The sequence below is a fragment of the Peromyscus californicus genome, unplaced genomic scaffold, assembly GCF_007827085.1.
Source record: "Peromyscus californicus insignis strain IS unplaced genomic scaffold, ASM782708v3 Scaffold_10__1_contigs__length_136768540, whole genome shotgun sequence".
In the NCBI taxonomy this organism is placed as follows: Eukaryota; Metazoa; Chordata; class Mammalia; order Rodentia; family Cricetidae; genus Peromyscus; species Peromyscus californicus.
The window spans coordinates 78285759-78357847 of NW_026294391.1; the positions used below are offsets into that span (position 1 = coordinate 78285759).

The window sequence follows — 72089 nt, forward strand, 5'->3', positions numbered from 1 at the left end:
CTAGTTTTCTACTTAACCTCCGAAATGTACCCCAATTCCCACCATCTCTCCCATCTCTCCCACTTAATCCTCTCACTCTAGTCTCCCCCCATGTCTCTCCATAACACTATATTCTATTTATCCTTTTTGGTATATCCTCTCCTCATCCCAAATCCATTGTTGGGTACCTAACCTCTCTGGTTATATTAATTGTAACATGCATATCAAAAGCTTAAGTTGTTATCTTTGAAAGTAAGATGAGTTTCTTGTAAAAAACAGACAGATGGATTTTCTTTTTTAATCCGTTCAATTAACTGGTATCTTTTGATTAAGAGTTGGGTATACTAATACTTAAAATTATTATTTAGAGATGAGTGTTGATTATTGCCAGTTTTATTTTCTGTTTATATTCTTAGTCTTATTTTGTGTTTCAGTAGTCATAAACACATTTGTTTCTTTCTATCGTCTCTATAGTATGTTTATTCCTCCCTGCAGTCCAAAGCAGTGCTGTAAGTATTCTCTGGACAGCTGTCTTGGAGGACATGAATACTTTTAGCTAGCTTATATCAATGGGAAGTTACTCATTTTCCTTCAACTATGATAGATAGTTTTTCTGGTTACTGTTCTCTAGATTATCAACTAGTACTAGGCACTCCACAGTCACTGATTCTTTGTCTTTTGAAGAGTTGTGGATCCCTGTAGTAGCCTCTGTCTTCTACAAAATGAAGCTTTTGAAAACTTCATATTCCCTCATGACAATTCAGTTTCTCATAGCTCATTATCACCTGGTGCTTTGTCTCTTCTACTGTTAAGTTGACTTTTTAACTTGAGTTTTAATGTTTATTTCTAAATTTTCCACTTCCTATAGATTCTTCAATTATAACCACATTTTTTTGTTGAAACAACTATTTATTTTCTCATAGGATGTTAACCGTTAGTTAAAAATTCCCCAAAATTCTAGTCTAATAGAAACAATATCTGGATTACCTGTTGGCCTATCTTTTTTATTATCTAGCTTATATTTGCCATTTGTCTCTATTTCATGGCATCCCTGATACATTAAAGCTCATGAGAAACAAGGGTGTATGAGTATCTCTGTAGCAAGGTACAAAGTACACTGAATATCTTGCACATGCATGTTTATCACTGCTCTTCACACAATATAAACAAAATGGAGTCAGCCTAGATACCTATCAACAGAAGACTGGATAATGGAAATCCACTAACACATACAATGTAATTTTACTCAACTATAAATATAAATTAATTTATGAAATTTGAAGGAAAATGAATGGGCCCAGAAAACATACTGAGTGAAATAGCCCAGGCTCAGAAAGACGAAAAAAAAAAAAAAAAAAAAAAGGCTGGAGGGATGACTTAAGAATAAAATGCTTCTTTCGTGCATGTGAGGACTGAAGTTCAGATCACCAGAATCCAGTTAATGCCAGGTGCAGTAACATGCCTATGAGTTTCAGAAGCACCTCAAGTGAGATGGGAGATGGAAGCAGGTGAATCCCCAGAAGTTCAGAGGCTAGCTAGACTGATGTATGCAGCAGCCAAGAAGAGACCCTTTATTCTAGTTGCCTATCTAAAGGTGAACATGTCCATTTTAAAGGCACAAAAAACACCCAAGTTGAGATATACTCAGAATATTGGCCACATGTTTCTGAAACTCTGTCGTGTAAATTCTTGGTTGCTCAAATACTGTGCTCTTAGTCTTTCTGAAGTCCACATGTAGTCTTTGCATGTTTCGGCTACTACTTTTTATTTAGAACTTTTTCCCTTTGCTATGAATTGGCAATTGTCCTAGAGGGACAATAAGGTGTATTAGTTTTTAAAAAGACACCAACTATTTTGTCTATTACTTGTCTCCAGTAAGCAGACTCCATTGATTTCCTCTCTATTGCCCATACTGTAAAGTCCCTTAATCAGTCCTCTTAGAGGGATATTGGAAGATATTCTATGTTATTGAAGTTACATGAAAGACCTGATTACATTATTTGGCAGAACTGCCATTACCTTTTTAAAAATATTAATTGAGGGTTATGAGTTTGTTGACTTTCTCCCATCTTTTTATTATTATGAATTTCAGGATTTTTTCCCTATATAATTATTAGTACTATTTTTTTAATATTGATATCTTTTTATCTACAGTTATTTTGTTTAGATTATTTCTAATTTCAAATTACTTGGCTTTGTCAATTAATATGTGTTTTATTTCAAAAGCTATATTTTATAATATAATTTATCTGTCTTACTAATCTTCTCTGTATTCATATATTTGATTTATGGCTTTATTGAAGGTTCATTTATCTGTTGTTGAAATTATTTAAATACCTTATGCTAATGTTTATTTAATATAGTTTTATTCTGATGTTGTCAAACAGCATGCAAATTTCTTAATATCAGCTATGTGTCAGGTTGTGGTTATGGTTCTTTTTTACTAACAAAACATAATTTGTCATTTTTAGTTGGTTTGTTTAGAAAACAAGGGTTATTGTGAATCTATTTCTTAATTTTCATATAGTTTGGGATATTTTACAAACTCTTTTTACATAGCATTGTATCATGATTAGGAAATATGCACTTGACAAGCTTGAGTTTGCTAAGTTTTTACCCTTTATAATAAACTCATGAATGATTGTGGAATAATTCCAGAATTATAGGAAATGATATATTTTCTGTTTGTAGGTCATAAACTATGAACCATTGAGCTCTTCATCAGATCTTTGTGTTTTATAACTATAGATTGTAGTGTTAAATTGTGTACCTCAATAAAGCTTACCTGGGGATTGGAGGACAGAGGCAGTCACTCAATTAGACATACAGGTCAGGTAGTAAGGGCACACACATTTAATCCTATCACTTGGGAGGCAGAGATCCATTGGGATCTCTGTGAGTTCAAGGCCACACTGGGCTACAGGAGAGAAACAGAACCAGGCAGTCGTGATACATGCCTTTAATCCCAGGAAGTAATATGGCAAAACACTAAAGGTATATAAGGTGTGAGTAAACAGGAACTCACTTCCTCTTGAGGCTGAGGATTGTATAGAGGTAAGATAGTGTCTGCCTGTTATGCTTCTCCGATCTTCCAGTTTTCACCCCAATATCTGGCTCTGGGTTTTGTTTTGTTTTTTTGTTAAAAACTGTGTGGCCATGTCAGGCTTCTTGCTAACTGTTCTTATAGCTTAAATTAATCCATTTAGATAAATCTATACCTTACCACATGGCTCGTGGCTTACCGGCATCTTCACATGCTGTTTGTCATCATGGCGGCTGACAGTGTCTCTCTGACTCAGCCTTCCACTTCCCAGCTTTATTCTCCTCCTTGTCCCGCCTATACTTCCTGCCTAGCCAATGATCAATCAGTGTTTTATGTGTTGACCAATCAGCAACACATTTGTCATACAGAACATCCCACAGCACTCCCCCCCCCTTTTTTTTTTCAAAAAGGAAGGTTTTAATCTTAACAAAGTAAAATTACATATAATTTGGGAATTTGGGCGTAGCCTTTCTTACTACTTCCTGCTGGAGGGGGGCGCTGTATCTTATGGGGACACAAAGAAAATTTTAGGATTATGGAATAGTCCATGAGGCTGTATTGTCTGAGCCAGTTGCCTTCAAACCATTCTGGATGTTGGATCATCTGGGCCATGGTGTCATTGGAGACCTTTCAGGGGGTCTTGGCTGGTCAAACCTGATGTATCTTAATCTGGAACAAATCCATAGCCTCTGGCTTTCTGTGGGAACAAAAGCAGAGTCTCCTTTCCAAAGCAACATATCCTTATATCCAAATTTTGAAGTCAAGGTACCTTTAAAATATCCCAAAGACAACACAATCCAGATTCTCTGTGTAATATTCATCTTCACGTGTCTTATTTTTTATATTAATTTTACTGTCTCTTTAAAGACTTTATTTTTTTTCCTTTTTTTTTTCTTTTTTTTTTTCGAGACAGGGTTTCTCTGTGTAGCTTTGCGCCTTTCTTGGAACTCGCTTTGGAGACCCGGCTGGCCTCGAGCTCACAGTGATCCGCCTGCCTCTGCCTCCCGAGTGCTGGGATTAAAGGCGAAGACTTTATTTTTTTAAAACTATGTATTTGTTTATATAACTGTATATATCATCTTTTTTGTCTCTTTCAAGCCTACATATATTTTACACACATTGTAAACTATTACATCTGAATCTGCCTTATTGTGAATCTATTGCTTTAAACTGCAGCAGCTGTGGTGGATTTTTTATTATAAGACATTTTAAGATTTGTGTTACCTTTGGCACCCAATGTTTGTGGCACAAATTCATGAAAAAGCCACTTGCTTGTGGCCTTGCGGGCCCCAGCTCAGGCCCCAACTGCACACAGCAAGAGTCTTCACCCCATGTGGGCTGAAGTGTCTTTGACTTCCTTTTTGGTAGGTTGTAGACTCTCCCTGGATCCCCATCTTGGGCTGCTACCACACTAGGTAGCTCTCTTGAAACCTGCTTAGGCTTCTACTGTTGTAAGCAGAAACAGTCAACCTCACATCTGAATTGTCATTGTTGACAGATTTAGTGAGTCAATTAAGATTTCTTAAAAGGATAAATTAGTTAAACATTAAAAAATGGAAAATATTTTTAAAACAGAGGATGTTTAGTCTCTGTTTGATAACACATTAGACAGTCTAAAATGAAACAATTAAATGAGAGGATAATTAATGTTGATGGGATAGATATAATTTTAATTATAAATATTATTTGTTTTATCATTTCTGTTTTATCATTAAAAAGGTAGCTAATGTGAGTGCCAAGATAAAAATTTTAGAAAAACTTGTTAAAACAGATCATAGAGAAATTCAGACCCAGACAGAAGAATTTAAAGGTGAACCATTCTCAGCATTGCTTTATATGGTTACAAACAGCCTAAGGCTTTCAAACAGCCAACCTTAATCTATTCAGTAACCTTACAAGAACTGCTAAATGCTCAAGGCTGTGTACGAACTGATTGGACTCCTGCACAAATGTTAGATTTGAAGAGACACAAAGAAGCTATAGTATCATATGGTATGCATTCTCCAGTCATGACGTAAATGTTAAACTCATGGTCAATGTGTAATAGAATTATTCATCAAGACTGGAAAGATTTGGTTACAGTGATTTTAGAGTTTGATCCCCAGTTACAATGTAGAACCTGATAGAAAGATGAGGCTAAGACCATTGAACAATGATGTAGGGTTAGAGGTTTGGGAAATTTCCCAAGATCAAATTCTTGGAGAAGGTGATTATGCTGATATACAATGACAATCTTTATATCATGACCACACCCTAATTTTATGCCAAATGGAAGCCTTGAATGCTTGGGAAAGAATGGAAGAAGTAAGAAAGAAAATTGAGCCCTTTACAAAAGTTATACAGGGCTCAAAAGAAACCTTCACTGATTTCTTACAATGACTGTCTTCAGCAGTAAATAAAATTATACCAAATTCAGAAGCTAGACAGATAATAATTGAATCTCTGACTTTTGAAAATGGTAATAAACAATGCAAAAGGATAATTAGGCTGTTAAAGATGAAGCCTTGGAGGAATGTATTTGAGATACAATTAATATTGAATCTCATGACCATGATGATACTTGGATAAGAGGGGTGATTTCTAGAGATTTAAAGAAAAATAGTAATATCAGGTGTTTCCATTGTGGTAAACAAGGTCACTTAAAAAGGGATTGTAAACAGGGCATTCCTAGAAACAATGTTTTTTCAAAGAACAATGGCAACAGTATACCCATCCCTTCTGGATTATGCAGAAGGTGTGGTAAAGGCAAAAGTTGGACTAATGAATATAGATCCACAAGGGACAAACAAGGTAAACCTTTGCCTTTGCCATGGGGAAACTCCCTGAAGGGCCTCTTGCAGGCTCCCATGACAAATTCAGTTCAGTCCTTTCCTAGCATCATAGAAGAAACCCCTTCTCAGAGCAATTAAAGAACTTAATGCTTATGTTAAAAATTCCATACTGCTCAGGGTGATAGAATATCTATAGAAGAGAGAACAAAAAATTCAGGAAAACCCATACAGTAAATAAATGAATAAGGACCAAAATTAAAAATATGAATAAATGATAACTCCATAAAGGCTAAAAAAATATGACCATACAATGCAATAAAAATATTTAATCTTTCCTAGGAGCTGTGTTTGTAAAGTCAAATCAGCCAGCCATTTCATCAGAGCACAAAACAGGTGCTGGAAAGAAGACTCGCCAACTTAAGAGGAGGTCTCACTTGAATAGTCAAGGTTACTTGGCCTGTTCCCCCAAACCCAAAGACACAGCAGTTGTACATGATTTCATGTTTATGGAGCAGAGTACATTGAAATGTATTAGTATTGAAACATAAATGTAAAAATAGTTGTGGAAATTGTCTTATATTTTCCTTATGTCTCATTTGTTTAAAGCATAAATTTTCTTTTATTGTTCTAACTAAATAAGGAGAAATGAATACTATAATTGAAAATACATTTTAAATCTTTGTGTCATGTGTTTTTTAAGCTATTGCAAATTGTATCATTCCTGATTATACAGAACTTTGTGGGTGGTATAAAATAAATTTTATACTTCTAAAAAAATATGAATAAATGACATTCTCATTGAAGGACTTGTAGACACAGGTGCAGACGTAACAGTAATTGCACCAGAAACTTGGCATCCAAAGTGGCCTCTTCAGGAGGTAAAACTTCAGCTGTTAGGGATTAGAACATTACCTCAAGTAAAACAGAGCATGAGAGGGGTTGAATGTATAGGGCCAGAAGGACAGAGAGGAAAATTAAAGCCATATGTGGCTAATATAGCTATGAATCTATGGGGACATGATTTATTACAACAATACAATACCCAGATTAACCTTTCTCCCATCTCAGAAGCAAACCATAAACTAGCATATGTTTCTGAAAAAAATGTTAGAAGGTAGTATAAAGAACAGTCATTGACAATCCAGATTGTACAAGAACAGGGTACAACAGCTGCTGATGTTTCAAAGACACCAATATCTCTACCTTTAAAATGGTTAACAGACAAGCCTGTATAGCTATGTTCAACAATGGCATTTAACAACAGATAAATTACAGGCCTTAGAACAGCTGGTACAAGACTAGTTCAATGCTCAGCATATTAAAGAATCAATCAGCCCTTGGAATTCTCCTGTATTTGTTATTAAAAAGAAATGTGGTAAGTGGAGAATTGTAACAGATTTAAGAGCAATTAACAAGGAAATCCAACCAATGGGCTCTCTAGAATCTGGAATTTCCTTGCCTATTCTGTTACCTAAAGGATGGTCTCTTATAGTTATCAATTTAAAAGACTGTTTCTTCTCAATACCTTTACAGGAAAAGAACAGAGAAAAAAATGCCTTCACAGTGCCTGCTTATCATAATTCTTAGCCTGTTAAGAGATATCAATTGAAGGTACTCTCACAGGGAATGTGAAATAGCCCAACCCTGTGCCAATATTTAGTATAACAGCCATTGAACATAATATGTAAATAATTTCCTGAATCTATAGTTTATCATTACATGGACAACATTTTACTAGCTGATTCAAATGCAGATACTTTAAAAAAATGATTGAAGAAGTAAAATGTTCCCTTGTTGGGGATTACAAATTACTCTTGAAAAAGAGACAAAGAATAAATTCTATTAACTATTTAGGATATAAAATAGGTCTCCAAAAAATTTGACCCCAAAAGGTGCAAATTAAGGGAAATGGATTATAGTCTCTTAATGACTTTAAAAGATTATTTGGAGACATTTCCTATCGATGGACCACCTGCAACCAGGCTGCACCAACAGCCCTGACCCACACTGGACTCTGTAATATCTATTATCTACTCTACCACCCAAACCTACTGACCCCATCATCCTCCCCTTGGCCAAACATCCACCACAACATCAGCAGTCCCTATACAACCACCAGTTGGAAGAACAGGTACAACTGGTACCAGTAGGAAGAAGAGACTTCATAGGCACAGAGTAAAGCACACACAAGCCAGAAGAACTGAATGATAGACTGCATTTAGGTACCCAAACATCCACAAACCTCAGATGAGACAACTCTACTGGACCTAAGGAGAAGCCAATAACCAGTATACTTGGCCATTCAGGCCAAAAGACAATAAAGGAACAAAAAACCCATACAACAAATACATCATGAGAATCAACACCTGTACTTATAACTATCCCAAATCTAGATGGGTAAATGGTAGTGTAAGAATACATGCAACAACATAAAGGACAATTGGCACCACCAGAACTCAGTGGTCCTACAAGAGCAAGACCGGGACATCCCAATGCTGATGAAGCAAAAGAAAATGACCTTAAAAATAACTTTATGAAGATGATAGAGGCCCTTAAAGAAGAAATAAAATATCCCTTAAAAATTGAGGAAAACATAAACAAAAATTGGAAGAAATCAATAAATTCCTTAAAGAAAGCCCAGAAAAAAACAATCAAACAGGTGATGGAAACAGTTCAAGAATTGAAAATTGAAATAAAAGCAAGAAAGAAAGCACAAACCAAGGGAATTCTGAAAATGGAAAATCTGAGTAAGTGAACAGGAACTACAAATGCAAGTACCACCAACATAATACAAAAGATGGGAGAGAGAATTTCAGGCATTGGAAATACGGTAAAGGAAATAGATTCATCTGTAGCTAGAGTTTTCCTGCCTGGCCCACAGTCAGGACAAACCTCTCTCACCTGCCAGTCCCAAGGCCGCTCAGACCCGACCAAGTAAACACAGTGACTTATATTGGTTACAAACTGTATGGCCGTGGCAGGCTTCTTGCTAACTGTTCTTACAGCTTAAATTAATCCATTTCCATTAATCTATACCTTGCCACATGGCTCATGGCTTACCGGCATCTTCACATGCTGTTTCTCATCACGGCAGCTGGCAGTGTCTCTCTCTCTCAGCCTTCCACTTCCCAGCTTTATTCTCCTCCTTGTCCCGCCTACACTTCCTGTCTGGCCAATGGCCAATCAGTGTTTTATTTATTGACTAATCAGCAACACATTTGCCATACAGAACATCCCACAGCATTCATCAGTCAAAGAAAATGTTAAATCCAAAAACATCTTAATGCAAAACCTCCAGGAAATCTGAGACACCATGAAAAGACCAAATCTAAAAACAACAGAGATAGAAGAAGGAGAAGAATTGCAGCTCAAAGGCAGAGGAAATATATTCAACAAAATCATAGAATAAAACTTTCACAACCTAAAGAAGGACAAGCCTATGAAGGTATGAGAAGCTTACAGAACACCAAATACACTGGACCAAAAAAAAAAAAGTTCCCTTGCCATATAATAATCCAAACACTAAATACACAAAAAAAGAATATTAAGAACTGCAAGGGAAAAAAGCCAAGTAACATATAAAGTCAGACCTATCAGATTTATACCAGATTTCTCAATGGAGACACTAAAAGCAACAAGGTCCTGGACAGACATTTTGCAGACACTAAGAAACCATGGAGGCCAGTCCAGACTACTATACCCAGTAAAAATTATTAACACCCTAGATGGAGAAAACAAGTTATTCCACAACAAAGCCAAATTGAAACAATACCTATCCACAAATCCAGCACTACAGAAAGTACTAGAAGGAAAACTCCAACAGAAGGAAGTTAGGTGCACCGCGAAACCACAGGGAATAGTGAACCCAAAGAAGGGAAACTCACACACACACACACACACACACACACACACACACACACACACACACACACACACACTACGACCACCACCACCAAAACCAAAAAATAAAAGAAATTAATAATTTACATTTCTTAATATTAGTGGACTCAATTTGCCCATAAAAAGACACAGGCTAACAGAATGAGTATGAAAACAGAATTCATCCTACTGATGCATAAAAGAAACTCATCTCAACCTCAGACATTACTTCAGAATAAAGGGTTAGGAAAAGAGTTTCCAATGAAATGAGCCTAAGAAACAAGCTGATGTAGCTATTCTAATACCTAACCAAATAGACTTCCAACTAAAATTAATCAAAAGAGATGAAGAAGGACATTTAATATCCATCACAGGAAAAATCTATCAAGATGAAATCTCAATTCTGAACATTTATGCCCCAATACAAGAGCACCCACATATGTAAAAGAAACATTACTAAAGCTTAAATTGCACATCAAACCTTATACCGTAATAGTAGGAAACTTCAACTCTGAACTCTCACCAATGGACAGGTCTGACAGTCAGAAACAACAGAGAAATAAGGGAACTAACAGATGTTATTCCTCAAATTGACTTAACAGATATCTACAGAACATTTCACCCAAACACAAAAGAAAATACCTTCTTCTCAGCACCTCATGGAACATTCTCTAAAATTGACCACATACTTGGTCACAAAGCAAATATCAACAGATACAAAAAAATCGGAGTAACCCCATGTGTCTTATCAGATCACATGGGCTAAAGTTAGAAGTCAACAGCACCACAAACAACAGAAAGCCTACAAACTCATGGAAACTGAACAACTCTCAACTAAATTAATGTATCAAGGAAGAAATAAATAAAGAAAAAAAAAGATTTCCTAGAACTCAATGAAGATGAATACACAAACTTATGGGACACTATGAAAGTAGAGGAAAGAGGAAAGTTTCTACCTCTGAATGCTTACATAAAGAAGTTGGAGAAATCTCACACTAGTGATTTAGCAGCACACCTGAAAGCTCTAGAACAAAAAGAAACAACCTCACTCAGGAGGAATTGACACCAGGAAATAATCAAATTGAGGGCTGAAATCAATATAATAGAAACAAAGAGAACAATACAAAAAAAATCAATGAAACAGAGAGTTGGTTCTTTGAGAAAATAAACAAGATGGACAAAACTTTATCCAAACTAAACAAAAGGCAGAGAGAGAATACTCAAATTAATAAAATCAGAAATGAAAAGAGAGACATAACAACAGACAATGAGAAAATCCAGAGAAGCATCAGGTCATACTTCAAAAATCTGTACTCCACAAAATTTGAAAAATCTAAAAGAAATGTACAATTCTCAATAGGCACTACATACCAAAATTAAATCAAGACCAGATAAACAACTTAAATAGACCTATAACCTCTAAGGAAATAGAAAGAGTCATTAAAGTCTCCCAATCAAAAAAAAGCCCAGGACCAGATGGTTTCAGCACAGAATTCTACCAGATGTTCAAAGAAGAGCTAAAACCAATACTTGTCAAATTGTTCCACACAAAAGAAACATAAGGAACATTATAAAAATACTTTTATAAGGCTATAGTTACCCTGATAAACCAACTACACAAAGATGCAACAAGGAAAGCATTACAGACCAATCTCCCTCATGAATATTGATGCAAAAATACTCAAAAAAACACTGGCAAGCCTAATCCAAGAATACATAAAAAAAAAATCATCCACCATGACCAAGTAGGCTTCCTCCCAGAGATGCAGGGATGTTTCAACATACAAACAGCTGGCAATGTAATCTATCATATAAACAAACTGAATGAAAAAAAACACACAATTATCTCATTAGATGCTGAAAAAGCCTTTGACAAAATCCAATACCCCTTTATAATAAAGGTCTTAGAAGATCAGGGATACAAAGAACATACCTAAACACAATGAAGACAATATATAGCAAGCCGACAGCCAACATCAAACAAAACAGAGAGAAACTCAAATCAATTCCACTAAAATCAGGAACAAGACAAGGCTGTCCACTCTCCCCATATTTATTCAATATAGTTCTTGAAGTTCTAGTTAGAGCATTAGACAACAAGACGAGATCAAGGGGATACAAATTGGAAAGGAAGAAGTGAGATTTTCACTATTTGCAGATGATATGATAGTATACATAAGTGACCCCAAGAATTCTACCAGTGAACAACTACAGCTGATTAACACCTTCAGTAATATGGCAGGATACAAGATTAACTAAAAAAATGAGTAGTCCTTCTACATACAAATTACAATTGGGCCAAGAAAGAAATCAGAGAAACATCACTCCTTACAATAGACACAAATAATATAAAATACCTTGGGTAACTCTAACCAAACAAGTGAAAGACCTGTATGATGAGAACTTTAAATCTTTAAAGAAGGAAATTGATGAAGATATCAGAAAATGGAAAGATCTTCCATGCTCATGAATAGTTAGGATTAACATAGTGAAAATGGCAATCTTACCAAAAGCAATCTACAGATTCAATGCAATCTCCATCAAAATCTGAACACAATTCTTCACAGACCTCAAAAGAACAATACTCAACATTGTACAGAAAACAAAAAACTCAAGATAGCTAAAACCATCCTGTACAATAAAAGAATTTCCAATGCCATCACCATCCCTCACTTCAAGCTCTACTATAGAACTGTAGTAATCAAAACAGCTTGGTATTTGCATAAAAACAGACACTTGGATCAACTGAATGAAACGGAGGAACCTGACATAAATCCACACACCAATGAACACCTGATTTTTTTTTTTACAAAGAAGCCAAGATTATACAGTAGAAAAAAGAAAGCATCTTCAACAAATGGTGCTGGCATAACTGGATGTCAACATGTAGAAGACTGCAAATAGATCCATACCTATTGCTATACACAAAACTCAAGTCCAAGTAGATCAAAGATCTCAACGTAAATCCAGTTACACTAAACCTGACAGAATAGAAAGTAGGAAGTAGTCTTGAATGCACTGCTACAGGAGACTACTTCCTGAATATAACATGAATAGCACAGACAGAGATCATCAATTAATAAATGGACTTCCTCAAACTGAGAAGCTTCTGTAAGGCAAAGGACATGGTAAATAATGCAAAACAGCAACCTACAGAAGGGGAAAAATCTTCACCAACCCCATATCTTACAGAGGGTTGATATCCAAAATATATAAAGAACTCAAGAACATCAAAATACCAAATAATCCAATTTAAAAATGGGATACAGAGCTAAACAGAATTCTCAACAGAAGAATCTCAAATGGTTGAACGACATTTAAGGAATTGCTCAACATCATCATTATCAGTGAAATGCAAATCAAAAATGATGCTGAGATTCCATCTTACACTTGTCAGAATGGCTAAGATTAAAAACACTGATTACAGCTTACGTTGAAGAGGATGTGGAGCAAAGGGAATACTCCTTCAGTGCTGGTGGGAATGAAAACTTGTACATCCACTCTGGAAATCACTATGGCAGTTCCTCAGAAAATTGGGAATCAATCTCCCTCCAGACCCAGCTACACCAATCTTTGATGGTAATGTCGTTCTGTATGCTGTGAATGTGTGTTGCTCTGATTGGTTGATAAATAAAACACTGATTGGCCAGTATCCAGACAGGAAGTATAGGTGGGGCAAGCAGATGAGGAGAATTCTGGGAAGAGGAAGGCTGTGTCAGGAGTTGCCAGCCAGATACAGAGGAAGCAAGATGGGAAGGCAGAACTGAGAAAAGTTACCAAGCCATGTGTCTAACCATAAATAAGAATTATGGATTAATTTAAGTGTAAGAGCTAGTCAATAATAAGCCTGAGCTAATGGCCAAGCAGCTATAATTAATATAAGCCTCTGTGTGCTTATTTGGGGGATGCTAGTGGGAGAGATTTGTCCCAACTGCTGGCCTCCCAGGACACAGGAAAACTTCTAACTACAAATGGTGTCCAATGGCTCAAGTTTCCACCTGAAACCTAAAACACTTAATAAGCAATTCTAAACAGAGTCAAAAACAGGTTCCTGCTTCATGTTTCATGCAGGCCGCAAGATGCCGCAGCATTCTGGTTTGAAAGCAACATGGCAGATTCCCACCGAGGTACACAGTGGCTTCTCCAAGATGCACAGAACACTGAGTGAGAGATTTAGCTCTTGCTAGCTAGCACAACAAAAACAACGACAAAAGGTTTCTGGGCTACAAGCTGCTTTAATGTAGGCATAGACCCACTGCTTCCAAGAGTTGATGGTACACACGCCCCAAGCTGGAGGTGAATTACCTCTACCATGTTGAAAAGTTGAAATGAGCAGAGTCAGCAGCCAAGGCTTCAGCTTTTCATCCTGGCCACAAATTTTATCAGTTTAAAGTCTCCTCTGGCCAGAAAAGGATTATAGATTCATAATAAGAAAGATTCAAATGAGATGAACCCCAAAGAGTTTACCATGTATGTCAAAATGTATGTAGGCTTGAAAGAGAGAAAAAAAGGAATGCAGACAGTTATATAAAGAAATAAAACATTTTAAAAAATAAAGTCTTTAAAAGAGAAAGTAAAAGTAATATAAAAAATAAGCCACATAAACATGGATATCACAGAGAGTCTTGATTTTGTTGTCTTTAGGATTTTTAACTGCAGAGCAACAGACATTTGATTCTAAAAGCTACTGAGTTAAATCAATATGTATATTTTAAAGGTATCTTGACTTTAAAATTTGGATCTAAGGATATGTTGCTTTGGAAGGGAGGCTCTGCTTTTGTTTCCACAGGAAGCAAGAGGCTGTGAATTTGTTCCAGGTTAAGATAAATCAGGTTTGACCAACCAAGACCCCGTGAAAGGTCTCGAATAACACCATGGCCCAGATCATCCAACATCCAAAATCAACTTCAAAGCAAATGACTCAGAGAATGCAGCCTCATAGACTACTCTAGTCAGGACTTGACCATAATCCTTAAATTTTCTTTGTGTCCCCATAAGAATATAACATCGTTTTTTAGCAGGAAGTAGCCTAGAAAACTGTGCCCACATTCCCCCAAAATGGATTATGGATGTTTGTCTTTGTTTAGGTTGTTGGTTACAAATTGTTATTGGTCATAGTCAATATCGTTCTAAAAGAAGAAAGGGGGATATGATATGGAAATATAGGATATAGCTATAATAGCATAAAAGGGTGGATTGCTGAACCTACTTTTAAAGAGCAAGTTGTTTAAAATGGTTTACATTGGTATAGATTTTAGTTTATTGATACAAATTTAAAGTTAATTTTGTTATATTGTATGTATATTTCTACTCTTGTTTAAGGTCTTCTATGATAATCAAACTTACAGTCATGTTAAGTTTTCTAGGTGTACATAGATATAATTCAATTAAGTAGATAATCTTTAGACAGTTCAAAGACCTACAGAATATGGCATTTAAAATATTTTAAAAACTTAGACTTTCCTGGACAATGAGACACAGACGTGTCTTCTGGCAGCACCAGTTTACTTCAGAGAGGAGGATGGGCATCAAAGACACTCCATATGGAGTTTATCTTCTTCTTGGAAAAATAGCCATTTGGGCAAGAAACTGTTCTTGCCTGGACTGCTTGACAAAATGTTGTTTGGACAGGACATGTAGGACTCATAGAAAGGTGACTTCTGAACTTTTACTGAACTTAACAAGAGGAGATGGTCCTTCAGGTTCCTGTTTCACGGAAGAAACTACCAGACATTCTACAGGACACAGAGAGAAGCGACTGAGAGACTCTAGGCCTGTAGGTTGAAGAATAAATGTCCCAACATTGCAGAATAACTTCGAGTAACTGTCTAAGCAGCCAGCTGTCTCTGTCATTCTAGATTTTTTAAAGTTGCTTACAAAGCACTTCCTGTTTACTTAGGTAATATTATATCTTTCTGGGGTCTTTGATGTAGTTGAAGACTACATAGTTATAATTATAATATTCCTTTGTTATGATGAGATAAAGTAGATATGAAACTTAGACACAAATAAAGGATAGATAGGATATCTTCTTTAATTTTGCCAAATACAAATAGACTAGATATTATAACTATAATTCTTGCTTGATAACTGTTTTGTTATATGTAATTTCACTATGTTGAAGTTAAAATCTTCCTTTTGAATAGAAAGAAAAGGGGAAATAATGGGAATGTTGGTCTATATGCTGTGAATGTGTGTTGCTCTGATTGGTTGATAAATAAAACACTGATTGGCCAGTATCCAGACAGGAAGTATAGGTGGGGCAAGCAGATGAGGAGAATTCTGGGAAGAGGAAGGCTGAGTCAGGAGTTGCTAGCCAGTCACAGAGGAAGCAAGATGGGAAGGCAGAACTGAGAAAAGGTACCAAGCCACATGGCTAAACATAAATAAGAATTATGGGTTAATTTAAGTGTAAGAGCTAGTCAGTAATAAGCCTGGGCTAATGACCAAGCAGCTATAATTAATATAAGCCTCTGTGTGCTTACTTGGGGGACATGAGTAGGAAAGATTTGATCTGACCACCAGCTGGCCAGGACACAGAAAAACTTCCAACTACAAATCTTGGTCATATACCCAAGAGATGCTCAATTATATCACAAGGTCACTTGCTCAACTATGTTCATAGCAGCATTATTCATAATAGCTAGAACCTGGAAACAACCTAGATGCCTCTCAACTGAAGAATGGATAAGGAAAATAAGGTACATTTACACAATGGAGTACTACTCAGCTGTTAAAAAAACAATGACATCATGAAATTTGCAGCCACATGGATGGAACTAGAAAAATCATTCTGAGTGAGGTAACTCAAACCAGAAAGACAATCATGTTATGTATTCACTTGTAAGTAAATATTAGGAGTAAAGTATAGGATAAGCAACCTATAATCCATAGCCCCAGAGAGACTAGATAACAAGAAGAGCTCAAAGAGCAATGAATGGATTTCCCTGGGAATGAGAAATAGAAGAGAAATCCTGGGTAAACTTGGAGTGGGGGAGGGGGTAGATTGATGGATTCTTGAGGGATTGGGTTGGGCATGCTGGATGCAGGAGGGGGGTTGCTGGTGGCATGGAGGAGGAGAGTAACGAAAGAGGTGCCTTGGTTGGGGGAGAATATGGGGGCTAGGGAAAATTCTGGTTCAGGGAAACCCCCCGGAATCCACAAGGATAATCCCAGCTAAGACTCCTAGCAATCACAGAGGTGGTGCTGAACTGTCCATTTACTGTAATCAGATTGGTGATTATTACCCTGTCATCAGAGTTACTGTATCCATTAACTGACAGAAGCAGATATAGAGATCCACAGTCAAGCACTGGGTTGAGCAGTTCTGGGAGTCTTGCTGAAGAATGGAAGAAGTGATAGTATGAGGCAGGGTGTCATGATGGAGGAATCCACAGAAATAGCTGACCTGAGCTGGTGGGAGCACATGGACTCTGGACCAACATTTAGAGAGCCTCCATTGGCCCTACCTAGGCCCTCTGTGTGTTTGTTCCAGTAGTGTAGCTTGTTCTGTTTGTAAGGCTCCTAGCAGTGAGATCAGGACCTGTCCTTGGTTCTTAGCTGGTTTTTGGGAACCTGTTCCCCATGCTGGATTACCTTGCCCAGCCTTGAAGCAAGGTAAGGAGCTCCTGTAAGGGGAGGATCTTGGTCCTGCCTCAACTTGATGTGTCATGCTTTGTTGAAGCCCATGGGAGACCTGCCCTTTTCTGAATGGAGACTGAGGACAGGAAGAGGGAGGAGGCATGGAGGAAAGGACAGAAGGGAAACTGTGATTGGTATGTAAAATAAATGAAAAAGTGTTATTTAAATTAAATAAAACAAATTTTAAAAAAAGAAATGTTCATGTAGAGTGTAATTGCCTTAAAGTATACTTATCACTAATACAATTTTTTTTGGAGTTCTGATTATTGAACTGATGGATTTGTGCATGACAGGCAAGAGCTCTACTACTGAACTACATCCCAGCCCCAAATGATAAGTGAATGTGTGTATTTAAAGGAATAAAATTAAGAACTGAGGACTGAAATCAGGGCTTGTATATACTAAGCAAGTGCTCTACCAACTGATTGTATCATCAATACTGATGTTTGTTTACAATAATAATTTCATCATGTGATTTCCTATATTGAGATATATTGTTTTAACAGCCTACAGACCTTCATATATCTCAAAATCTGTTCATGTTGTGTTCATGTATTAATATAATTTTATTGATAATTTCTTTTCATAAATCTTTTCTGTAAATGGTCTATGATTGGTCATCTGTTCCAGCTTCTTCTCTAAAATTGTAAATGAGTTCTATATTGATCTGGTCTTATTTCTTCTAAAAGTAGGCTACTCTTTTTTGGAGTGAGCAGGTAGTATTTTTCATCTCTGACATCACATATTTTATGATACGGATTTACATTCTTTCTTTCACAAGAATCTCACTATTCGGCTTTCTTTCAATATATATTTAAGTCTTCAGATTTTTTTTTTGCTCTAGGCTTAATTAATTATTCTCCTACAGTTATTATTTTTCTTTAGTGAATTTAAAAATATATTTATTTTATTTTATGTATATGAGTGTTTTGTACCCAGAGGTCAGAAGAAAAGCTTGAAGCCCCAGGACCTGGATCCACATTTTGAGTGCTGTGATCAAAGACAAATCCTCTATAAGAGCAGCAAGTACTCTCAGCTGGTGAGCGATCTTTCAAGTCCACTCTTTATTGAATTTTATTATTTATATCCTTGGTATCATATACCTACTGAGCAATTTATAATTTTTCCATTTCTGTATTATTTAAATCAAAGATGGGAGGATTTAGTTCCTTGTTTTTTCTTGAAGCAGATTCAAGGAAAAAGAGCTAAGAACTAACTAATATTTCTTCTCTGATAAATACTGAAGTAACATTCACAGTTTCTGTGTTTTTCTAAGGTGCCTCACTTTATTGAAAGCCATGAATGCCTTCCAAAAAGTGCTGAATCTAGAATTTCTTTTCTTGTGTTAGTATTCTTTAAAAATGCTTCCCATTTCTTGACCATGACCTGGACCAGTTTATCCAAAAGGAATATGGGGCCCTGTGACTGGAAAAGTACTGTTACTTTAAAAACCTGGATAGGACTAACAGTAGAACATCTTCCACAGATCTTCAGCATAGAGAGAATTGTATGTATTTGAAAGTCAGATCACAAATGTAGCAACTGACTGAGCTGCATTGAATAAATTGTTAGTGCAGTGTAGCAGAAAAAAGACCTAGAACCTGAGTGCTTGGTCTAACACAGGAACATAAATCCATTGTTTCACAAAGAAAAAGAGCAGGGGTTGATTGGAGAGTATCCAGGAATCTGAGATAGAAAGGTAAAACCTAATGTGGAGAACAAGTGGCTTTTGTTGAATATAGTAGAGAAAGATGAAAATTTTTAAGTTAAAATTTAATTTAACATGAAGACAAATATAGGGAAAAATTAGGGTAGTAAATGCTTTCTGCAATTAACAACAAAGCAGCCTTTTATTTCAAATGTCAATGAAATATGTATTCACTTGTCCCCAGGTAGCCAAGGAAGTCAGATGAAAATATTAATTAAGCAACTTTGTTGCTAGAAGTATGTTAAGCACTATTCACAGAAAATTTGTGTTCTTTTTGTCTGGCCATATTATAGTAGATGTAAAACTTGATGATGTTAATCTCTAGCATTTATACTTACTTTGATGCTATTATCCTCATAGTTACTCATCTTGATGAGCAGTTGACTTTCCAGACTTAATCTCTTATCATAGTGAGGTCATAATAACAGTTATAGGTAGGAGAATGTATTTTATTTATAGCCACAGACTGTGTAAATAATACCAAATAAATTCTAAAAACAATGAATTTATTTTTTCACTGCATTGTTTTTAATGTTGGAAGAAATGATGGTTAGATAGTAATCAGAAAACATTTTCTTCAAATATTTTACATAGTATTTAACATATGACTAATGTGTTATTTTCAGAAGGAACAAATATTTATCTATTTTACAATATAATGAAGATAAAATATCTAATTAAGTAAAACACCAATGAATCAGGTATGAGCCTAGGCTGATAATATTCCTCATAAAATTTTTAGACTTAGTTTTGTTTTTGTTCCTTAGAAACTGCCTGTTTATTCTACTTCGGGATGTTTAGATAAATAACATATGGAAAAATACACTTTGGAAAAGTATTTTTATATAGGTTCCTTTCATTCCTTATAAACAAATAACAACATTGGTACTGAATATGTTAAGGTAACTATATTAAGTTATATTTCTATACTGTATGAATAATTTTTGACTTGTGCCATCTTCTGTACATGTCATTTACTTTTTACACTTAAAGAAAAAGTATTTTTAGATATTTTGTGCAGAAATATGCGCTAATTACAACTTTCTCATATGGCTGCTACATATTTCTATTAGGAATATCTTTATCTATAGTTATGAAGCAAAAGACTACATTGACTTTTGCCTTCCATTTTCCAATAAATTATTGAGTACTGTGCTTTTATGAATCATTCCTTATTATTTTACGTGGCTCTATTCAATGATAAGCTATTGATGGAGTGCCAGAAACATGCTAGAAATTGAAAATGACATATATTTTCCACCTTGGAAGAATTTATGTTTTGTTGTAGGAGGACATCTAAGAAAGAATCTTAGCTCAGTGCTAATTAGACTGGTAAGTGTTAATAAAATTATAGGATACTAAGAAATTAATATATCACCTGTATAAACAAAAATCTTGCTGTTATATGAGGAATACAAAGTTAAGTATGGCATAATCGTACATACTGAGTATAGATTTAAGCTCAAAAGACAGAAAAATAACATGCATTTTCAAATGGATGTGATAAATGCTCTGACAAGAGTAAACACCATGTTTCCTGAGAAACATACAAAGACCATCCAGTTCAGTATTAGCATTTTAAGCAACGCTTCATGGAAAAGTGTACACAAAAACTGAGTGTCTCAAATAGTTGTATTAGTAGACAGATGAAGAGGGAGATATAGATATTGTTCTTAGGGCTAAAATCTAGCTGATGAAAGCAGATCAGAATTGAGAGGCAAAAGTAATTATGTACACATCTCATCTAAACATAATACACTCTTCCCAAAGAAGTGAAGGTTTAGTAGATTCCTACTCTGTGTTGGTTTAATGAGTACATGATAGCATGGTGTTACAATTTTACTTTGAATCTAGAATCTCAGTGAAAATGTGAGCAATCTAATCCTTTCATATTGCAAGAACTTGAGCAATTTGCTTAATCTCCAAGTACCTCATTGTCATTATCTACAATTTGATGATAAGAGTACCTTCCTCATATGTTGCCCCCAAACCCACACATTTCTATGTAAAAGTCCTTAGAAGATTAGCTGGAATACAAGCATCACATATTAAGTGTTATCTGTTGTTATTTTAATACATTGATGATAGGAAAGACTGTCTAATATGAAGCATTATGAAAAATTTAAAGTAGATAGACTGTAGATCTGGGCTAACATTAGCTACTATGGAACAAGGCAAATAACTTCTTTGAACCATAGTTTCCTCATTTAAAACAGAAAATAAAAATAACTCATGTTCCTCAATGATTCAATACAAAAATCATGGTTGTTAATAGTCAGGGTTTCTATTGCTGTGAAGAGACATCATGACCATGGCCACTCTTATAAAGGAAAACATTTAATTGGGGCTCAGGTTTAGTCCTTTATCATCATGGCAGGAAGCATGGTGGCATTGAGGAAGACACAGTGCTGAAGAGTAATCTAAGAGTTCTACACCCAGATCAGCAGGTAGCAGGATGAAATTACTAGGCCTGACTTGAGCTTCTGAAACCTCAAAGGCCACCCTCAGTGACACACTTCTTCCAAAAAGGCTATAACTCCAAATAATGCCAGTCCCTATGAGCTAATGGGGGCCATTTTTATTCAAGCCACTGCATTTAATATTAATAGTATTATCAGTAGGTATCAAGATGTAAACTATTACAGTAGTTGTAGTGACCAATAGCTAAAATTCAAATACTCATTTATAGTTATCATTAAAAATAAATGATAGTTATTAACATGAATGGGTCAAAGTAATATTTATATGAGAACAATCGTTATGCTTAGTTAACATATCCTTTATGTTTGTAAAAAAACATGCTGTTAATGTAATATGGGATGAAATATCTTAAAGTGTGTTAACTTCATCTATGTATAATAGAAGCTCAATAGTCCTTCATGTTAGTAGCTAGAAATATCTTGTTAAACATATAAATATTTTCTATTAAATATTTTAGGTATATTATATTATAAGTATGATCCTGAGTGATGGATTCAGTATCTTTTTCAATTTGCATCAATTTTCATCCTCGGATGGTTCACACATTTCTATTTTATTTCCTAATACTCTCTTGTGGAACTTGTGACAAATTTTCACTTGCTTTTGTGCCTTTACCGTATGTAATTTACTTTGGAAAAGTTAAGGTATCATACTTTCTAATCACTTTCTGATAATATCTGACCAAATTCTTGGAATTCTAACAACTACAGGAATGTTATTGAGTGAATTGAAAAACATTCACAATTTCAACTGTTCTTTCTAATTTACATCCTCAAATTTTAACACGAGTACTTCAGACTTATCATATTATTCCAGAAAGTACCTGCCCTATTTTGCTTTGTATTGCCATGATAGACAGCAAAAGCAACTTGGGGGATGAAAGAATATAGTATATTTCATCTAAAAACTTATAGTCTATGATAAAGGAAAGTCATAGCAGGAATTCATGGCAGGAACCCTGAGGCAAGAACTGAAGCAGAGGCTATAGGGGAATATTGTTTACTGGCTTGCTCCCTGAGACTTGCACAGCTTGTTTATATATATATATATAACTTAGGACCTTTCTTCCTCACACAACCCAGGACTACCTGTATAGTAATAGTAGGTGAGTATGTACTCCTGAGTGTTGGTGCTCACGGAGGCCAGAGACATCAGATACTTCCAGATCCAGACTTCTAGGTGGTTATGACCTGCATGACATTGGTTCTGGAAACCAAAAATTCTGTTTCTTAAATGCTTAACTGCCTCTTCAGTCCTTTATTATGATTTTAATGAGGTTTTCTAAGTTTTTATAATGTGGAAATAATATCAAATTTTCCATTTAAAATATCTTCAGCTAATGGAAAATAAAAGCAAGTCTATACAACACGAGCAGTCCTCTGAAGATGCCACTGTAGTGATAGCAACAGATGTTGGGGTCCCTCAACTAGAATAATAGCACTGAAAATGGGGAGAAGTAGTTGAGTATCATTGTTAATATGGAGAAATTTTCTAAATGCAATGATTACAACAATAAGGATTTAAAGAACTAGATACTGATTGGTGGCTGTATGTTAGTTATCAGAAAATACCCATTCCCCATGAAGTTTCACCCCAGAATCATCAATTCAATTCCTGAGAACATAAATACAATGTTGAGAATTTAAAAATTTCAAAAAGAATGCATGAACTTCAGTTTTCTTAAAATGTATTTGTGGTGGTGTTTCATTGCATTTTAGAAGGAATTCATCCTAGAAGGGTAATGAAAACACTGTATTTCAAATTATTTCCAATAACATGAGAGCCAAGTTTCTGTGTCCAAATTTCTACTTGGAAGAAAATTAAGTTTAAATTTGAAAATTATTAGAATGTGATGTGGCATTTTGGAAATATTTTCTCAAAATATAAATGCCTAGATGAATATATTCATGTCTATTATATTTTCTACTAATTTTATAATGTTTTTAAAACTATGTTTTCCCTCAATTTTTTTGGAAATCTTAGAAGTCTATCTTATAACTGCTAAATAATTTTTCTAGACAGACATTCTCACTGTAGTCATCTACGGTCTCAGCAACAATGGGATGCCTCCCCCTAATTCTTCCCTAGAACTTATATTTCCTCTTGCTTATTATACTCACCATCACAAGTGCTGGCTGACTTTAATTTTCATTTAGCTTAGAAAAGTGATACTGAGCACCTTTTCATGTATCTGATATTTACTTTATGTGATAATTTAGGTAAATGTTTATACAGGTCCCTCACTCATTTTTTTTTCTTTAGTCATTTGTGAGTTGTTTCTTAATCTATTAAGTACCACTTATGAGGTACATGGATTGCTAGGACTTTTTCCCATTTGTAGCTTGCTCCTTCAGTATCTTGATTGTTTCCTTTGCTGTACAGAAGCCTCTAAGTTTGGTGCAATGCCAAACCATATTATTGGATTAATGTTCTTTAGGATAATATAAAAAAATAATTACTTATACTACAGTCAAGGGAAATTTTACATATGGTTTCCCTAGTTGCTATTTCCCTATAATTTCAATTGAGTTACTCCTTTTGCAGATGCTATAAGACAGTGGTTCACATTCATTCTTTTCTGTGTGAATACCCTTCTTTCCATTAATTGAAGAGACCATCCTTTCCCCATAATGTGTTCTGGACACCATTGTTGAAAATGAATTGATTATAGATGTATGAATTTACTTTGTAACTTTCTATTTTATTCAAATTTTCATATTTCTATTCTTTTGCTCATGCCACATTGCCTTAATTATAATACATAATATATTCATAATATGTTGTGAAAGCAGAAAGTGTGATGTCTTTAGCTTTGTTCTTGATAATTCCATAGGTTTCTTGGCATTGTTTGTGGCTCCACATAGATGTGAAGATTATGTTTTCATATTGCCCAGCCATTTCTTATGAATTCATACATTGTCTCCTAGAGTGAGCAAGGATTGTCCTATGCTTCAGGCAACTAATGATAAGGATCAGGAAACTGGGAAACTCTTACAAGATTTACATGAACCCTTTACAAGGTTATAAAAACTATAAGCAATTGCTGAGGAGAGGAGACTCTGTGTTGCACAGCTGCCCACATGTTATGCAGGGAACTCCAGAGTTGTAGCTTTTGTGAGCCATCACTCATGTTGTTATGCCTAGCTCTTCATCTATGACCATATAAATAATCTCAATAAGCATATTGTTTCACCAAAATAGACTTGATAGGAGAATTTCTTTGATTTCTTCTCAGTACCCTATCTGGTGTGAATATATATATATATATATATATATATATATATATATATATATATATATATATATATATCCATACAGCATTGCTATTCTCTGAAAAATAACATTGTCAATTTTATTACACTAGTTCTATAAAATGGGTAACAAGGATATTACTATGGTTTGAATATGGTTTGAGCGTGTCTCTTGAAATTTCTTGCATATAAAAATCATAGTCTTGAACACTGCAACTGGTGTTGCCTATGCCTGGGACACTATTCTCCATTCTGTTCCCCTTTGTTTACATTTCCATTAAAGTAGTACCTCCTCAGAGTTGCATTTCTAAGAAGCTCTTTAGCACTTGTGACCTTCAACAGATACACACAGACATGTATTTATTTATCTCTATTTGAGAAGTTAGAATATCCTTACAGGTCTGGGAAAATATCTGACATTTGGTAGATACTATGTTTAAAAGTTGAGGGATGAGTTGGGAACGGTGTTGCACACCTTTAATGCCAGCACTCCACAGGCAGAGAGAGACAGAATTCTGAGTTGGAGGTGAGCTTCATCAGAGCCTCTTCCAGGATAGTCAGATCTACACAGATAAAATGTCTCAAAAAAAGGAAAAATTAATAAAATGAAATAAAAATAAAACTGAGTAATGAATATATTTATAGTTGAAAGGAGTATAGAAGTCTCCATTGTTCATAATATCATTGCTTGAAAAATAAAATTCAGGATAAAAATACTTGATTTGAAATATATAAGCCTGATCAGCATTTAAAAAAGCTTTAATAAACAATTCAAATATGTTCTATCTAGGAATAGGCACCATTTTTTCTTTTCATCTATTTTTACACAATTAAAATCTTAGATCAGGGTCAGTGTTTCAACATTTATACTGTGGTCAATTATACTTTTTACAAGTTTAAGAAAATTCTTCAAACTTTAGATGAAATATCACTGTGTCTAAAAATATTTTCCTTTTGTTGAGTTAAAAGCTTAAATCACTAGGGAATTAGAAACAATAAAATACTTTGCTTAAATTTTGTATGGAAACTCCCTGGGGCTTTAATTGAAATATCTAAGTAAAGTTCATTTATGTAGTAACTCCTAAAGTTAATGCACAGTTTAGTAGCTGTCAGTGGTCTTTAATATGCAATTATTTTAGTTTATGGGCTTTCAAAATTTAATGTTCTAACTTATGTTTATTATATTTTTAGAGATGACAAATTTCCCAAGACATTTAATTGAAAAGTAAAATATTAATATTTTGGGTTGCATTCTTCTGTAATCTTTGGTCTGGGGTAGACTTAAAAATTTGTACACTTATCTTGTCACATTTTGTTTTCAGATATCTTTTCAAAAGCACAGTAGAGAATATGCTATCTAGTATTTTATAAAATAGATATCATTTAATATATACCTCACATGTTTTCTTTACTTCTTGTTTTTATTAATATTTGCCAGTTATTTTATATGCAGAAACAAGCACCTTGGTCTTAGGTGTGTTACAGTATAAGGAATAATGTAGTGATACAGCAAATAAAGGTGAGGTACTGATTCAGTATTTAGTAGCTGTGTTAGAACATCATTCAAACTTCCCAAGTCCCTCCCTCTCTGTCTATATAAATATGTATATATAATATTTCTATCATATATCATATATACAGCACATTTCTTCCCAAACTCATGAGATTCTTATAAAAATTAAATGTGCTACGTGAAAAGTTTATCATATACTAATGAGAAGAGAAATGCCATTCATTCATCATTCATTTCACATAAAAATTTATAGAAACAGGTATACTCCAATTTATCTACAATTTCGATAATATTTCAATTTCTTTTTTCTTTAGTTTTTCAAAGTTATGATTCAAACTAATGTTTTCATTGAAGTACTTTCTTATCTACTTTGTTCTTATTTGTCATCCTCTTCTATTATATTCTGTCTTCCTTTGGTCTCACTCCTGCTAGTGATTTTCTTCCTCTCAGTATCAATATTCTGCTTTCATTTCACATGTATTTGATTACTCTCTTCTTTCTCATTCTCCTCCCTTAAGATTCTTTTTATCTCTTACTGTGATGGTACATGTCTTTAAACTCAGCACTTGGGAATCAGAAGCAGGTAGATCTCTGTGAATTTAAGACTAGCCTGATCTATAAAATTAGTTCTAGGACATAGGGCAGCCAGGGATACACAGAGAATTGCTGTCTCAAAAAAGCAAAGAAAAAAAGATTTATTTTTCTGCTCTTAGAGTAACATTACAGTTTCATCACACACACACACACACACACACACACACACACAATTATATATACCTATTTACATATGATATATAAATATATATGACATACAAAATTCTAGGAACTACATAGCAAAGAAAATATGGTATTTTTCTTTTGGGTCTGGTTTATTTCTTTTAACACAATGCTCTATAGTTTCATCAATTTTATTGCAAATATCTTGCATTGCATTTTATTTTACTATCTGAATAAAATTTTTCTGTGAAGATGTACCACAATTTCTACATTCAGCCATCATGGTAGTCTGAATAGGAAATGCTCCCATAGGCTCATAGATTTGAATGTTTGTTCACCAAGGAGTGACACTATTAGGAGGTGTGGCCTTTTGTAAGTGTGGCCTTGTTGAAGGAAGTGTGTCACTAAGGGTGGGCTTTGGAATGTTCAAGCCAGGCCCAGGCTCTCTCTTTTTCTCTCCCCCTCTCTCTCTGCCTTCTGCCTCCTAATCCAGATGTAGAACTCTCAGCCACACTTCAGCACCATGTCTGCCTGCATACCACCGTGCTTCCCACAATAACAATAATGGACTAAACCTCTGTACTGTAATCCAGAAATTAAATGATTTCCTTTATAAGAGTTGTCATGGTCATGGATTCTCTTCACAGCAATAGAATAATATGGGTATCTATTCATGGACATATAGGTAGGTTCTATTTCCACAGCTATTGTGAATACTGCCTCAATAAATATAGATGGGCAAGTATCTCTCTGGTAGCATGTTAGAGTCCTTTAGATATATGCCTAGATATCCAGAAGTAATGAAGCTGCATGAGATAATAGTTCTATTTTTAATTTATTGAGAAACTTCCATATATGTTTTCATGGTGCCTCGAACAGTTTACACTACCAACTAGAAGTGACCATGGCATTCTGTTTTCTCATGTCTTCTCCAGTGTTTGTCATCTTTTAAAAATATTTTAACTTTATTATAAAATTGCAAATTAAAAAACTATACCATTTCTTGTGATGTCTGCTATTTTGAATTTTAAATTTTATTTCCATGATATCTATGAATATTGAACACTTGAAACATATCTTTGAGCCACTTCTGCTTCTTCAGTTCATTAGATAATTAATTAAAGCAAGCAAAGCATGAGGTGACAATTATGCAATTCTTTCTAAAGGTCATGTTGGGGGAGCACGTTCTGTACTCTGCCCCATCCACAGTTCAAAGTAAGTTCACAACTATTTTACACAGGCTTGCACATGGTAGTATTCTTCTCTGATAGTTTTTAATTTGGATGATCTATCCAAAAATGGAAATGGAGTATTGAAATCACCCATTATTATTGTATTTGCACCGATCTGAACTTAGATGTTTTTTGGTGTCTAGTTTTCTAACTTATGAGTCCCAGTAGTCAGCACACAGTTTTTACAATTCTTCTCTATTTAATGAATTGATTTTTGTATTTCCTTTATTTGCTCAATTGTGGCCCTTATGTTGTCATTGTTCTTTCTGGAAATCATAACTTTGAAATATTTTCTGACTTTTCAACTATAACATTGTTATTGGTTTTTAGGATTGAAGTGTTATGGACTTGTATGGAGTGTTGCATTGGCTTGTCATCCTATAGTTTTTTCCATTAGCATTTTTTGGTATTTTTCCATCTAATGGAATGGATATGTCCTCCAATTTTTATTTTTCTCTTTTTGTTCCCACTATTTTTGGTTTGTTTGTTTTATTTTATGTGAGTCTTTTGGCAATTCTCTTTAATGTTTCTGTCCTTTTTGCCAGAATTCTGGTTTCTTGTCTGGAGATTCCACCTTTGTCTTTGGTTTTGGCGGGATTATTATTTTTTTTTCATGAGTGTGTTTTCTGTGACTAAAACTCTAAAAGGTATAGAAGGTCCATTGACCTGTGTTTGCCTTTGCACCTGGGAAGTGTCTTTCCAATCATACACACCAAGACACTGTTTCAAGTTCAGTATTATACTTCCCAAATTGAATATATCTTATCCACACAGTTGTGGGATGTCTCTCAAATACCTTCAGGGTACCTGCAAAAATATTGATTTAGTTTTCGAGGCCTCACTTCTTCCTGTACTTCTCTAGTCTTCTATGGTCTGAGCAACTCTCCCCACATACTATATCTAGACTCTAGATGGTTCTCCATAGCACAGACAGACTCTCTTCGGCTACCTTTTTATTTGGCACCTGTGTCCTTCAGGAAAAGTAAGTCTCTGGAAGTTATAAGATACCATTAGGTGATATCTTGGATGTTTGGTAGAGAAAGTCCCATCTATTCTTATTTTATTTTGATTTCATTTTCTCTTATATGAACAGGGCTGATTGTTTTTATTCTAATTCTTGTCTTTTCATCATTTTAATGTCTTATTATTTGACAGTCACTGCACAGGAGTTAGATATAGACCATCTATTAAGGAGTCCAAATATGAAGGACATACTTATCTAAACAGGATAATAGATAATAAAACAATATAAAAGATATCAAATTAGATGTACAATTACAGAGACATAATATCATATGTATTTATCTGTCTTTGTTTGCATTTTAAGGCTAGTAGAGAAAGAAAAGCTCATGAAAAAGCAAAAGGAAAATGGAGAAAATCATGAGAGTAAAGTCATATAAATCCAGAAACAACAACAACTAAATAAGATTATAAGGAATGTCCAATATAGAAGAGAGAACAAACAGAAAATACCTTATGGGAGGCTAGGCTGGTCATCGGAATCCAAGGTAAAAATAGCCTAATGCCCACAAAACCACTTTAAAGCCTGCCCAACAACCCCAGAGTACACACCCCCACGGCCCCATCCCTTCACCCCTGGTTCCGTATCCTGGTCTACAACTTTGGAAGAAGACTTTCACTTTATCAGAGGCCAGGCCTGATCTAAGAACCCCAGATCTACAACTTCAGAAGAAGATTTCAGCTTTACTGGAGCAAATGCTGGATCTAGAATCCCCAGCACTGGAAGCTGTGCTGGAGGCCAGGCTGCTGGACCCCAGAGGCCATACCAGTTCTAAGGACACCAGTCTGTACCTCCTCCCCTGGGCTCTATAGCCTGGTCTTCAAATTCAGAAGAAGACTTTAGCTTTACCAAAAACAAAGACAGATCTACAAACCCCCTCAGGCCCAAAAACCCCAGGGTGGACACCCTAATGGAACTGAAGACATGCTAGACATCAGAACCCTTGGCCATTTAGGCCAGAAGGCCAGAGAGGAAAGAGAAACTAAGGAACAAAACACCCATTTAACAAAGACAAACACAAGAATCAACATCTAGACCTATAATCATCCAAATCCAGATGCCTAAATGCTAGTGTAAGAACAAAACCAATAACAGAAAAGGCAATATGGCATCACCAGAGCCCAGCTAATATATAACAGCAAGACTTAAACAATCCAACATACTGATGCACAAGAAAACATCATATATTCCTTTATGAAGATAATAGAAGTCCTTAAAGAGGATATGAACAAAATCCTTAAAGAAATTGAGGAAAAGACAAACAACAAAATTAGAAGAAATCAATAAATCCCTAAAAGAAAGCCAAGAAAAAATAAACAAACAGATAACAGAAACTGTTCAAGACCTGAAAATGGAAACAGAAACAGTAAAGAAAATAGAAATGGAGGGAATCCTGCAAATGCAAAATCTGGGTAAGCCAACAAGAACTACAGATGCAAGCATCAGCAACAGCATAAAAGTGATGGAAGATAGACTCTCAAGTGTTGAAGACATGATTCATGTAATAGATTCACCAGTTAAAGAAAATGTTAAAACTAAAAAATTCCTAGCACAAAACTTCCAGGAAATTTGAGACTATATGGAAAGACATATGAATAATGCAAAAAAGAAGAAGAAACTCGGCTCAAAATCACAGAGAATATATTTAACAAAAATCATAGAAGAAAATTTTCCCAGCCTAAATAAGGACATGCTTATAAAGGTCCAAGAAGCTTACAGAACACAAAATAGATTGAATCAGGAAAGAAAATCCCCTCTCCATATAATAATCAAAACACTAAACATACAGAACAAAAAGAATATTAAAAGCAGCAAGGGGAAAAAACCAATATATAAAGGCAAGCCTATTAGAATCACACCCAAATTCTCAACAGAGACCCTAAAATCCAGAAGGGTCTGGGCTAATGTCTTGCAGACTTTAAGAGACCATGAATGCCAGCCAAGTCTTCTATATTCAGCAAAACTGTCAATCACTATAGATGGGGAAAACAAGATATTTCATGACAAAGTCAAATTTAAAGAATCTCTATCCAAACACCCAGCCCTACAGAAGGTACTAGAAGGAAAACTCCAACCCCTGGAAGTTAACTATGCCTACAAAAAAATCTTACACCAACAAACCCCAATGTAGAGAAACACACATACACACACACACACACACACACATACACACACACACACACACACACACACACACACAGGTACTATAAGGAAAACTCCAATCCCTGGAAGTTAACTATGCCCCCCCCCAAAATCTTACACCAGCAAACCTCAATAAAGGGAAACACACACACACACACACACACACACACACACACACACACACACACACACAGAGTGAGTATGAGAGAGAGAGAGAGAGAGAGAGAGAGAGAGAGAGAGAGAGAGAGAGAGAGAGATGCACAGACATACACATTGCCATGACCAACAACAAAATAACAGGAATTATCAATCTTTGGTCATTAATATCCTTCAGTATTAATGGACCCAATTCTCCAATAAAAAGACACAGGCTAAGGGAATGGATACAAAAACAGGATCTATCATCCTGCTGCATACAAGAAACACACCTCAACATCAAAGATAGACATTACTTCAGAGTAAAGGGTTGGAAAAAATTTTCAATCAAATGGACCCAAGAATCAGGCTGGTGTGCTATCCTAATATCTAATGCAATAGACTTCCAACCAAAAGGAATCAAATGAGGTGGAGAAGATCATTCCATATTCATCAAAGGAAAATTCCACCAAGATGATATCTCAATTCTGAGCATTTATGCCCCTAATGTAAGGGTACCAACATTTGTTAAATAACATTTCTAAAGAAGCTTAAATCACACATAGAACCTCACATAACAATAGCAGGAGACTTTAATATCCCATTCTCACCAATGGACAGGTCATCCAGACAAAAACTAAACAGAGAAATAATAGAGTTACCAGACATCATGAATCAAATGAACCTAGCAGATATCTACTGAACAGTTCACACAAACAATAAAGAATATACCTCCTTCTCAGCACTGCATGGAGCCTTCTCCAAAATTCACAATATAATTGGCTACAAAGCAAGTTTCAACACATACAAAAAAATTGAAATAAACCCCTGTGTCTTATCAGACAACCATGGATTAAAGCTGGATTTCAACAACAACAGAAGTAATAGAAAGTCTATAAACTCATGGAAATTGAACAACTCTCTAGTGAGTTAACTTGGTCAAGGAAGAAATAAAGAAATAAGTTAAAGACTTCCTAGAATTCAATGGAAATTAATGTATAACATATGCAAACTTATAGGACACAATGAAAGCAGTGCTAAGAGGAGAATTCATAACACTAAGTGCCTTCATGAAGAATTTGGAGAGATCTCATACTAGTAACTTAACAATACACATGAAAGCTCTAGAACAAAAAAAAAAACGCAGACACACCTAAGAGGAGTAGACAGTAAGAAATATTCAAATTGAGAGCTGAAATCAACAAAATAGAACAAAGAGAACAATACAAAGAATCAATGAAATAAAGAGTTGGTTCTTTGAGAAAATAAACAAGATGGACAAACCTTTATCCAAACTAACCAAAAGGCAGAGAGACAATACTCGAATTAATAAAATCAGAACCAAAATGGGAACATAACAGCAGAATCTGAGGAAACACAGAGAATCATTAGGTCATTTTTCAAAAACCTGTATTCCACAAAATAGGGCAATCTAAAGGAAATGGACAATTTTCTTAATAAATATCATTTAACAAAGTAAAATCAAGATCAGATAAAAATTTAAATAAACTGATAACCCATAAGGAAATAGAAGCAGCCATTAAAAGTCTCCCAATAAAAGAAAAAGAAAAAGCCCAGGGCCAGACAGTTTTAAGGCAGAGTTAATACCAACACTGTTCAAGTTATTTCACAAAAGAGAAACAGAAGGAACATTGTCAAATTATTTCTATGAGGCCATAGTCACCCTGATACCCAAACTACACAAAGACTCATCAAAGAGAATTAAAGACCAATTTCACTCCTGAACATTGTTGAAAAAAATCAATAAAATACTGACAAACTGAATCCAAGAACATATCAAAACGATCATTCACTGTGACCAAGTAAGTTTCATCCCAAAGATGCAGTAGTGGTTCAACATAAGAAATTTGTCAATATAATCCACCACATAAACTAATTGAAAAAAAATCCACATGATCATCTCAATAGATGCTGAAAAAGTCTTTGACAAAATCCAACACTGCTTCATGACAGAAGCCTTTAAAAAAATCAAGGATGCAAGAGACATACCTGAACATAATAAAAAGCAATATATAGCAAGCTGATTGTCAACATTAAATTAAGTGAAGAGAAATGGAAAGCAATTCTACTAAAATCAGGAACACGACAAGGTTGTCCACTCTTTCTGTATGTATTCAATACAGTACTTGTAGTTCTAGTTAGAACAATAAAACAACTAAAGGAAATCAGGGAAATACAAATTGAAAGAGAAGAAGTCCGAGTCTCATTATTCGCAGATGATATGATAGTATACATAAGCATCCCCCAAAACTCTACCAGGGAACTTCTACTGCTGATAAACACCTTAAGTCAAGTGCCTGGATACAAGATTGACTCAAAAATATCAGTATCCCTCCTGATAAACAGGCTGTGAAAGAAATCAGAGAATCAACACCCTTTACAAAAGCCTCAAATAATATAAAATATCTTGGTGCAACTCTACCAAGCAAGTGAAAGATCTGTATGACAAGAACATCAGGTCCTTGAAGAAACAAATTGAAGAATACATCAGAAGATGGAAAGATAGCCTGTGCTCATGAATCAGTAGGAGTGACATAGTAAAAAAAAATCCATCTTACCAAAAGCAATCTACAGATTCAATGCAATCCCCATTAAAATTTCAACACAATTCTTTACAGAAATTGGAAGAACAATACTCAATCTCAAGTAGGAAAATGCAAATATCCAGGATAACTAAAACAAACCTGAACTTCCAGAGGTATTACCTCCCCTGATCTCAAGCTCTAGCACAGAACTATAGTAATTAAAACAATATAAAATTGGCATAAAAACAGATATGTTGATCAATGGAATCAAATCAAAGTCCCAGACAAAATCCACAAATTTATGGACACTTGATTTATGACAAAGAAGCCCAAAATACACAATAGAAAAGAGAAATCATCTTCAACAAATGGTGCTGAACTAACTGGATATTAGCATATAGAAGAATGCAAATTGATCCATATCTATCACCCTGCACAAAAGTCAAGTCCAAGTGGATCAAAAACATCAAACCTAAAGATATACTGAATCTGATAGAAGAGAAAGTAGGAAATAATCTCAAATGAATTGGTACAGGAAACTACTTCCTGAACAGAACACCAATAACACAGGCACTAAGATCAACTATTAATAAATGAGACCTCGTGAAATTTAAAAGTTTCTATAAGACAAAAGTCATTTGTCAATAGGACAAGACAGCAGCCTACAGAATGAAAAAAGTTCTTCACCAATCCCACATCTGACAGAGGGCTGATTTCCAAAATATATAAAGAACACAAGAAACTAGATATCAACAAACCAAATAATCCAATTTAAAAAATGGGATACAGAATTCTTCACACAAGAAGCTCAAATGGCTGAGATACAGTTAAAGAATAGTTTAACATTCTTAGCCATCAGGGAAATGTAAGTCAAAATGACTCTGAGATTCCATATTCCACCCATCAGAATAGCCAAGATCAAAAACACAAGTGACAGCTCATGCTGGAGAGGATGTGGACCAAAGGGTACACTCCTCCATTGCTGTTTGAAGTGTAAACTTGTACAGCTACTTTGGAAGTCAGTGTAGTGGTTTCTCAGAAAACTGGGACTCAACCTACCACATGACCCAGCTATATTACTCTTAGACATATACACAAAGGATGCTCAATCATAACACAAGGACACTTGCTCAATTATGTACAGAGCAGCTTTATTTGTAATATCCAGAATGTGGAAACACACTAGATGTCCCTCAACCAATGAGGGGATTAAGAAAATGTGGTACAATTTTTTATACAATGTTGAGTAGACTCAACTGTTGAAAACAATGACATTATGACATTTGCATGCAAATGGATGGAATTAGAAAAATCATCCTGAGAGAGGTAACCCAGACCAAAAAAAAAAAAAAAGACAAATGTGGTGAGTACTCACTCACAAGTGGATATTAGCTACAAAATAAAGGATAAATATACTACAATCCACAGACCCAGAGAGACTAAATAACAGGGAAGGTTCATTGGAGGACACCTGGGAAAGGGAAAAGAAAAGAGGTTTCATAAGTGGACTGAGAGCAATGGAGATGGGAACATGAGCAATCATGATGGGGGTGGTGAGAGGCGGAAAGGACTGAAAGAGACTTCTGTAAATGGGACATTTTGGCATCAGGTAAAAAAATCTGGCACAAAGGAATCTCCCAGGAATCTACAAGGAAGACCTCAGCTATGACTTCTAACAATAGTGGATACAAACCTGAACTGACTATATCCTGTGACCAGATTGGTGCCTAGCACAGTTGTCATCAGAGAGGTGTCATCCAGCAACTAATAGAAACAGATGCATAGACCCACAGACAAACATTAGGCAGAGTTCACAGAATCCTCCAAAAGAAGAGGAGAAAGGATTGTAGGAGTCAGAGGGGTCAAGGACACCACAAGAAAACTCACAGAGTCAACTAATCTGGGATCACAGGGGCTCACAGAGACTGAACTGACAACCAGGGAGCCTGTATTGGAATGACCTAGGCACTTGACATATATATTACAATTGTGTAGCTTTGCTGTGGGATGTTGTTCTGTATGCTGTGAATATGTGTTGCTCTGATTGGTTAATAAATAATAACGCTGATTGGCCAGTAGCCAAGCAGGAAGCATAGTCAGGGCAAGCAGACAAGGAGAACTCGGGGAAGAAGAAGGCTGAGTCAGGAGTCACCAGCCAGACACAGAGGAAGCTAGATGACAAGGCAGAACTGAGAAAAGGTACCAAGCCATGTGGCTAAACATAGATAAGAATTGTGGGTCAATTTAAGTGTAAGAGCTAGTCAGTAATAAGCCTAAGCTAATGGCTGAGCAGTTATAAATAATATAAGCCTCTGTGTGTTTACTTGGGGAATGCATGAGTGGGAGAAAATTGTCCCAACAGCTGGCCTGGTGGGACACAGGAAAACTTCCAACTACATAGCTTGGTCCTCTTGTGAGACTACTAACAGTGGGAATAGGGGATGTCTCTGACTCTTTTATAGGCTTTTGGGACCCTACTCCTTATACCTGGTCTCCTTGCCAAGCCTTAATACATAGGGAGGTGCTTAGTCTTACTGCAACTTGATATGCCTTGTTTTGTTAATACTCATGGGAGACCTGCCCTTTCCTAAACAGAAGTGGAGGAGAAGTGGATTGAAGGGTGGGAACAGAGTGGGGATAGGGGCATGGAACTGGTAGGAGAAGAGGGAGGAGAAACTGGAGGAGGGATAATAAATAAAAAATAAACATGAAAAAAGATAAAAATAACATCACATCTCTTGTTAGAAACAATGTTAGGTAGAGGAGAGTGAAAACACCTTTTCTAAAGTGCTGAAATAGAACAGTCAAAATAGAAGTCCTACATGTGAAAATATCTCTTAAATTTTTGTTTAATTCATTATTGATGTATGTGTGTATGGTCTATGCATATGTGTGTGAGGGGTGTGCTTGTGTTCCAAAGAGGGTGTGTGGCTCAGAAGACAATCAATGGAAGTTAGTTTTCTTTTCTTCAAGAGTTCTAGTCATTGAACTCAGACTGTTAGCCTTGAATGACAAGTACCTTTACCCACTGAGCTATCTTTCCTATATCTGTCAAAATACCTTTTTAAAATAAACATGACTTAAAAACTGATAAAATTCATCACCAACAGAAACACATACACACAAATCATAAGTTCATAAAATTTTTTAGGCATTGGGAAAATGATGTCAAATGAAAATCTGATTTTAAATAAAGGTATGAAATATATTAAAGATGATAACTACATTAGTGATAACTATATCAGTGTTTTCCAATCCCTACAGAACCTAATTAATTAATCAAACAAATCAGTAAGATAACAATCAAATTTGGGATGACAGTGATGACAATGAATATTTTTAAAGCCTTAGGTAAAATTCAGGAATAAAATCACATTGTTGTGGAATTTTACTTGTTAGCAGTCTTTTGATTACTCTATTGATTTATTTAATAAAATTATGTTCAGATTTTCTATTTTGTCATGATTTGTTCTTATTAGAAAATTTACAGGCCCGTGGAGATATGTACCTCATTTTCTATTTTGAAAATTGGATGGGGGACAGGCATTATGGTGTCTAACTGTAATCCCCTTAGCATGGAAGTGTCAGCATGATAGTTAAGAATTCAAGGCCATCATTGGCTACATGGGAAGTATTGAACCAGCCTGATCTACATGATCCACCTCTCAAAAAGCTGCAAAGAGCAAAACAAACAAACAAAACCCAAGAAAACAAAGTACTAAAGATTTTAATGATTTTTCTTTACTAGTCCATTTCAAATTTGTTTCTGTCACTTTGTATGTTCAAAATACTTACTGAAAAACATATTCTTGTTATAAAGTTAATACATATGATTTCTAAGTTATATGATATTATTAAGGACAGAAGCTGATTTTAATTTTATTTTTTGTACTGAGGATTGAACACAAGGCCTTGAATATTGTAGACAAATGATGTGCCACTGAACAATACTCTGTCTTCTTTTTGCTTTTAATTTTGAGATATAGTTGCCTAGATTGTCATTTAATTCAGTCTGTAGCCCTGCCAGGTTTTGAATTTGTGACCTTCTTCCCTCAGCTTTCTGAATAACTTAGATTATAGGTCTATGGCACAAGATTTGATTTTAAAGCTAATTTAAAAACAAACTTCAGGTCTTATTTTTTATTTCTTCTATGAGAACGTCTGCATAATAGACTTAGAGCTTTAGTTATTCACAATCAATCTATTTTTTTATCTAATACCAGGAAAGTCGCCAAGTTTATATTACACTTCTTAAAGGATATAGGGAAAGGTAAGAGTCATTAAAATAATTTGCTTCAGTTACTTGAAAATGAGGAGTCAGTTTATACATAAATATTTATGCTATATTTGCATATGTTCCATATAACCAACTCAGTATTTGTTGTCAAATTTTTCCACTTTGATATTTTTCAAAGTAACCATTTCTTTATTAATGTATGTCAGAACGAATGATGGGGACAGAATATAAATAAATTTAATCCTACATTGTAATGAGTGTACAATATCTTTAGACATTTGACTAATCTTTAATAGAGAAAAATAGATGAGCTATTCTTTATTTACATATCTACTATAAAATATACAAAATTAAGAACTCTAATGTTCATTTGTTACTATTAATATACTCATAATTGAAGTCTGCAGAGTGTACTGACCAACGAAAACCTTGGAAATAATTTAGATTGTCTTTTCTTTACAGAGCCCTTCTCTTTGAAACAAAAACTAACTTCATCTTATGTTCCTAAGAGAATTTAAAGCCTGAGAGAGGATTTAAATTTTTCAATGTCACAGAAATTTTGTATTCATTTACTATTGCAAACTTCTAAATTCCTGTACCTGACACACACAAAGAAGGATCCACAATGATGTTTATGAGTTCATTGCTATAGATTATGAAAAATGACTTCTGTTTAGTTTGAAAAGAAAACATTAATTTCTTTAGAATAACATTGAATGGAAACCTTTCCCTGGAAGTAAATGAGTGTTCATGAGGTAAGAGACTGAATCATTAAAATGATTTTCTCTGTTAATATAGGAGAGTGATGATAGTTTAAAAATGAAATATAAGAGCATAATTTAAGTATCATTATGTTACAAAGGAAAAATAAATTAAAATGAACATTGAATATTACCTGTTTTCTTTCTTTAAACATACAGGTTGACATTACTGATTTTAAAATATGAGAAGAGAAGTACTTTGGTTTTTCATAGTTTGTGTCTACACACACACACACACACAAACATATACATATATATATATATATATATATAATATTACTTCTTTCTATATATATTAGAGATATAGTAATATATTATTTTGGGACATAAAAAAAGAAAAAGAGTCCTAAGTACCAGTGTTTTTATTGTGAAACTGGATTTATATATCTCTGGCAATAAAGTTTAGTTTAGTATTTGGGGCTGTAGATTATATTACTTAAATGAAGTATTAATAAAGTAACTATAAGACACTTCAAATTACTATTCCTTACACATACTAGCATACTAGGACATTACAAACACAAATATTTTGTTGTGGTGAATTTATTTCTCATTTTTGAACATTACCTTCACAAATATACCTTAATGATCACACAATTTGAATTAATATGATGGAAAATATAGTTCCACTATGCCAATAATTTTGTTCATGTATTTCCCTAAGCAGTTATGTCAGCAAGAAGCTCAAGAATTTTCTTGATTCCTGGCCTAGACCCTCTTCATTACGGTTTTTCAGTCTTAGGTCTTTTTGTACATATCAGTTGAACATAATTTCAGATAAAGAGACCATTAAGGTAACTGTTCAACGTGTAATCTTGCAGATTTCTAATGAGACCCCAGTACTGTTCCAAATGGTTATTGTTCATACTTCTATATGATATTGTATTCAAGTAAGAGATCAAGTAATCTTCCAACTAAGTTCTTGAAATATTGAGTTTGATATCTAGCAGCCATACGATGGAAGTAGAGAACCGATTCCTTGAAGTCATCTTCTGATCTCTATGGCATGTTCACACTTATGCAAAAAGACAGACAGACAGACACACACACACATAGAGTAATTAAAATGAATGAAGAAACATAAAAATGAAGCAGTGTGTGTTTTCCTTTTGTAATTATAATGGATTTAATATTGAGTTGGGAGTGTTTGAATATATGAAGGTAATTGCGAGGCTTTAAATGAGCCAATTAAGACTGAGGGGATGGCTTAGTAAAGTGAAAGTCTACTGCACAAATATGTAGACATGATTTTGAATGTCCAGCATCCAGATAAAAAGCCCAGCATTTTAATATGTATCTATTAGACTAGCACTGGAGCAGGAGAGACAGAAAGCTTCCGGGGACTCACAGGCCAGCCAATCTAGCCAGCTGGTGAGTACCAGATTTAATGAGAGATATATTTACCTCTGGTCTACATATGCATGCAAACACATGCATGCTCATTTGTATGTACATAAGCACAAACCCACATGAATGCATACAAATAAGATAGATAGATACATAGATGATAGATAGATAGATAGATAGATAGATAGATAGATAGATAGACCATCTATCTGTAATCTGACTCCTAATTTTCCTTATACATTCAGCCTATAGTTACTAATTCTTGAATTCTTGGTAGGAAGAGTAGTGTAAAGACAATCTAGTTTTACTTGGATTCACATAAATCATTTATCATCTTACTGCCTTGACTTTTTGATGTGTAAAAGAGACTCAGTACAGGTCAGAAAGGTAGGTAGGCTAACTTCAGATCTTCACTCTTTCTCCTCTCCTCCAAATCTAAACCTCAAATCTCACCCCAAGCTCTGTAGAAAACAACTTATTGTGGCTTTTCCTCACTCTCTACCTCCATTCCAAGGGGACTAAGAAGATCCTGGTGAATACCCTGCTTTCCTGCTTCTTGTGGGAACCCTGAGCCTCCTGTGTAACCCATCTCAATTTCTAAGTGTTAGGTCCTAATACCTAGAAATACATTTTACCCAGAAATCTCACTGGCCATACTTGGAAGATTTCCAAAATAATTCTCTACCAAAAAATGCATAGCCACTATACCTTTCTCCTAAATACCAGAGAGGACAAAAGAAATCATCTACTCAAAAAGATGGAACCAGATATCAGCACCTAGAACTACAACCAGTCCAAATTCCGATGCCTAGATGCAAGAATAAAACACAATCAATGAAAGACAGGACAATATGTCTCTACTAGAGCCCAGCAATCATACTACAGTAGGCCTTGAGAGATGTAGCATAGCTGAAGAACAAAACAAAGACATTAATATAATAGAGGTCCTTAAACAGAAAATTAATAAATCCCTGAAAGGAATCTATAAAAACAAAACAAGCAATGTAAGGAAATGATCAAAATAGTTCAAGACATGAAAGTGGAAATAGAATCAATAAAGAAACATCAAACTGAAAGAATTTAGGAAATGAAAAATTTAGCAATTTGAACAAGAACCTCAGAGATAAGCCTCATCAACAGAATACAAAAGATTGAAAAAGAGAAACCCAAGCACTGAAGACAAGATAGAGGAAATGAATACCTCAGTCAAAAAAAATGTAAAATCTAAAAATATACAGCATAAAACATCCAGGAAATCTGGGAAAATATGAAAAGACCAAATCTACAAATGTTAGGAATAGAGGAAGGAGAAGAAATCTAGGTCAAAGAAACAAAGTTATTTTCACCAAAATCACAGTAGAAAATTTACCTAACTTAAAGAAGACGCCTATCAAGTGACAACAAACATACAAAACACTACATAGAATGGACCAGAAAAGAAATTCCACGCAGTACTTATTAATAAAACAGTATATGTACAGAACAAAGAAAGAATATTAAAAGTTGCAAGGGGAAAAAGTCAAGTAACATATAAAGGCAGACCTAGCACAACAACAGCTGACTTCTCAATGGAGACGTTAAAAGCAAGGAGGGCCTGGACAGATGTTCTGCAGACTCCAAAAGACCATAGTTGCTAGCCAAGAATACTATATGCAGCAAAACTTTCAATCACAGTAGACAGAGAAAGAAAAATATTACATGATAAATTCAAATTTAAGAAGTATTTATCTACAAATCTAGCTCTACAGAAGGCACTAGAAGAAAAACCTCAAGCTGAAGAGGTCAAGCACTTACTAATGAACACAAGTAATATATAATCCCAGAAAAGCAAATTGAAAGACATGGAAATAAAAACCTACACCAAATTAACAAAATAACAGGAGTTAAAAACAAACAAAAACAAATCATAATATAAAAATAAGCTTCACCTGAGAATAAGATGATAGAAAAAATATTACAAGAAAATATATAAAAGGAGCAAACTGATACAGCCATTTTAATGTCTGACAAAATAGACTTTGAACAAAAATTATTCAGAACAGTTAAAGAAAGGTGCTATATACTCATCAAAGGAAAAATCCACCAAAAGAATATTGCAATTCTTAATTTCTATGCACTAAACACAAGGGCACAAAAGTTCATAAAATAAATGCTCTACAACATAAATCACATACTGACTCTCACACACTGATATTGGGTAGTTTTATTATCCCACTGTCAGCAATAGACAGGTCATCCAGACAAAAACTAAATGGAGAAATGCTCTTGCTTACTGATATCATAAAACAAATGGACATAACAGATATTTACAGAGCATTTCACCCAAGCACAAAAGAATATACCTTTTTCTCAGTACCTAATGGAACTTTCTCCAAATTGACCAGATTCTTGGCCATAAAGCAAGTCTTAACAGACATAAGAAATTTGAAGTAACACCGTGCATCTTTTGTGACCATTATGTTATAAAGTTAGATATCAACACTAGAAACAACAGAAAGATTACAAACACATGGAAATTGAACAACCCACTACTGAACACACATATGTACATACACACAAAGGGTCAAGATAGAAATTAAAAGCTTTCAAGAATTGAGTGAAAATGAAAACACAACATAACCAAACTAATAGGACACAATGAAGGCAGTTCTATGAGGTAAGTTCATAGCACTAAATGCCTACATTTAAAAAATTGGAAAGCTCTCACACTAGTAACTTAAGAGAACAATATGAAATTTCTAGAACAAAAGGAAGAAATGACACCAAGAGTAGTAGATGGAAATCTATAATCAAAGTTAAGGCTAAAATCAATAAAATAGAAACAAACAAACACACAAAAAATAAAAAGAATCAATGAAACAAAAAAGGAATCAATGAAAACAAAGAGCGCCAGGCAGTGTTGGTGCACACCTTTAATCCCAGCACTCAGGAGGCAGAGGCAAGTGGATCTCTGTGAGTTCGAGGCCTGCCTAGGCTACAGAGTGAGTTCCAGGAAAGGCGCAAAGCTATACAGAGAAACCCTGTCTCAAAAAACCAAAACTAAACCAAAACAAAGCAAAACAAAAAAGAAAAAAAAAACAAAGAGGCAGTTCTTTGAGAATAATAATGAGGTTGAAAAGCCCTTAGACAAATAAACTAAAATAGAGAGATAAAGAAGATGCAAATTAACAAAATTAGTGATGAAAAGGGGAGGCATAATAACAGATAACAACATAATCCAGAGAATCATAAGGACATTAAATCCCTGTATTCCACTAAATTGGAAAATCTAAAAAGAATGGGTAATTTTCTGAATACATATCATTTACAAAAGTCAAATCAAGATCAGGTAACCAATTTAACAGAATTATAACCTCTAGTGAAGTAGAAGCAGTAATTAAAGCTCTCCCAACTTAAAAAAAAAGCCCAAAGCCAGATGATTTTAGCATAGACTTCTACCAGACTTTCAAATAAGAGTTAATGCCAATAGTTCTAAAATTATTCCACAAAATTGAAACAAAAGAAACATGTGTAGAACTAATTGCTAAATGATCTTATTAATAAAAAACTCGGAGCCAGTTTGGGGTTAAAACTGAGAGATCAGGGGCTGGAGAGATGGCTCAGAGGTTAAGAGCACTGACTGCTCTTCCAGAGGTCCTGAGTTCAATTCCCAGCAACCACATGGTGGCTCACAAGCATCTGTGATGAGATCTGGTGCCCTCTTCTGGCCTGCAGACACTTGCAGGTAGAACACTGTATACATAATAAATAAATAAATCTTTAAAAAAAAAACCTGAGAGATCAGAAAAGCAGAAAGAATCCAGCCACATTCTCTCCACTTGAAGATCCTCAGGCAAAAAGACCTATTTCCTACATACCCATGCCTATGTTCTTTTCTGTTCTGCATTTCACTTCCTCTCTCCACCCAGGTACATCACTTCCTCTTTCTACCCATCCCTGTCACTTCCTGTCTGTCTGTACAGAACTCCATACCTTTATGGCTAACTAGTGTTGCAATTCAAGGCATGTGCCACCATGCCTGGCTCTGTTCCAAGTATAGCTTTGAACTCACAGAGATCCAGACAGATCCCTGCCTCCTGAGTGATAGGATTAAAGGTGTGTGCTACTGTTGTCTGACTTCTATGTTTAATATAATGGCTGGCTTTTTCCTCTGATCCTGAGATAAACATTATTAAGTTGCACAATACTTTGGAGGACACAATATATCACCACAACATTGTTCAAATTGTTTCATAAAGTTAGAGTTACCCTGATATCTAAACAACATGAAGACCCAACAAGAAAGAATTACAGACCAATTTCCTTTATGAACACCAATGTAAATATTCTCAATAAAACACTTGCAAACTGAATCCAAGAACACATCAAAATATCATCCACCATGATCAAGTTAGCTTCATCCCAGAGATGCAGGGATAGTACAACATATGTAAATCAATAAAAGTAAGTCACCATATAAACAAACTGAAAGACAAAAACCACATGGTTATCTCATCAGATGCAGGAATGGTCTTCAACAAAAATCCAATACCTCTTCATTATAAAAGTCCTGGAGAAATTAAGGATACAGGGCCATACCTCAACATAACAAAGGCCATTTACAGCAAGTCCGTAGCCAACATCATCTTAAATGGAGAGAAACTCAAAGTAATTACATTAAAATCAAACAAGGTTTCCCTCTCTTTATATACCTATTCAGTATAGTACTTGAAATCATAGATAGAGTGGGAAGATAACTGATGGAGATCAAACGAATACAAATAGGAAAGGAAAAAGTCAAAGTATCTCTATTTGCAGATGATATAGTATTATATATCAAACTAAATGGCTTCCTATAGAAGAATTCAAATAGATTCATACTTATCATCCAGCACACAACTCAACACCAAATGGATTAGGGAATACACTGAACATGATAGAAGAGAAAGTGGGGAATAGTCTTGAAGTCAGTGGGACAGGAAAAGACTTTCTGAACACAACACCATTAGTACAGTTTCTAAGTTCAATAATTGATAATTAGGACCTCATGAATCTGAAAAGCTTCTGTATAGCAAAGTATACCATCATTCAGACAAAGTGGCAGGCTATAGAATGGGAAAATTTTTTCCAACTACATGTCCAATAGAAAGCTAGTATCTAAAATATATAAAGAACACACAAAAAATACATATTAAAAATATCAACCCAATTCTAAATGGAGTACAGATCTAAAAGGAGCCTCAAAAAAGGAAACTCAAATTGTTGAGAAACACTTTCATAAATGTTTAAAATCCATAGTCATCAGGGATATGCAAATCAAAACTATTTTGAGATTTCATCTTACACCCATGAGAATGGCTAAAATCAATAACACAAGTGAAAGCTCATGCTGGTGAGGATGTGGAATAATGGAAACACTAATCTGTTGATTTGTGGGAGTGAGAACTGGTACAGCCACAATGGAAATCGGTATGGCTGCTCCTCAGGAAGATGGAAATCAGTCCGCCTCAAGATCCATCTATACAATTCATTGGCATATACCCAAAGGATGCTCAACCATATTAATTGCTGTTCTATTTATAATAACCAGTAATTGGTAACAACCCAGATGTCCCTCAATAGATGAATGACTAAAGAAAATCTGGTATTATTACTCTGCTCTTGAAGAAAACAAAATCATGAATTTCGTAGATAAATGGGTCGCACTAGAAGAAATCATACAGAGTGAGGAAACTCAGACCCAGAAAGACAAGTATAGTATATATTCACTTATATGTAGGTATTAGCTGCTAAGTCAATGATAAGCAAGCTAAAATCCAAACAACCACAGAACTTAGGTATAGTATAGGACTAGAGGGGACAAATAGTTCTTATGTATACTATTTTCAATAAAAGAAAAGAAAAGATGAACAAAGAAGTCTAAGAAAGCCATGAAGTCAGTAAGCATCATTGTTCCATGGTATCTGCATCAGTTCATGTCTCCGGGTTCCTGCCCACTTCTCTCTGCAATGGACTACTAGCTGTAAGATAAATTTAATTGCCCTCCTCCCTTGCTCCCAAAGAAGACTTAATCTGTTTATTTCTGTGGAATACATGAATGTCAAATAAAATACTAGACAGAAAAAGCTTCTGAAGTAAAATAAAAAACTATTAAATCTAGTTGTTAATATCTTTATTGTAATTGTCAATTGTCAATTGATAGTACCAAGTTTTAAATGAAAGAATGCACTGAATCATTCTGTGCCATACGCTTTAGTAAAAATAGGAAGTCTGTGTTTCCTTCTGATCATAAAAGGACTTATTGAAGGAAACAAACAAAAGAAAAATAGTTAATTGACCATTATAATGTAAATAATATCATATTCTTAGGAATCTCAGAAATCTATCACATAGTACTACTAATTTAAAATGTTGGAATTTATAGTAATCCTAAATAATTTAAGAGAAACTTTGTATTGGGGAATAAATAGTATTGATTTTAACATTAAATTTGTTGAGAGACAATATATTGGGTTTCATTTTTACTTATGCATACATATTTCATTATAATTTTTATCTTCCTTCCCAATATGTTGTTTTAAGAAATATTTCTTAATTTTTGAGATTACAATTATATCATTTCCCCCTTTCCTTTATTTTATTCAGACTCTGCCATATACCTCTCCTTGATCTATCTCAAATTCATTGTCTCATTTTCATTAATTATTGTTACACACATATTTGTTTATAAATATATATTGCCAAATACATAAATACCACCTACTCAGTCTGTATAATGTTACTTGTATCTATGTTTTCAGGACTGACCATTTGACCTTGTCTTATTCTACTTCCACTGGTCCTCTTTCTCCTTTGAACAGTTCCCCTTCTTTTTATATACCATATGTACTTAAATTTAGATTCTATACATGAAAGAAAACATATGAGATTCGCTATTTTCTCTGCCTATGAATTTTCTTGTTCTTGACAGTTATTTATTTTTAAGGCAGACTTGCTCTTTGTAGCCTAGACTCACCTCAAACTCAGTTTTGCTATCTTAGCCTTGGAAAATATGGAGTTATATCAACATATCTGGCACCTTCCCAAACATTTAATACTATACACTATTATAGGTGGTTTAATAGTAGACAGCTGGTAACTGCCTCTAAATAAACAGGAATGCATAATGAATTTATGGGGATGATGGTAATTTAAAACATTGTCTTGTCAGCAGACAATTAAACTATAAAGATATAACTCTTAGTGCTGTGGGATGGTCTGTATGTCAAATGTGTTGCTGATTGGTCAATAAATAAATCACTGATTGGCCCGTGGTCAGGCAGGAAGTATAGGCGGGACAAGGAGGAGAATAGAGCTGGGAAGTGGAAGGCTGAGTCAGAGAGACACTGCCAGCCGCCATCAGGACAAGGAAGATGTAAAGTACCGGTAAGCCACAAGCCACGTGGCAAGGTATAGATTAATAGAAATGGATTAATTTAAGTTGTAAGAACAGTTAGCAAGAAGCCTGCCACGGCCATACAGTTTGTAACCAATATAAGTCTCTGTGTTTATTTGGTTGGGTCTGAATGGCTGTGGGACTGGCGGGTGTCAGAGATTTGTCCTGACTGTGGGCCAGGCAGGAAAACTCTAGCTACAAATGGCGCCCAACGTGGGGCACGAACCCACGACCCTGAGATTAAGAGTCTCATGCTCTACCGACTGAGCTAGCCGGGCTGGTACATGAGTCACATGGCATTTCAATATTTCATCAGGCCATTTTCATGTCTATTTTCATGCATATTTGATTCTCTGTCTTGCATTTTTACCTAACTAGGCCCATAGTAGAAGTAAAGAGCCTTTTTCATGATGTTATTAAGTAATAAGCTCTGAAACTTTTCTTTAATACCTATATTACTACAGTGAAATTGAAATTGTAGAGTGCAACTAATTGAATATCATTCAAAATCAGTGGTTCTCAACCTTCCTAATGCTATGACCCCTCAATTTGTTCCTTATGTTTTGGTGATTTCCAGCCATAAAAATTATTTTCATTGCTATTTCTTAACTGTAATTTTTCTACTGTTAAGAATTGTAATGTAAATATCTGATATTCAGTGTATCTGATATGTGACCCCTGTGAAAAAGTTGTTTGACTCCCTGGGAGGTCTTGACCCACAGGTTGCGAACCACTGCTCTAAATAAATGTCATGTAGTGTGCCATGTTTTTCTATATGTGAAATTTGTTTTGCCCTATCAAACAATGAAAATGTTGATATCCCTATTAAAACTTCATGTGAGTTAATGTGGATTGAAAGTAGCAAAAGAAAAAGTGTATCAATAGCATGTGCATGATGTAAAACACTGAAAGTATGTGACATGAGACAAAAACATAGACATTGCAGTGGAAGGAACCTTGTATTGATATAAACATTCTAAGAGAATTGTGCAAAAGGTAGAATAGAAATAAATGTATACAGAACTATTTTGAAGACTAAATAAATGAATAAAGACAGGCAAAGATTGTCCTTATGGATAAAGCCTTTTTTGTCTCAGTGTCAAGCCAACATTGGCCAAACAACACTAATTGAATTGTTTAGAATTTAATGAGTTGTTTAACTGTTCCTGTGGACATAGCTCAACTTTTAACTGAGAAAATTACAACATTATTAGGAAGAACATTGCAACAGAAAGTGTTCAGGCTTTGATGTTTTAAAGTCCTGGAATTGAATCCAAACCAATATCACCACTTACCACCAACTGGATCATATTGAACAAATTGCTTCATTTCTCTAATTTTTCTAATCTAAGGCTCTCTAATGGCTCATTACTAGAGGACATACTGTAATTTTTAATTAGTTTGGTTATATCCACACAGTGTTTGTGTTAAGATAAATTTCTAATCACTTACTAAGAATGTTATGTAGCAGAACAAGCAATGGGCTAAAAATCAGATGACCTGATTGCTCTAATAACAATGATATATTAAACAAGTTGGTTTCCCATTCTGAACTTGGGTTTTCTTATTTAATTAGACAAGGAGGGAGAATTAGATAGGTTTTAAATTTATTCTTTGTTCATAATTAATGTACACACCGTAGTTGTATATTTGCAGCTGTGGAATAATAACTGTTTGATGATCACTTCTTTTTTGACTAAAATATATTAATCATACATAGGCATATATTTATATGTGTACTCAATTTTAAGGATTGCAGTTCATGTTTAAATGCTTTTTCAAATTATCATGTCCATATCTGGACCCAATTCATTACTATAGAACTTGTTAAATGTTGAGAGTTTACATATTTATGTAACCAGCATACCAATTTTCCACATGGGTGTGAGGTTCTCTATTGATGAATTGGCAACTTACTAGTGTCTAGATCACTGAAGAAAAAAAAAATGACACACATATGCCTCAAATACTAACTTCCAATAGCTTCTCAGCTAAGGGTGGAGCCTCATGTTCAAGGAGCACCTTTTTAAAAAGAAATTTATTTTAATCATTTTCTCCAAATATTTTTATTTCCACTTTATTATCACTTTAAAATTTGAAAGAAAAAAACACCTTGATAAGAGATTATGTATTGCATGGGATCATTTTAGTCAATTCATTAAAAAAAGCCATCTTGGAGTAGCCTTGATAGTTATGACAACCACAACAGATCAATACAGTTATTGTCTGTTATGTGGAAATGGTAATAGAGCCATTGACTTTCCCTAAGGGGTGGAGAAAAGGAGGCTCAGGAGACTCTCACCTGAAATTACCTCTCCTCCAGCTGCATGTGATCTTAGGAGATGTTCGACTATATAAAAATTGGAAGGTTGATTAAAAGCAGGACTTGATGATATAGATTCTGTGAAGTTACCATCCATTTTATGAGGTAGGATTTTGTGGTGATACAGTGGTTATGTGACCACCTACACTCCTCTTAAATAATCCATCCCCCTTGCTCTGGTGAAATCTGTAGTTTGGTTTGTCTTTTGTGCCTCTCTGGAGTACTTGGAGATTTTCTTGCATCACCCCAGGAAAACGAAACACAACATGATGTTAGTTAACAAAGTCTAAAAATTCATTTTTGAAATATTCCTCTTGTACTACAAATGTTAAATAAGGGACACACTGATTATGCTGCTCCAGGGTGATGTTCTATGCTAATATCTTCCAATCAGAACTCTTTCATGATTTTCTGTTATGTTGCATTACCTTCAAAAATTCTGGAGGATCCCTCTAGTTGCTCCTTCTACCTCATCACCAGCACTTCCTTTAGCCCATCTACATTCCTTTGTGACTCTCCAATTCACAGAACCACTCTCTATCTAGGTTCTCATAGCACATTTGGCTTGGAAACAGGTAGACTATGCCCTCCTTTCCTTCATCCATGTGGCATTTCCCAAGCACTATTAGGCCTGCTGCTGCCTGTTAGTGTCCCTCCTCATAGCAGACTTCTTTTTCCCTTGGGACTTGGCTTCAGCCATTTGGTGCAAGATCCAAGACCCCCCTTAGTTCTTTCTCACTGTCACTTTCAGGCATTCCTTTGTGACTCCCTGCCAGTCTGAGTCTGACAATGCCTGGGCTCTGTGGCCAATGTGTCTCAAAATCTGACAAAATCTGATTGCAAATTGCCTTATACATATACACTACAGAGCTCAGGTCAAATAGAAAGGATGAATAGAATTCTTAAAGAGACTCTGACCAAATTTGTTTGAAAACTGGTAAAAATTGGGCCAACTGTTCCCTCTTTCCCCTCCTCAGGGCATGATATACTTCTCATCAGGAGGGGCTTATTCCTTTTCAAGTTATGTTTAGGTGACCACTGCTCATCTCACCCAAATTCTGAGATATTCCCCAGGTAGAAATGGTTAATTACTCCCTTAACAAGTCCTTGTGGACTTTGCAGGAAGCTTGTCAGACCATTGACAGAACAGTAAAGGGAATCCTGCCATCTTCCACCTTTGAACTGCCCACCAGTTCCAACCAAGAGACTTGGTTTCGATAAGGGGGATCCCTACTCAGATTTGGAACCCATCTGGAAAGGATCCTACTCGGTTATCCTCACCACCTAACTGCTGTGAAAGTGGCTGGTGTCATCCCCTGGATGTATTAATCCTAATTAAAGAAGATTGCTGAGGGTGATGGCAGATGGGCTGTCATTTGGACATCAGACCCTTTAAAGATAAGAATAACTTGAGATCATCAACCCAGAACACTATGTTCATCCTTTTTCTTTCTCTGTATGGGGAAAGGAGCCTGCAATTCATGCCATTCCCCTATCTGGACTTGGGAATTAATAACAGACACAGGGAAGGTGATAAGCCAATCTAACTGAGATAAACAACCCTAGTTCTATATAGACCTTTGTGCTTTTATGCCCACTTTTGGAGTTTGGTTAAACTACAAAAGGGATGGTTATGGGGACCTATCTCTTGAGAGAGAAATATAGGAAACCCATTTCTATACATGCCTCATGAATGGGCCCCACACTGTCAGGGTACAGGTAATGTGAATTTCTTTTGTGCAAAATATGGTTGTGATACTGAGGTTTCCCTGAAGCATGCAAACAACTATATGAACTTGGAAAGAGGAGTCCCTCTTAAACACTGTATGATAAAGAACTGTTATCACATAACCATGAGACGGAGAGGTTGGAGACAGCACAGGGGTTCCATGGGATCCTGAAGAACCTGGAAATTAAGGTTCTATCATGCTACCAAAAGAGAATCAGGGAAACAATTTTACCATTTGGAGGAGGCCACCTTGCTGGGCCCTCAGAACTACAGATTACAACTGAAATCTCCTACCCAACTATCATCCTGATAGTAAAGACCCAAACCTGAAAAATATTCCCTCCCATGAGATTGGCACCAACCAGCACAAAAAAAAGTTACCTCCTTGGTTCCATCAGTACTGAGGCCAAGAATCTGTCTATATTCTCTACCCCTGAGGAGATTTAACTCTTTGCTTAATCACTTCCAGCCAGTAACTGGTCTGGATTTCTTGCTGTGCCTGAACCCTCAACCCTCTTACTACATAGGGCTAGGACCTACCACACCATTGGTCCACTAGCAAATAAAAATTTGTAAATGGGAACAGCCTAAGCTAACACCGGGAAGAACTACAGGGAGCTGGGACCTGCCTGGTGTCCAAGGGTTTTGACCTAGAGACCTCACTTTATTCTGATGATTGCTATTCCAATCTCTAGATCAATTGTTTTTATCAGCAACAATATCTTACGCCCTGCAAGACCATTTGGTCAGCGAGCACAAATGGTTTAATTAAATATGCCTCCTCTGAGGCATTCCAAATTAGTAAGTCTCTCTTATGTGTCCTAGTGCACATTCTGCCCAGGTGTACTTATAGAACAGGGAAAAAGGAGGAGCACACTTTAACATGGACCCTAGGCTGCAACATGAGAAGCTAGCTGCAAGTATGCTCATTCTGCTCCTGGTTGAAGCTGGTATTCCTGGGAAAACAGCAATAGAAACATCAGCCCTCATAGCCAGTGATAAAAACATTATATAATTAAGTAAACAAGTGGACCAGGACTTAGGAGAAGATGCCATATCTAGACTATAGAAACAGCCAAACTCCAGATGTTCTGGTCTTATTGGAAAATTACAAATGTTATGAAAAAAAAAAAAACAGGAAAATAAATTGCCACCATCCAAAAAAAACCCAACCCCATCAATCTTATAGTAACATTACCATTGAAAAATATTTAAAGACATAAAATTAAAGACACAGAATTCAAAAGAATAATTATAAACATGTCCAAATACTTCAAAGAATTTGAAGAATGCCCTAACAAAGATTTCAATAAACTGAAATAAAAAGACAAAACAAAACTGATTGAAACTCAAGAAAAAACAAAAAATAATAAAATAGGAAAGACAATTCTGGTTATGAAATTAGAATCTATTGAAAAGATACATATATATATGTATATATATATATATATATATATATATATACATACATACATATAATAGGTAAAACTTAAACCGAAATGAAGCCAGAAATGAAACTTTTTTAATTTTTCCAACAAAGATCCAGTGTATAGTCTCATTAACAGAATTATGTATATTATCAGGTGTTGAAAACAAGACAGAGGAACTGTCATTTGCTCAAAGATGATAATACATTTTTTAAATACATGAATGGTAAATGTAGGCTATTTGGAAAATCATGAAAAGATAAAATATATGGACATTTGTAATCAAAAAACAAGAAATCCAGGTGAAAGAGATAGTAAATAGTTTCAAGAAACTTTGTAAAGGAAAATATTCTAAATCTTGAGGAAGAAATGCTCATAAAGTTACAAGAGGCCTATAGAACACCAAATAACAGGACTAGAAAAGAAAGTCCCCAGAACATGAAGACATGGAATAAAAAAGAAAAGATATCAAATGCTTCAAGAGACTAGCCAAGGCATGTATAACGATAGGCCCATTAGAATATGAGTTGATTAATAAATGAAACTTTAGAGATGGAAGGGCTTGGAAAGCTATATTCTAGGCTCAGAAAGATCACCACTGCTATCACAGAATATTTTATCCAGCAAAGCTATTATTTGTAAGGCAAGAAAAATAAAATGATCAAACAAAATTAAAGACTATATGACCAATAAGCCACTCTACAAACAATATTGGAAAGAATGCTTCAGACTAAAGACAAAGATGAACACACCTAAAAAGCTAAAGGGAAAAATAAACTGTACTAAGGCAGTTCATAAGAAGTTGACTAAGAAAACACAACAAAATCATCAAAAGGACAGAAATTAATACACACATTTTAATAATTCATAATGTTAATGTTTTAAACTTCTCAACAAAATGACATATGCTTAGGGCCATGGGAGTATACAACAGACCACAACTAGTGTTTGACAATTTGACCCACCAGAAATACCTCTTGTTTTCTGTCTATAGCTTTCTCAGGTGCTACAGCTATGCCTCCCTTAGTAGTGTGTTTTACACTTTGGGCACACATATAGCTGTGGATGATCAGGAAGATGATTTTTGTTTAAGCTATATAATTTTGATGTATAGAAATAATACTGGGATATTTTACATTGCTCAGACAGACATAGGATTCTCAGTTACAAAGACAGCCTTTTACACAGACAGCTAACTTTAGACTTCAGAGCAAATTCAAAGTAAGCTAGTTGACCCTAGAGACAAATACATGAGGTCATTTTTCCAGGTGTTGTTTTGCTTTCAAGGTCAGAGCTTGAAGCAACTTTAGACATAACTTTCTCAGTAGTTGATTTTTTGAATGTAGTCCCATCCTCATTTGATGCTACAGGCTCAAGGTTCAGCCAACTGTTTACTTACTGTCTGGGATCCTTCACCAAATTAGAGCTATGTTTATGGGTCAATGTGAAACTATGTGACTTATCTTGTGTTGTGAGAATGAGTAGGTCTCTGAAAATGTAATTTGTAATTGTCCGGATTTTGGCTGTGAGAGTCAGAAGAGATGTAGAGAGAGGGGCTGAGGAGGACCAGCAAAGGAGAGCAGGGCAGCAGAGGTGCAGAGAAAGAGAGCAGAGGAAAGGTATATGTAGAGAGAGATGTGGAGGCAGTGAATGTGAATTGGAGAAGCTGCTGAGTAGAGAATGAGAGAGGATGAAGAGCCAATTAGGAAGCTGTGATGAGAGATTATTCAGAGAGATTTTTTTAAGATGAAGTAAAGAGAAAGTTACCATCAGAAATCATATGTTATTCTTTATTTTCCATTGAGATAGAAAAGGACTAGCTCTCAGATTATAATTTTTCCTAAACCCTCGCTACCCTGAGGTCTTCTTTTTGCTACCATGAAGCAGATTGGAAGCTGGTCTCTTGGTATGTGATAGATGTAAACAAGTAGATATGATTACAAAATAGGATCCACCTTTCTACCACTTCCCAAAAAACACATCATCAAGGTCAAAAGCACCTTAGAGGAAAAAATGGAAGATAATTTTAAAAGCAAATAAAAGTAGGAAATGAGAAAGTGAAGCTATTCTAATAACTGACAAAATGCGACTGCTAACAAAAACTAGTCAGAAGTAATCAAGGCCACTTTGTAATCATTAAGGTAACAATTCAACATCTCATAAATCTAAACCTGTAAACACCAAACACAGGTGTTTCCAATTTCAAAGATAAATACCACTATATGCAATGCCATGAATTAACCCCAACATAGTAATTGTGGGGGACTTCAATAACCTGCTTGCCCAGACTAGTCATCCAGACAAAAATTAAAGTTAAATGAAACCATAAATCAAATGAACACAAGTGAAACCTAAGAAACATTCTACCCAACCTGTAAGAATGCATATTCTTATTAGAAGCATGCAGTGTTCTCCAAAATAAACCACATATCAAGACACAAGTTTCAACAAATACAGGAAAGTTTAAATAGCATCTTTCATTCTTTCTGATCACAAGTGAACACAATTAGATATCAAAAGACACTGTTCAAAATATACACATATATGAAAATTGAACAACATGTTATTGAATGATAAATGGCTCACAGAAGAAATTAAGAATGAAATGTTAAAAATCCTTATAATTAAATAAAACAGAAAACACAATATTCAAAAATCTGTGAGGTTCATTGAAAGAAAACTTAAGAGGAAAGCTTAGAGATTGTAGTGATTACCTTGCAAAATTAAGGAGTTCTCAAATACATAATACTACTTAAGGTCTAGAAAAGCAAGAACAAACTAAGTGGAAATTTACTAGAAGGAAGATTAAATTAAGATGAGGGCAGCAATTAATGAAATAGAAATCACAACATGAATCAGTGGAATGCGGAATTGGTTCATTGAAAGTGTAAACAAGATTTGACAGGTTCTTATCAAATCAGCCAAACAAAAGAAAGAAAACTCAGGGATAGTAAAATTAGAAATGGAAAGGGAGATAAAACAACAGATAGCAATAAAATTCAGAAAAACCTAAGTATATTCCTTAAAACACATGTTCTGGATGATGCCAATCTAATAACAATCGGGCTAGGCACCAACCTATGAGTGTCTATGAGTATAGTAGAATATCATTAGGAATCATTTCATTGACTTTTTTGCCATTTGTGTTTAATTCTATCCTGAGTCTCTGGACAGACAAACTAGTGGTTCTTGGCCATCCAAGCAGTATTAGTTGTGTGCTCCCTTTCATGGCATGGGCCTCAAGTTGGACTATCCATTGGTGGGCCACTCCCAAAGTTCTGTGCCACCATTACCTGAGCACATCAACAGGAGTGGGGGTTATCTCTGATTATTTTGCCTGTGCTTGGGACTCTTTTCATCCTACTGAGTCCCCTCCTCCAGCCTTGATACAAGGGTTTACACCTAGTCTTGTTGTAATTTGTTATGCCATGTTTGGTTGATATCTTTTTTTAAGGGAAACTGAGTAGAAGTGGAGCTAGGGTAGAGGGTAGCTTCAAGGAGGGGACAGACTTGGAGGAGTGGAGGTAGGGGAAACTTCACTGTAAAGAATAAAAATTAAAATATAAAAACCTATGTTCTACTAACTTGGAAAATCTGAAAAATAGATGATTTTCTGAATGCACATTTCCTACCAAAATTAAACTTAGATAAAATAAATAATTTAAGCATACCTATAACCAACAAGAAGATTGGAACAGTATTACAAATTCTCTAACACAAAACAAAAACAAGACTAAATGGGGTCACTGCAGAATTCTACCAGGCAATCAAAGAAGAATTAACACCAATGATACTCATTCTACAAATTAGAAAGGGAAGACATATGGTGGTGGTGCATGCCTTTAATCCCAGCACTTGGTAGGAAGAGCCAGGAGTATCTCTGTGACTTCGAGACCAGCCAGGTCTACAAAGTGAGATCCAGGACAAGCACCAAAACTACACAGAGAAACCCTATCTTGAAAAAAAAACAAACAAAAAACAAAAAAAGGAGCCGGGGGGGGGGGGGGGGGGGAGGATAATGCTTCCAAGTGCTTTTTTTGAATCCGATATTTTTCTGGTACCAAAACTACATAAACACATAACAACAATGAAGAATTACAGACTGACCTTCCTGATGAACATAATATAAAAATTATGAATAAAATACTTGCAGAACAAATACAATTTTCTGAGAAACTGCCATACTGATTTCCAAAGTGACTGTACAAGTTTGCACTCCCACCAACAGTGGAGGAGTGTTCCCCTTGTTCCACATCCTCTCCAACATAAGCTGTCTTCTGTGTTTTTGATCTTTGCCATTCTGACAGGTACAAGATGGTGTCTCAGAGTCGTTTTGATTTGCAGCTCCCTGGTGACTAAGGATGCTAAGCAATTCCTTAAATGTCTTTTAGCCATTTTAAATTCTTCCTTTGAGAATTCTCTGTTTAGCTCCATAGCCCATTTTTAATTGTTTGTTAATTTGATGTCTAGTTTCTTGAATTTTTTTATATATTTTAGAGATCAGCCCTCTGTCAGATATGGGGTTGATTAAGATCTTTACCCATTCTGTAGGCTGTCATTTTATCCCACAGTATGGGAGAGAATCTTTGCTAGCTATTCACTCAACAGAAGTTAGTGTCAAGAATGTACAAGGAATGAAAAACCAGAACAACAACACAATAAAAATAATCCCTAAACATTATGAAAATAAACAATCCAATTAAAAAATAGTCTATAGAACAGAATAGAAATTTTCAAGAGAAGAAATTCAAATGGCTAAGAACACTTTTAAATATTAATAACATCTTTAACCTCAAGTAAAAGCATATTCAAACTAGTTTAAGATTTCCATATAACCCCAGCCACCATAAGGAATCAGTATCAACAAAGCTGACATAGATGTGACAAAAGGAGAACTTTATAAACTGTTTGTAGGAGTGTAAAGTAGTGCAGTTTTTACATTGTTAATCATAACAGTAGAAAATTACAGTTATAAAATAGCAACCAAAATAATTTTTTGGTTGAGGGTCACCACAACATGAGGAACTGTATTAAAGAGTCACAACATTAGGAAAGTTGAGAACCACTGTCCTAGATGTTTAAAAAAAAACTAACAGAATTGATATATTCCCTAGCCATAGAACTTGTGGAAGTTTAAATATAATTGACCCTCATAATCTCATAGAGAATGGTACTATTAGGAGGTATGGCCTTATTGAAACCAGTATATGTTCTTGATTATTTGTTTAATTAGGTAAAGATGTGTTACATTTGTTTATGTTGCATTTGCTTAACCATGTAAAGATGTGTTGCATTTGTTTTATCTTGCCTGCTTAAGGCTCCTGATTAGTCTAATAAAAAACTGAATGGCCAATAGATAGATAGGAGAGGGATAGGCAGTGCTGGTAGGCAGAGAGATTTAATAGGAGGAGGAATCTAGGCTTCAGAGAGAATGAGAAGAAAAAGAGGGAGATGTCCAGGGCCAGCCAGCCAGGCAGCCACCAGACAGCCAGACAGAGAGAAAGCAGGAAAGTAGGACACAGAAAATGAAAGAAAGGTAGAAAGCCCTGAGGCAAAACATAGATAAAGAGAAACAGGTTAAATTAAGTTATAAGAGCTAGTGGGACAAGCAGAAGATAAGGCCAAGCATTCTTTATTAATATTACATCTCCCTGTCATGATTTGGGGGCTGGTGACCCAAGAAAGCCTTCTACAAATGTAGCCTTGGAGGAAGTATGTCACTGTAGGGGTGGGCTTTTAAGTCTTTTTTGCTCAAGCTACCCTCAGTGTGACTTTCAGACCATTTTTTGTTGCCTGCAAGATGTAGAACTCTAAGCTACTTTGTCAGCACCATGTCTGTCTGCATGCCACAATGCCCCCCACCATGATGATAATGGACTGAACCTCTGAACTGTAAGCAAGCCACGACAATTAAAATGTTTTCCTTTATAAAAGTTGCCATGATCATGTGTCTCTTCACAGCAATCAAAACCCTAATTAAGTCAGAATGCTTGGTCAAATACACAAAGGACTTTATATCTTATTTCAGACACACTGGTATATCCATGTTCATTTCTGCTCTTTTCACAATGGCTAGAAAATGGATCAGCCTAGATATACGTTAACAGATGAATAAATAAGAAAAATGTGATACATACATATAGTGAAATATTACTTAGCTAAAAAGAAAAGCAAAACAATGAGACTTGCAGGTGAATCAGTAAAACTGGAAAAATAATACTGAGGAAGATAACTAAGGCCTAGATATAAAAACATTGTATGTATCTCTTATATATGAATCCTAGCTATACATCTTTTGCTCTTTTTGTTTAGCTCAAGCACAAGTAAAAGCTAGAAACCTGGAAAGAAGTCTTTGGATGGGTATCCATTAAGAATGGATGGTGGAGCATTTCTTTAAATGTCTTTCAGCCATTTGTGATTCTTGTTTTGAGAATTCTCTGTTTAGCTCTTTAGCCCATTTTTTAATTGGATTGTTCAGTATTTTGATGTCTAGTTCCTTGAGTTCTTTATATACTGTGGAGATCAATCCTCTGTCAGATGTGGGGTTGGTGAAGATCTTTTCCCATTCTGTAGGCTGTCTTTTTGTCTTATTGACCATGTCTTTTGCCCTGCAAAAGCTTCTCAGTTTCAAGAGGTCCCATTTATTAATTGTTGTGCTCAGTGTCTGTGCTGTTGGTGTTATATTTAGGAAGTGGTCTCCAGTGCCAATGCGTTCAAGAGTACTTCCTGCTTTCTCTTCTATTAAGTTTAGTGTAACTGGATTTATGTTGAGGTCTTTGATCCACTTGGACTTGAGTTTTGTGCATGGTGACAGATATGGATCTATTTGTAATCTTTTACATATTGACATCCAGTTATGCCAGCACCATTTGTTGAAGATACTTTCTTTTTTCCATTGTATAGTTTTGGCTTCTTTGTCAAAAATCAGATGTTCATATGTGCACGGATTAATGTCAGGGTCTTCCTTTAAAGACATTTAAAGAAATGCTCAACATCCTTAATCATCAGAGAAATGCAAATCAAAACGACTCTGAGATACCACCTTACACCTGTCAGAATGGCTATGATCAAAAACACTAATGATAGACAATGTTGGAGAGGATGTGGAACAAAGGGAACACTCCTCCACTGTTGGTGGGAATGCAAGCTTGTACAACCACTGTGGAAATCAGTATGTCAGTTTCTCAGAAAATTAGGACTCAAACTACCTCATGACCCAGTCATACCACTCTTGGGCATATACCCAAGGAATGCTGATTCATACCACAAAGATACATGCTCAACTATGTTCATATCAGCATTGTTTGTAACAGCCAGAACCTGGAAACAACCTAGATGCCCTTCAACTGAAGAATGGATAACCAAAATGTGGTACATATACACAATGGAGTACTACTCAGCAGAGAAAAACAATGACAGCACGAAATTTGCAGGCAAATGGATGGAACTAGAAAAAAATCATCCTGAGTGAGGTAACCCAAACCCAGAAGGATGAACATGGTATGTACCCACTCATAAGTGGATTCTAGATATAAAGTAAAGAACAATCATACTGCAACCCACAGAACAATGGAGGCTATATATATATATATATATATATATATATATATATATATATATATATATATATAGCATAGGGGATCCTAGGATGACTATGGCTTATAATAAGTTTTGGTTTTACTCAATTACTGAGCAAGCCTCAATGAAACATTTCACTATTAAGGTAAGAATTTATACTGTATCAAGCTGATAATAGAAAAATTAATCAATTAATTAATTAATTTTAAAAAATAAAAAATAAAAATAAAAAGAATGGATGGTGGAAATTAAGTAAAATGAAAGCAGAGAGGTGGACTACTGAGACAGAAAGGCTAATCAGCGTAGGGCCACAGAGTATGGAAGAAATCAGGTGGTGGATAAAATGAGAAATCAATCTCAATCCAACCAAAAATCTTCACTGATGACTATCTTTCCTAGTACTAGAAAGTTCTATCTAGGCTGTTGGTGGAGAAAAGGCATCAATGGTCTTATCCAGAATTGGACCCTAATTGGTGAGATATGCTCACTGACATAATAGTGGCATGACTCTTCGGTGGTAACTAACCTCACTTTGTGTTTGGATTGAGACCTGCTTGACAAGAGGGAATTACATACCTGGTTCTGTAATCCCAGGGTGGGGCGGGGGGGGGGGGTGGGCAATGCTGGGAAAGCCATAGGCACAAGAAAAAGAAAAGACAAAGACAAACATAGGGAAAGCTTTGGAGGACATCAGGAAAGTTGGAGGGAGAAAATGTGAGTAGATATTTTCATATTTCATTGTATAATTGAATGAAATTATCAAGAAAAAGAAAAACCCCAAAGTCATTTATACTTTCCTAGAAATAACAGAGAATCTACACTCATGAAGTCTCAGCAACACAGCAGCATAAACTTGACCTGAACAAGGATGATGCCAACAGACATGCTAACACTAAAGTGGGGAAACTCATTATACTTCAACCGTACCCAAAGAACTACAGGCAGCTCAAGAATTTTGAGAATGAGAGAAATAGTCTTCCCCAGGGGAAAGCACACCAACTGCTTATCCAATATCAAATAGTCAGTCCTGAAAACCTAAAAATAACATTATGGAGACTGAGCAGGTTGTATTTATATATTTAGAAATACACACACACACACACACACACACACACACACACACACACACACTCCAATAATTAAAGAAAAAGAGGACAAGAATTTGAAAAAGTGGTGGGAGTACATGGTAGTAGTTGGAGAGAAGAAGGAAGGGAAGAAATAATGCAATTATTCTGTAATCTCAAAAAATAAAAATGATTATAATATAAAATTATCTTTTTGAACAAAAAGCCTTTCCTCTGTGTGTGTGTGTGTGTGTGTGTGTGTGTGTGTGTGTGTGTGTGTGTGTGTGTAACCTAGAGCAGCCAAAGGAAGGTGTTGGATCTTCAGGAGCTGGAATTACAGGTGGTTCTGAGCTGCCCAATATGGATGCTGGGAAGTAAACTACAGTCCTCTGAATGATCAGCAATCCTTAACCTCTCAGCCATCTCATCAGCCCCTTCCCAAACACTTCTGATAGCTAATTTGCATATATGATTAAAGAGAATAAATTTTCAAATGAAAATTCTCCAGAGTAATGAAAAAAGTGAAGAATCAGATGTTAGAAACAGGAAAGCTAAATTTCAGATGCTAAAGAACTTTGTTCAATATTTATAATTAGGTGAATTGCTCTTCCCATGTGGGTCCTGAAAATAGTTAAGGTTAATCCATTTGAGTACTCAGTATTTGAGGATGTCTGCTCATTTCTATCATTTCCATTCACCCCAACCAAAAAGTTGTAAACAGATTGCTCCTAACTAGAGAAATTTCCATTTTTAAGTGTTCACCCTGCTGCTTCGAGGCATCAAGGTTCTGGTAAAAATTTTAATGTTCCTTTAAAACATTATTCTAGTAGGAAAAAAATGTCTCTTGAAAGAAAATTGAAATGTAGCTGAAATTGATTATAAACTGCTAAATCTTTACATGTTTAATGAGTTATGCAGAGGCCCTGAAGGTTTATAAGAATGTCTTAACAATGAATAATATCCTGAACTCAAATAACTGATGCCTAAAATACTTGACAACTCGTATGCTCCTATTTATGCAGATGAGACCCTCTTAGGCAGCAATACTTGAACCCAATACAGTTTAGGCAAGTGCAAAATTAAGTCTCATTATCTTTAACAGTAAGTAGATACTGTTAAAACATGGAAACAAAGCTTATCAGGTACAAAAATCCAATATTTTACCATTGTATTAGTGTTTAGAAAAGTGACTTTCAAGTTCAGGCACAAACTGTTAGAGCTTTTATGAGGACAAAGCCTATTATTCCTTTCACCCTACTTAATTCTGATGCTGATATATTTTGTATTAGTCTATTGAGGCTGAAAAAATAAAATACCATACAACAGGTGGCTTAAACCACAGAGATTTACATATTTATAGCTATGAAGTGTGGAAAGCAAAGATCAAGCTCACTCCAGTGTATATTATTCTAATCCCAAAAGGCCATGTCATGAAATGGATTTAATGTAGCAGTAGGTTTGGGGACTTTTGCAAATTCTCTTTGCCTTGATTCCTTTTCACTATGTATTCATATGATTGTCTTTATGTGTGCAAACACATCTGGTAGCTAAACTCTGTGTTAAGGACAGCATCCATAATAAATTAAGGTCCTCAATTTCCTCATTTCATCTTAATAGTAGTTTTAAAGACTACAGCTTCCAAATATAGTTACTAACAAAAAATAGTTGGAAGTTAAGATATCAGTAAATTAATTAAGAGGCAATAATACGCAAACACATTTGTTTACATTAACAGTACTAGATTTCTAATCTTAAACAAAAATAATTCTTTGGGTGTTATCACCACATCTGATTTCAAATTGTATTATAGATCCATAGTAATAAAAACAGCATGGTACTGGACAAAAACTGACATGTAGATCAATGGCCTAGTATAGCACCCACAGATGTCATTCCATACAACTACGCTGTACTGGTTTTTGACAAAGATGCCAAAAAATCTATTTCCTGGTGTAGTTAAGTTAGCATTTTCGACAAAGGGTGCTGTAAAAACCAGACATAAGCATGCAGAAAATGAAACTAGATCCTTATCTCTTACCTTGAACACAACTCAACTCTAAATGATGTAAAGACATCAAAATAAGATCTGATGCTTTGAAACTGCTAAGGAAAAATGATGGAAGTGTATTTCAAGATACAGTAGGCATAGGCAAGAACATTCTCAACAGGACTCAAATAGTGCAGGAAATGGAACAATAAATGATTAATGGGATCCCATTAGATGAAAGAGCTTCTGTATAGCAAAAGAAGATGCATCCCACAGAACAGAAAAAAATCTTTGCCAGCCACCTGTTTTTGACAAAAGATTAATATTTAGAACACACAAAAACCTCTAATACAAAACATCAAGCAAACAAACAACTCTATCCAAATATGGTTCACAGATCTGAACAGAGAATTCTCAGAAGAAGTCAAAATAGTTAATAAACATTTAAAAAGGATTCAGCATCATTTCCCTCTTGGGAAATGTGATTTAAAATGATATTGATATCCCATCTTGCCCCAGTCAGAGTGATTTTCATCAAGAAATCAATGACAACAAATTCTGGTAAAAATGTAGAGAAATAGGAACCCGTTTGTACTCCTGGTGGAATTATAAACTACTAGTACAGCAACTATGGAAATGAAGATTCCTCAAAAATCTTTTAATGTAGCCATCATTTGCCAAGGTGTACTAGTCCTGAGTATACACCAAAATGGAATCTATATCTTATCACAAAGATTCGTGCTCATCCCTGTTCATTTCTGTTCTATTCACAATAGCTAAGGAATAAATCAGTGTATATGTTCTTCAAGTAATGAATGTATAATGAAATTGTGCTATAAATATGTAATGGAAGTTTCATTCTTCTACAAAGGCAAATAAAATTGTAATGGAAATAAATGAATGAAACCAGAAAAAAGTAGTCTGTGGTTAATAAGGTCTAGAAAGACAAATGCTGTGTTGTATTTATATGTGAATCCTAGCTTCAAATGTTTATACTTGTGTGTTTCTAGGGTTCCTGTATACATAAGGAGAGTAGAAAAGGATATATTCATGGAGGAGGAGATAGGATAACATAGATGTTGCAAAAAAAGTAATCAGGAATTTGTTGATGGTGGTTAAGCAGGATTGGTTGTGAGCACATGGAGGACTCGGTGGGTGAAAGTAAAGATGTATGAAAATGCTGTTAGGAAACTTACTACTTTATAAACCAATGAATATATGATGGGGGAAAGGAAAAAGAGAGATTAAAGGGAGACTCTCTGCACGCCACATCCCTGGAAAATACAACAGTATTGTTCCTAAAAGCAAAGGGTTACTAAACAAAATACAAAATACCAGCTATGAGATGCATCTTTATGAGTTGTTGTTTAAGGAGAACCGAGAGCCCCTTAAATAATACAGGCTCTTTCTAGTCTTCTTGGTAGCCAAATAGAACTAATTGATAACAGCCCACTGCTAAAGACACCATAAATCTTGGTGGCAAGATGTAGAAATATCAGTGTAGAGCTGAACGGAATGCTTCTCCATGATGGCTAACTTTCATAGTGCTTGAAGATGCTGTGCAAGCTCCTGGGGGAGAAAAGACATCAATAGTCTTGACTAGCTCTAAACCTTATATAATAACAACCTGCAAGAGAAACTGTACCCCCTGGCATTGTAGTAGCACAAACATTGTGGGGATGAATAACTATTCTCTGATTGGCTTTCAGGCTTGCTCCTTAAAAAGAAATCCATGTCTTGTACTATAAACCTGGTCAAAATCCCAGGACTGAGCATGTCTTAGGCTTTGTGGTAAAATCCACTATTGCTTCTTAGCTACATTGACATAGCATCAAACTGCTGTGTAAATATCTATAATATCATGATTTATAACCATGGTAAGAGGCCTTAATCAGAAATTCCCTTCTTTGCAGTGAAAAGAGGTCAACACAAGGACCCCTGACTATATGAGATATTAAGAAAAAAGAACAGTTGAGTTCTTAAAAATCAACAAGTAATCCTTGAGGCTCAAAGAACTTTTCAGAAGAACAAGCAGAAAAAAATGTCAGAGTTGGAAGACAGAGGGGACTATGAAAGGCCATAATCTTTGTCTGGCACAGTCAATGCAGTTGTAACCTCACAGTAGCAGTGGCAATGTGCAATGGACCTACACAAGACTGAATCTCTCGATAGTCAGTCATTGGTCTGGAAGTGTTTTGGGGGCCTCACCCTTCTCTGCTGAACTACTGGTTACTGTTATGTAAAGAACGGTCCTTGTTTGTAGTTCTGTGCCCACTGCAGAACTCATCAGACTCCAGTAGGTAGTTCCAAACTTTTGGTCACACAGATGAACCTGTTTAAACTCAGTGAATCCAAAGAAAAAGGAAATAAATAGCAACAATATTAAAGGAGTCATGGATTTAGGAAAGGGACTTGTAGATAAGAGAGATGTAGAAAAGAGACTAAAGGGGACTCTAATAACCAGAATTCATACCATACAAATGTGAATTTGCCAAAAAAAACTAAATAAAATTAAAAGACAAAAACAAGTATCAGTTTTATTAGAAAGAGATGTGAGTTACCACATCTATGTATGTATCTTCCTACACAACCCAAATATATACACCTTAGCATTGCTGACATACTTTCTACACATTTTAATGTGTCTTCAGATTTGAAAATAGAGTGCACTGGAAGTCAATATAAATAAACACTGTTCAATTTTTATTTAGTAATGGTGTAAAGGACCCATTTACCTACTACCATTTTTTGCTCAAGAATCTATGATGTGGCCATCAGAAAAAAAATGTTGGATTACATATCTCCAGACCCTTGAAATCCTTTGGAAACAATAACAAAAAAAAATAAATGTTCATTGAAAAATTTTATTTGACCTCTGAGGGAAAAAATCCAAAATTTCAAGAAAAGAACCAACCAAGTGCTCAGTGAAATGTTGGGCAATTCCACAAGATTTTTGTTTCCCATATCTTCAATAATACCTAGTGTGTTATGGTATTTGTTGTGTAATATTAGTTAAAGATGTGTTACATTTGTTTATGCTGTGGAATATTTGTTTGATAATGAAAAGATGTGCTGAATTCTTTTATGTTGCATTTGCTTAAGTCTGTGAAGCTGTGTTACTTTGCCAGTCTAAAACACTTGATTGGTCTAATAAAGAGCTGAATGGCCAATAGCAAGGCAGAAGAAAGAATAGGCAGGACTGGCAGGCAGAGAGAATAAAGAGGAGGAGACATCTTGGAAGAGAGTTCAAGCAGCAAGAAAAAGAAAAGGAGAGGACATCCGGGGCCAGCCACTCAACTACACAACCAGCAACAGAGTAAGAAAAAAAATTATATATATATATATATACACACATACAATACATATATACATATATATGTATATATATGTATATATATATATATATATATATATATATATATAGAGAGAGAGAGAGAGAGAGAGAGAGAGAGAGAGAGAGAATAATAAAAGCCCAGAGGCAAAAGGTAGATGAGATAATTTAAGTTAAGAAAAGCTGGCTAGAGATAAGCTAAATCAGGGATAGGCATTCATAAGTAAGAAAAAGCTTCTGTGTGATTTATGTTGGAGCTGGGTGCCCGGCCCCTTAAAGACTAAAGAGGGAAAAAAAGCAGAATTGGTCTGGAGGGGACAACAGCCTTATTATGTGTGAATATTTCTCCCAATTAAATAACATGAGAAAAGAAATCAAACATCCCTGAAGGAAGAGTAAACCTACCACTACTATTTTGTTGAATGGACATAGTTTCAAAATTCTCTCTGTATTTACATCTCTATACCCATAGATTAAATTAGCTCTCAGAACTCATGAAGGAAGTGTCTTTGTACAGTGGACCATTACATCAGAAACTCACAACTGGTCAAACTACAGAGAATCTGTGGAGTACTCAGCTGCAAAAGAAATATCTATGTCACACCCCACCCTCTCAAGGCTCTGTAAAGGAGGAGGTGGGAAGACTGTCAGAAAGTACTGGAGTAAAAGAGTATCTCCTGAACACAAGGTGCCACTGCACCCATGAACTCATAGCAACTGTGGTTTCCTGCACAAAATCAAGCCAACTAATGTTACAAAATGGAAGCTTGAGACAGATTGGGGGAGAATATGATCACAATACATTGCATGCATATATAACATTCTTAAAGAATTAATAAAAATGTTGCATTTAAGTGAAAAAAAAGAGAAAAACTCCCTAAACTTCTTCTTTGCAAATGAACCTTGTTTTAATTTATCTAACTAATGTACAAGTTTCCTGAGGGACTGGTCTCTGTCTCATCCATCTTAGAAAGCAAGGAAAATGCAGATTCAGCACAACTTCAGTACCGTATACCTCTATACCTGTTGATTTTGACAAAAAATCTCAATTGTTTTAATTTACCAGTAAAGACTTAGGAGCCAGATGATGGGGAAAAAGCCTGCTAGCTCAGAGAGGCAGATAAAGCACCCAGTTGACCTTTTTCCTGTCCTGATATTCCAGAAAGAGGACTTTTCTCCTACACTGTCTTAAACAAAATTACTGCATTTGACAATGTTGATTTTTTCCCATAATGAGACAATTTTGGCGTTATATGGTGATATTGTGTCCCCCAATATATTGTGCACTCTAATAAACTTATCTGGGTCAGAGAACAGAACAGCCACTAGACAGACATAGAGACCAAAAAATGATGGCACACACACACACCTTTAATCCTATCACTTGGGAGGCAGAGATCCATCCTGATCTCTGTGAGTTCAAGGCCACACTGGAGAAACCATCAGGCATGGTGACACACACCTTTTATCTCAGGAAGTGATGGCAGGAAGCAGAAAGATATATAAGGTCTGAGGACCAGGAACTAGGCTTGATAAGCTTTTAGGATTTTAGAAGCAGTTCAGCTGAGATCCATTCAGATGAGAACTCAGAGGCTTTCAGTTAGAGGAAAGAAGATTGGTTGAGAAGTTGACAAGGTGAGGTTTGGATGTGGCTTGTTCTATTTCTCTGATCTTTCAGAATTCACCCCAATACCTGGCTCTGGGTTTGTTTTATTAATAAGACCCATTAGAGATTCATGGTACATCTGAAGCCCAACTTGTTGGGTACAAATTTGCAAAAAAGCTACTTGCCTGTGGTCTTGCTGGCCCCAGCTAAGACCTGAACTACACATTACAAATTGTGGTGGCACATGCTGGTAGGATTTGCTGAAGGAGGCAGAGACAGGAGGATTTTGAGTTTGAGACCAGCCTAGGAGGCTTGCTGAGGAGAAGCAGTGGCCATAGCCTAGCTACAAACAGTGGTGGCAGGACCTTGGAGGTGGTAGCTGCTTTTCCAAGTTGTTAGCTGCTTCTCATCTTGATGGCAGCAATGACGCTGTTACCAGGGATGAAAGGTTTACCGCTGCTGGTTCAGATAACAATTGCCAGGACCATCATGTTACAAGAAAGCATCAGCAAAGGTCAGTTTGGAGAAGTTTGATGAGGCAAATGGTGGGGAGAAATTGCTGTGAAGATATTCTCTTCTAGGGAAGAACATTCATAGTTCTGAGAGACAGACATTTATCAGATTGTGATTGTTCCAAACCACAGAGGAGGCACAAAAAAAAGAAAAAAAAATCTGCAGGGAACCATAACCACACCTAACAACAATTTTGAAAGGATTATGGGATCCCACAATGATGACTTCACATAGACTATGATAAAGCCATTAAGCTGATTAACACCACCAAAAGATCTGCTTTGGACTACAAGCTACACAAGAAAGTTTTGAGATGGCTAGATAAGATGATCCAGATTCATAGACTACTCAAACAAGGACTTGAGACAAGCCCTGTACTTTCCCATTATGCAGAGACTAGACAAATGATACAACTAACTCTCTCAGGACTTGACAATTAATGCAAAAATTTTCTTTTCAGGATTCCCTAAATATGTCTTCACCTCCAGAAAGCAGAAAGTAAATTTAAGAAAACAATGCCCATATTCCCAAGAGGGGGGTAGGTAGTTTTTGGTCATTTGAGTTATGGATATTGTCATTGTTTATGATGGTTGTTTACAAGTTGTTAATTGATAACAGTCAGGGGAAAAAAGCTAAACAAAGAGATTAGATTCAGGGTTCTTGTTAAAAAAAGAAGAAGAAAAAGAACAAAGAGGATATGGATAAGAGGTACATTATTGAATCTACTCTGAAAAAATGATATAGAAATAATAAGATAAATGGTAGATTTTTTTAAAGGGGACAATATAAAAATGATAAGATAAAAGGTAGATTTTTTGAATCTATTCAGAAAAGAAAAAAGAGAGAATATGGATATAATAAGATAAAAACGTAGATTATTGAATCTACTTTTTAAAAGCAAATACTTGTTTCAAATGGGATAAGTAATGAAAAATTTTTGTGTAAATTTGTCGAATGTTAATGGACTTGAACAATAACCAAGGTCAAAATTTCTTTCTGGTCACTGGACTCAGTTTAGCTGGGATTCAAATGTCTTCTGGGCATGGGTAATATTGAAATTTTTTATGATATTCTGCTGTATTGAAAAGCTGGCTCTGAAGTTGGAAACTTTATGTAATATGTCAGGCAGTCCTCTTGACTTTGTGGCAAGAGAAAAAGAGCAAGGCAGAGAAGCTATAAAGAAATAGAATCATGGTCTCATTCAACTACCTAAAACTTTTGCTAAGATATAAACCTTATCTCACAATTTGTAAGACTATTATATGAACTTTCTGTACTTCAGATTTTATTAGTTTTTTGAATATAGTTAAAAATCTGTAGAATCTGTAACAAAAGTTGACTTAAAACTTATAACACAGCATTAATAATTAGAAAGTTACATAGGTAATCTTAAAACAAAGACCTAATCCATCAATGTCTATAGTTCTGGGAAAGTCTCCAAAATATACTAACCTTGCTTTTGTAACTCTCATAGTTTTGCTTCTGGCTAACTGTTTTTGTTAGCATGGCTTTTAGGCTTAAGGGTTCACCATGAGAAAGGCTCAAGGCTACACTGGAATCATAAACACCCAGTGTACTCACAAGCCAATTAAAGTTAGGGCCACAACTACTAAACACCACACACTGGGGTGTTCCTGTCTTATGAGATAGCAAGACAATTACCTAAGCAGTCTTACAAAGAGCCTGTAAAATATCCCTCCTTACTTAAGGTCTATTCAGTCTACCAGAGACTGACTTATGAATGTATGTCTAACTCCCTTCACTTTGCTAAATTTGTTAAACTTTAACTATTTTGATAAACTGAATCATATAAGAAACTGTAATATTTTGCAATAGTGCACTATGAAAGGATCAGGAAAATAAAATTGCAAGCATCTCTATGGATTGTATTTATGATTTAAAGTTTTATTTTGTTACTAAAAGCATTTCAATTAAAGAATTGTAGTCTTTTTCAGGCTAAACTTAACAGGAATAAAACTGTTAAATCTTACTCTTATAAAAGTTACTAACTTATTGTAAACATTTAAAGATAATGAAGACATGCAAATTAATAATCACCTTATACATGATCAAATTATTTACAAATGTAATTCATTCACAAGAACAAACTTGATTTGGATTATACTTTCTGCTATAATTTATCCTTCTCAGATCTTTGAAGATGTTGTCATCTGTGCTGTGGGATGGTCTGTATGTCAAATGTGCTGCTCTGATTGGATAAAAAATAACACACTGATTGGCCAGTAGTCAGGCAGGAGGAAGTATAGGCGGGACAAGGAGTAGAAGAATTCTGGGAAGTAGAAGGCTGAGTGAGGGAGACACTGCCAGCCGCCGCCATGACAAGCAGCATGTGAAGATGCTGGTAAGCCACGAGCCACATGGCAAGGTATAGATTTATAGAAATGGATTAATTTAAGATGTAAGAACTAGATAGCTAGAAGCCTGAGCCATTAGGCCAAACAGTTTAAGCAATATAAGTCTCTGTGTTTACTTGGTTGGGTCTGAGCAGCTGTGGGACTGGCAGGTGACAGAGATTTGTCCTGACTGTGGGCCAGGCAGGAAAACTCTAGCTACACATCTGACTGTAGCTTTATCAATTTAGCAGCAGCTGCTTCTCCAATGCATTTTATATACAAAAATCAGGTCTAAGTTTTCTAAAGCTTTTTGGTCAAAAAAATGCAAACTCACAGACAAGTTTGCTTTACTAACAGGC

The 72089-nt window shown here is 35.3% G+C and overlaps 1 non-coding gene across 1 annotated transcript; it reads right to left on the reverse strand.

The window, feature by feature from the left end:
* Window positions 1-48023: 48023 nt before the first annotated feature.
* Window positions 48024-48096, reverse strand: Trnak-cuu (transfer RNA lysine (anticodon CUU)). The gene has a single exon. It is a non-coding gene; the product is annotated as a tRNA-Lys (tRNA).
* Between the last annotated feature and the right edge of the window lie 23993 nt (window positions 48097-72089).